This window comes from Leptodactylus fuscus, chromosome 11 (genome assembly GCF_031893055.1).
Source record: "Leptodactylus fuscus isolate aLepFus1 chromosome 11, aLepFus1.hap2, whole genome shotgun sequence".
In the NCBI taxonomy this organism is placed as follows: Eukaryota; Metazoa; Chordata; class Amphibia; order Anura; family Leptodactylidae; genus Leptodactylus; species Leptodactylus fuscus.
This window is the reverse complement of record NC_134275.1, coordinates 75,203,543-75,275,631: the sequence shown is the minus strand read 5'-3', so window position 1 is coordinate 75,275,631 and position 72,089 is coordinate 75,203,543. Positions and strand designations below refer to the sequence as shown.

Sequence of the window (72,089 nt, the reverse complement as noted above, 5' to 3'; positions counted from 1 at the left end):
AATCCTCTGTCGGTGGTACTGTGTGTAAATGTGCGTATCTAATCCTCCAGTGTGTGGTACTGTGTGCTGACCTGTGTATCTAATCCTCTGATGTGTGTATCTCAGTTTGGATATCAGTGTTGGATTGTACATGTGGAGTGACCGTGTGTATTGCAGTTGCAATATGAGTGAAAGACTTGCAGGTTTACATTGGCTAAGGGGGGGGGGGGGCATTGTGTTGGGAATGCTGTATCTCAGCAACGGTACGTCCGAGTGTGTTGGAGTCTCGTCTTAAACCTTCCCGGATACCTGAAGTATCTCTGTACCAAATTTGGTGAAGATCCATCCAGTCGTTTGGTCACGCATAGAGAACAGACAGACAGACAGACAAGAATTCATTTTTAGAATATAGAGAGATAACGGTTATTATTGAAGGTTCATCCAGAACAGTATTTGTGAGGTCAGACACTGTTGTTGGATGACAGTTCCTGGCACGCCATCTCCATTGTAGTTTATCCTTTTAGTGTTGGACAGGATTGAGGTCAGGGCTCTGTCCAGCCAGTAAACTTCTTCTGAAGCAGACTTGACATTGACACTTGGCATTGTGCTTTATACCCTTCCATCTGACTCTTTGCATTGTACTTTACACAAATCTTCACCTGACACTTGACACTGTATTTTACACCTCTTCATCTGACACTTGGCATTCTGCTTTATACCCCTCCATCTGACACTTGGCTTTCTGCTTTATACCCCTCCATCTGACACTTAGCATAGTACGTTATATGGCTCTGTCCGACACCATTCCATTCCATTTACACCATTCCATCTGATACTTGGCAACACCCCCGCTGATCATTGTGAGTACTGAGTGTAACTAGATAGACTTAAAGGGGTTGGCCACTTTCAGACGAATATTGACAAATGTACAATAAAAAAAATATACAATTTTCCAATATACTTTCTGTATCAATTCCTCACAGTTTTCTAGATTTTGGCTTGCTGTCATTCATTCTGTTACCTCTAGAGGATAAAACTCTGTCCATGGTCATGTGATTTACAGTCCATGGTCATGTGATGAGGTAATGCAAAATGCCATGCAGATGGCAGTAGAAAGGTGGAAAGACTGAATGGTACCCTCAAGCTAAAGATTCAGAAAGCAAGTGAAGATCTGGGGAAGCCCTGGACAGAGTGCTGCCATTGGCTTTGTTTCCTATCAGGTACACCCCCAATAGAAAAACAAAACTGTCTCTTTTTGAGGTTCTATTCGGGTCAGCACCAAGACTGGAGCTGTATTTCCCACAGACACTACAACTACAGTGTGATGACCTCACCAGCTATGTCCAGAGCCTCCAAAAGAGACTTACTTGTGCATAAACAAATTTGTGATTTTATTCCGAATCTAGAGAGTTGAGGAGGAACTCATTCTCTCCAACCAGGGGACTGGGTAGTGGTCAAGAGCCATACCAGAAAAACATTACAGCCATGATTTGAGGGTCCTTTCCAAGTTCTTCTCACTGCAGACACTTCAATGAAACATGAGGGAAAACCCAATTGGATTGGATTTCGTTCCATTGCAAAGCTCTGGAACGAAAGAATGATCCTATTTCTGATGATACTGGTAACCACACTCCAAAACCAGACCAAAGGGTTGATAACCCAAAATAATACTGTAATAACCCGGAGATGAAGGTCTTTATGTATTAGGGTTGTACATTCCGGGTGGAGGGGTTCAGCAGGAAACTTTTTGGTTGAAAGCTATCCCTGATCACGAAAGTACTAAGGAAAGTCCCCAGGAGTCATCAGTAACAAATCTAGATTTTACGGTATTGGAAGACATGAGTTATGAGGAAAAGGTATCTATAGAAACAGGGTATAAGAAAGGAATGAATGGCTCAATTGGATGAGATATACCATGCTAGACCCCATGTAGGAACTATCCCATTCAGACTTTCAGAAAAAGATCCAAATGGTCTACAATGTATTTTGGCCTTATATAATGCCTCATATGACTGTACTGATGATGATCTGTGTGATGCCCTTTCATAACTATATCCATCAGTAAAAATGTATCAGATGCCCCCTAGAGTTGCGCATATCCAGGAAACGATACCTGTTTCCAAAGGACAGGACACGGGAAAATCAGTAGAAAATCTGATTTCAGAATTTTCTGAGCATACAATTCCCATAGATGAAGATAAAGATGGATTTGAAGCCAAGTGGTTCCTTAATCAAACTACAGCTCGGATTGACCCATAGTAGTTGTATAGGGACATGAAACTTAGACCTAGGCTGCCTGTGAATTGGTTTGGAAGCTGTGCCCTGGTACAGGTACTCATGTCATTCCAAATAATCTCCTCAGAAGAGAAACATAATGGAGATTGAATACATTGAATGTCGAGAGTCCACATAGGACGACCAAAAAGATCATTGCCTGGTGGATCTTTTGACCCAAGTATCTACATAGACAACATTGGGGTTCCTAGAGGGGTTCCAGATGAATTCAAAGCCAAGAATCAGATAGCTTCAGGTCATGAATCAATTCTCTTTTGGTGGGTAATGTAGACTAGATAAATGATATCTACTATAATCAGCAAATATTTATAAATGATACCAGAGATGCAATAAGGGGAATAGCAACTTATTTGATGACGTGGCAGAACAGAATTGCTTTAGATATGTTATTAGCAGAAAAAGGAGGGCTTTGCAAAATGTTTGGCACTTACTGTTGTACCTTTATCCCTAATACAGCCCCTGATGGAAGTATCACAAAAGTGTTGAAAGGTCTTACATCATTAAAAGAGAAACTTGCAGAAAATTCCGGTAAGGACAACCCTTTCTCAGACTGGCTTGAATAATGGTTTGGAAAATGGAGTGTCAAGTCTTCTCATTTCTTTGGCAGCAGTACTTGTTACCTGAGGATGCTTCTGTAGTCCTTATATCCGAGGACTTCTCCAAAGACTGATTGACCTGACTATTAATAGAACTATGTCAGTGGAATTGAAACCTTGGAATAATGATTAAAGTGAGATGCTGTGATTGAGAATCGGATATGATTTCCCCACTCTACAAGGAATTCGGTGAAGAACATTAATTAAAAAGCCCGACAATAGCCTTTTGCTATTGAAGTACTTGGAAAATATTTTTTCTCAAAAGGAGGGATTGATAGGAAAATATATACTACACATCAACAGGTATACACTATATCAATAAGTCTGCTTTTATTTGCCTAGTTCTGCTTATGAGAATGGGTGACTATGAGCCGTAGTCAATAGAGATGAGCGAACAGTGTTCTATCGAACTCATGTTCGATCGGATATTAGGCTGTTCGGCATGTTCGAATCGAATCGAACACCGCGTGGTAAAGTGCGCCATTACTCGATTCCCCTCCCACCTTCCCTGGCACCTTTTTTGCTCCAATAACAGCGCAGGGTAGGTGGGACAGGAACTACGACACCGGTGACGTTGAAAAAAGTAGGCAAAACCCATTGGCTGCCGAAAACATGTGACCTCTAATTTAAAAGAACAGCGCCGCCCAGGTTCGCGTCATTCTGAGCTTGCAATTCACCGGGGACGGAGGTTTCCGTCCAGTTAGCTAGGGCTTAGATTCTGGGTAGGCAGGGACAGGCTAGGATAGGAAGGAGAAGACAACCAACAGCTCTTATAAGAGCTAAATTCCAGGGAGAAGCTTGTCAGTGTAACGTGGCACTGACGGGCTCAATCGCCGCAACCCAGCTTTCCCAGGATCCTGAATGGAATACACTGTCAGTGTATTCCCGTATACCCGATATATACCCCCGATACCCGTTCCAACGGTGTGCCCCCCCACCTTCACCCCAGAAATACCCTGCAAGTCCCCTAGCAATAGAATTGGGGCTATATACACCCACTATTTTTGCTACTGCCATATAGTGCCATTGTCTGACTGGGAATTCAAAGAATATATTGGGCTTACATATAACTTCAATTCCAGGGAGAAGCTTGTCAGTGTAACGTGGCACTGACGGGCTCAATCGCCGCAACCCAGCTTTCCCAGGATCCTGAATGGAACACACTGACAGTGTATTCCCGTATACCCCATATATACACCCCAAATCCCCGTTCCAACGGTGTGCCCCCCCACCTTCACCTCAGAAATACCCTGCAAGTCCCCTAGCAATAGAATTGGGGCTATATACACCCACAATTTTTGCTACTGGTATATAGTGCCATTGTCTGACTGGGAATTCAAAGAATATATTGGGGTGACGTGCACCCACAATTTTTGCTACTGCTATACAGTGCCATTGTCTGACTGGGAATTCAAAGAATATATGGGGGTTATGTGCACCCACAATTTTTAATACTGGTATACAGTGCCATTGTCTGACTGGGAATTCAAAGAATATATGGGGGTTATGTGCACCCACAATTTTTAATACTGGTATACAGTGCCATTGTCTGACTGGGAATTCAAAGAATATATGGGGGTTATGTGCACCCACAATTTTTACTACTGGTATACAGTGCCATTGTCTGACTGGGAATTCAAAGAATATATGGGGGTTATGTGCACCCACAATTTTTAATACTGGTATACAGTGCCATTGTCTGACTCGGAATTCAAAGAATATATTGGGGTTACGTGCACCCACAATTTTTGCTACTGCTATACAGTGCCATTGTCTGACTGGGAATTCAAAGAATATATTGGGGTTATGTGCACCCACAATTTTTACTACTGGTATACAGTGCCATTGTCTGACTGGGAATTCAAAGAATATATGGGGGTTATGTGCACCCACAATTTTTAATACTGGTATACAGTGCCATTGTCTGACTGGGAATTCAAAGAATATATTGGGGTTATGTGCACCCACAATTTTTACTACTGGTATACAGTGCCATTGTCTGACTGGGAATTCAAAGAATATATTGGGGTTATGTGCACCCACAATTTTTACTACTGGTATATAGTGCCATTGTCTGACTGGGAATTCAAAGAATATATGGGGGTTACATGCACCCACAATTTTTGCTACTGCTATACAGTTCCATTGTCTCACTGGGAATTCAAAGAATATATGGGGGTTACGTGCACCCACAATTTTTAATACTGGTATACAGTGCCATTGTCTGACTGGGAATTCAAAGAATATATGGGGGTTATGTGCACCCACAATTTTTAATACTGGTATACAGTGCCATTGTCTGACTGGGAATTCAAAGAATATATTGGGGTTATGTGCACCCACAATTTTTACTACTGGTATACAGTGCCATTGTCTGACTGGGAATTCAAAGAATATATGGGGGTTATGTGCACCCACAATTTTTACTACTGGTATACAGTGCCATTGTCTGACTGGGAATTCAAAGAATATATGGGGGTTATGTGCACCCACAATTTTTACTACTGGTATACAGTGCCATTGTCTGACTGGGAATTCAAAGAATATATGGGGGTTATGTGCACCCACAATTTTTAATACTGGTATACAGTGCCATTGTCTCACTGGGAATTCCACAAATAATTTGGGGATTCATTCACCCTACATCTCAGGCTCTTGCCATATTCACCCAGGTTGTCAGTGCTGCACCAGCTCGTTCCCAGACAGCTCGGCCCGAAAAACACGTTACCTATATAGAGGATTTGGACAATGAAGACAACATGTTCTAAATCTAATGTCTGCACCTTCTCCAGAATTAAAATAAAGGCAGCGTTTAACTTTCAAATAGCACTGCACAAAGGAAGAGCTTATCAGCTTGTCTCATGACATGCTACTGAAAAGTTTCATTTGTGTATCTTAATGTAAATATAGTTGTATAAGCTTTTTGGGTTTTAGGCACTGCCAAGTTATTTATTACCACCCACTCCCTTATAATGATGATGACGCCAAAGTCACTGTGGGTGTTCAGAGCTCACAGCTTTGGGTGACATTTGTCTTGCTCTCTGTCGGTACCAGCTGTCTTTTTGGATACCGTAAAGTTATGTTGACTTTATTAACAGCTATAGAAGCTTTAGCCAGGTTGTGACGGTGTGTAACCCTAACAACACTAAGTGGGATACACATTAATAGTCAGTCTATGTACGCTAAACGTATCACTGAAGTAATTTTTTTTCCCTCTCCCCTAATATAAGAAAGGAACAGACATTAGACCTAGACCGGGGTTCGAGGCTTGAAAAAATCCAGTATTATTTGTTCTTCATGATGTGAAATATGTGTTGAAAAGCAACCCAAGATGAAGTCAGCCATGTGTGCCAGTGTGTTACTTGGCATGCCTTTGCTGGCCCCAACTGTAAGGGTCACTCTCCATTTCCTCCATTTTCCACTCCCCTTCACACCATTTGTGGTGAAGCAATGGGATGCACTGAAGTGCACCCTCTAGCCTCGTGTGGGATAGGGACATCAGATGCCACTCCAACCCCCTCGTCTTCCTCCGCCAGCCAACGGTGCGAAGATGAGAGGAGTGTGCTCTGAATGTTTTCTGCCTAGCAGAGGCTAGTTCTCACTTACGAAAATGGCCCCACTTTGACCTGTATATCAGGCACAATGGTGTAGGTTTCAAAGAAACATGGCACCAACAAGTTGGAAAACGTGGGCCATGCGTGGACCGTGTTTGAGTCTGGCAAGCTCCAGATCTGCTACCAGGTTCCAGCCATTATCACAGGCGCAAAAATGCCAGGCCCCAGGTGTAGCAGGGAAAAAAAAATGCCATCTCAGCCAGGATGGCATCCCTGACCTCGGAGGCACTGTGCTGTCTGTCCCCCAAGCTGATCAGTTTCAGCACGGCCTGCTGACATCTCCCCATGCCAGTGTTACAGTGTTTTCCGCTAGTAGCTGGGGTGGAGGTTGCAGCTTCGTAGGGTTTCAGTCTACTCCTGCCATGAATTTTGGCCTGGGAGAGGAGATAGGCCACCCCAGTTTGCACCCGGGGAACAGACTCCACCACATTCACCCTGCCTGTCATTAAAGATAAGCACTGCAGCATCCCTGACCACAGGCGCTTGTCCATGTGTCGGTGGTCAAGTGGACCTTGCAGCAAAGCGCAGAGCTCTGGGCCCGACTGATGTTATGGGACACATGCAGGCGCAAGGCAGAGACAGCACACCAAGAGAAGTAGTAACGGCTAGGCCCAGCATAGGGAGGTGCCCCAGCTGCCATCTGCTGACGGAAGGCCTGGGTCTCCAGAAGCATAAACAAACACCAACATCTCCAGGGCCAGCAGTTTATCGATGAGGCTGTTACAGGCTTGGGCATGGGGGTGGGTTGTATTGTACTTCTGCCTGCAATGAAAAGCTTGGGAAATGTGGAGTGGCTGGGAAGAGGCGCATGATGGTGCAGGCCAAAAGGGCGCATGAGGGTGAACTCCCCAATGTGTCAGAGATAGGTGTGTAGGTGTCCTTCCATCATATACTTGCACCATATTTGGCTTTGGAAGTTAATTTTGTGCCAAAAAGTGGTTAAGACAGCGATCCCTCAGCTACTCCCGTTACACTGTCTATTGAAGTTACCATCTGTGGAAGTGGACCACCATTTCTAAGATCCCAAAGGAAGCAGGCAAGAGATGTGCAGTTCAGAAACAAAGATGAGAAAATAAGTTTAGGCTGTAGAGCACAGAGGGATCGGAGAGGACAGAGCTGGTGTCGGCCAGGTATTCCCACAACATGCGCCTATACTTGTCCCTCCTGGTGACACTAGGCCCCTGAGTGGCAGTAATTTGTCCAGGGGGGCCATTAACGTGTTCCAGACCTAGGAATAAGTCTTCCAACAGGGTAGAGTTTTGCATGCCTTTACTTCTACCCACTGTTTTTGCTGCTTAGCTTCCCTCCACATCTACTCTGCTTTCACCCCTAAACATCACCCCAGTTTATGCCTTTGCTTCTACCCAGGTTTTTTGTTGATTTAGCTTCCCTCTACATCTACACTGCTTTAGCCCCTAGACATCACCGCTGTCCATGTGGGGTCGGTGGCCTCGTCATCCACCAACTCCTCTTCCAATTGCGCACTGCCCCCTTACTGCAAACCGCACATGACCACAGCTTGCCTTGATGGCAACTGTGTCTCATGATCCCCACTTAGGTCCAGACAAGTCGGTGGCGGGTCCAAAACCCCAAAATTGGAAGGAAATGGCAGATGCTGCAGTATTTCTAACACCTGTTCCTGGTGCTCGGGCCTGGTCTGTGTTGTACCCTGCACCCTGCTTAACGCATCTGCCATATCCGAAGTTGTGCTGAGCGCATGCTAATGTTTCGTGTCCAGTGCAATGGATGGGATGGGATTTCACATAAGTCTGCCACCCATGGCCACTCATGGTTGAGCAACTGAGGGAGTTGACTTTGACGAACCCGAGGGTTTTGGAGTTGGAACTACATCAAAGGTCTGTGCTGCTCACACACTCTGCTCAACACATGATATGTTTAGTGCCAGCAGTGTGGAGACGTCGCACAACAGCCGTTGTTCCAGCAGGTACAGGCGTTGTAGGAGTGCATAGAGGCTAGCAGCGGCAACTATACACTTTAAAAACTATCCGCACAAGCGCCACACTTTCACCAGTAGCTCAGGAACATTGGGGTACCTTTTTCAAAAGATTAGCAGCAATGAGTTAAAAACGTGGCCCAGGCATGGAATATGTTGCAGGCTGCCAAGCTACAGAGCCAATCCCAGGTTACGGCCATTATCACACATGACAACATGCCTGGGCCCAGGTGCAGTGGCAAAAACCACATTGCCGTCTCATCGAGGATGGCATGACTCACTTTGTAGGCAGTGTGCTGTCTGGCCCCCAAGCTGATGAGCTTCAGCACGGCCCGCTGACGTCTCCCTACACCAGTGTTGCAGCGTTTCCAGCTCGTAGCTGGGGTCAATTTAACAGCGGAGGAGGGTGGTGTTTCAGCCCTCCTCCCAGGAATGTTGTGTGGGGAGACAAGTCAGGCCACCACATTTTGCGACCCGGTCCACGCCTCAACTACATTCAACCACTGTGCCCAAATTGAAAGGTAGCGTCCCTGTCCGCATGCACTTGTCCATTCGTAACTGGTCACATGGAACTTTAGGGCTAAGCGCTGAATTTAGGGACCGCCTCATGTTTGGGGGAAAGTGCTGGTGTGGACGGCACAGTGCGGTGGCGCAGTAGACACTCTGCCCAAAAAGGGCAGAGTGTCCCCCAGCCGGGATTCCAACATCTCCTGGGCCAGATTTCTTGAGATGAGGCCGTTGAAGCCTTGGGCATGTGGGTGGGTTGCGCTGTACTTTAGCATGAAATGAAAGGCTTGGGAGATGGGGAGTTGCTGGGAAGAGGCGCATGATGGCGCGGGCAAAAGGAGAAATGGCAGGAAAAGGTGAGGATAAGGGTGAACTCCCCAAAGTGTCAGAGGCAGATGTGGAGGTGTCCTGGCTCCTGGTCTGGACTGCAGCGCCAGCCCTGTCAACAGTGGAAGAGGCAGTGGCCGCCAGGCCAAACGACGATTATCCTGCGCTTGCTCTCACCCACTGAGCCCAGGGCTTGCCTTCCAAATGATGGCACCCGCAAGAGGTGGTGAGATTCCTCTCCGCAGATCTCCAAACCATCTTGGACTTGCAAATTGCACTAAATTTGTCATGTAACTGACATGTATATGATGAGTCTATCCATTGTCTGTTCATTTTGGTGAAAGTCAGCCTGTCAGCTGACAGACAGCTGTGCTTGTCAGTGATGATGTCACCGGCTGCTTGTACCCCCAGTTTTTGCTGCTTAGCTTGCCTCCACATCCACACTGCTTTTGCCCCTACACATCACCCCTATCCATGCCTGTGCCTCTAGCCATAAGTCTGCCACCCATGGAAACTCATGGTGCAGAAAGTGAGGGAGCTGACTCTGAGGAACCCTTGGGTTTTGTAGCTGGTACTCCATCAAAGGTCTCTGCTGCTCACACACCCTGCTGAACATACGGTATCTAGGGTTAGAGCGTGTGGTGACCTCGCACAACAGTAGGTGCTTCAGGCAGATGTAGGCCTTGCTGGAGTGTATTGAGGCTAGCTCCAGGTACTGTAGACTTGGGAAAGTGGGTGTCCAAGTGCCGCACTTTCACCCTTAGCTCAGCTAATTTGGGGTATGTTTTTAAAAATCATTGCACCACTACATTGAACATGTGGGCCAGGCATGGAACGTGTTGGAGGCTGGCAAGCTCCAGAGCCCTCCAACAAGCTAAAAAACCTGGCCCCAGGGGCAGCGGGGATAAACAAATTGCCATCTCATCCAGGATGGCATCCCTGACCTCAGAGGCAGTGTGCTGTCCGTCTCCCAAGCTGATGAGCTTCAGCCCAGCCTGCTGACGTCTCCCCACACCAGTGTTGCAGCGTTTTCAGCTCGTAGCTGGGGTCAATCTAACAGCGGAGGAGGAGGAGGGTGGTGTTTCAGCCCTCCTCCCAGGAATGTTTTGTGGGGAAACAAGTCAGGAAAATTCTTGAAACGGGAGAGTTTTGCATCTTTGCCCTTGCTGCCTATGGACATCCCTTTGCCTCTAGCCACCATTTTCCCTGCTTTGCTTGCCTCCACATCCACACTGCTTTTGCCCCTAGACATCACCCCAGTCCATGCCTTAGCTTGTACCCCCAGTTTTTCCTGCTTAGCTTGCCTCCACATCCACACTGCTTTTGCCCCTAGACATCACCCCAGTCCATGCCTTAGCTTGTACCCCCAGTTTTTCCTGCTTAGCTTGCCTCCACATCCACACTGCTTTTGCCCCTAGACATCACCCCAGTCCATGCCTTAGCTTGTACCCCCAGTTTTTCCTGCTTAGCTTGCCTCCACATCCACACTGCTTTTGCCCCTAGACATCATCCCTATCCATGCCTCTTCCCCTAGCCATAACTCTGCCACCCCTGGAAACTCATGGTGCAGAAACTTTCGTTGCTGACTTTGAGGAACCCTTGGGTTTTGTAGATGGAACTCCATCAAAGGTCTGTGCAGCTCACACACCCTGCTCAAGATATGGTATTGTAGGGTTTCAGCGTGTGTGAATGACGGACAACAGCCTGTGTTTGGACAGATGTAGGCCTTGCTAGAGTGTTTTTAGGCTAGCAGCGACTCCTGTGCACTTGCAAAAGTGGGCGCACAAGCGCCGCATTTTCAACAGTAGCTTCGGTACATTTGGGTATGTTTTTAAAAAACTTTGCACCACTAGGTTAGACGTGGGCCAAACATGGAACGTGTTGGAGGCTGGCAAGCTCCAGAGCCGCTACCAGGTTCCAGCCATTATCACAGGCGTAAAAATGCCAGGCCCCAGGTGTAGCAGGGAAAAAAAAATGCCATCTCAGCCAGGATGGCATCCCTGACCTCGGAGGCACTGTGCTGTCTGTCCCCCAAGCTGATGAGCTTCAGCACCGCCTGCTGACGTCTCCCCACACCAGTGTTTTAGCGTTTGCCGCTAGTAGCTGTGGTGGAGGTTGCAGCGTCGTAGGGTTTCAGTCTACTCCTGCCATGAATTTTGGCCTGGGAGAGGAGATAGGCCACCCCAGTTTGCACCCGGGGAACAGACTCCACCACATTCACCCTGCCTGTCATTAAAGATAAGCACTGCAGCATCCCTGACCACAGGCGCTTGTCCAAGTGTCGGTGGTCAAGTGGACCTTGCAGCAAAGCGCGGAACTAAGGGCCCACCTGATGTTGAGTGACACGTGCTGGTGCAAGGCGGGGACGCCACACCGGGAGAAGTTGAGACGGCTAGGGACGGCATAGTGAGGTGCCACAGTTGCCATCAGGTCCGGGAAGGCGGGAGTTTCAACAAGCCGGAACGCCAACCTCTCCTGGGCCAGCAGTTTAGCGATGTTGGCGTTCTAGGCTTGCGTGGGTGGGTGGTTAGCGGTGTATTTCTGCCGGCGCTCCAATGTCTGAGAGATGGTGGGTTGTTGTAAAGAAGCGCCTGATGGTGCCTTTGATGGTGCAGGAGAAGGAGATAAGACAGAAACAGGGGAGGATGAGGGAGAAGTCAACAAAGTGGCGGAGGCAGATGAAGTGATGTCCTGGCTCGTCCTCTGGAGTGCATCGCCAGCACTGTGAGCAGAGGCAGTGGCATGAACGGCGGGCGACGTTTGTCCTGCCGTTGCTGCCTGCCACTGATTCCATTGCTTGGATTCCAAATGACGGTGCATTGAAGTGGTGGACAGGTTGCTCTTCTCAGGGCCCCTACTCGATTTCGAGAGGCAAATTGTGTAGACGACACTATATCTGTCCTCGGCGCATTCCTTGAAAAAACTCTACACCTTCAAGAAACGTGCCCTCGATGGGGGAGTTTTTCTGGGCTGGGTACAAAAGGGAACATCTTCGGACATTCCGGGTCTGGCCTGGCTTCGGCAAAGCAGCTGACCTCTGCCTCTGGACATGTCTCTGCCTCTAGCTACCCTTTTTGGTGCTGCACCTGCCTCAACATCCACACTACTTTCCCAGCTTGACATCTGCCTTGTCCAGGTGGGGTCGGTGTCCTCGTCGTCCACCACCTCCTCTTCCAACTCCTGTCTCGCCTCCTCCTCCTGCACAATGCGCATGTCAACTGGCTGCCCTGACAGCAACTGCGTCTCATCGTCGTCGATGAGGGTGGGTTGCTGGTCATCCGCCACCAAATCGACCGGAGATGGAATGGAGGAGACTCTAGTGTTTGAGCATCTGGACACAGATACTCGTCTGTTAGGTCCGTGGAATCGCGAAATGGAGGGGCAGGTTGCGGTACAGTCAAAGGAAGGGAGAACAGCTCTGGGGAGCAGGGACAGTTGGGGTTATTGTTCTGGGAAGATTGGGAATTTTGGGTGGAAGGAGGATAAGACTGTTGGGTAAGAGGAGGTAGAGGCTGCCTGGCTGGTGGACAATGTGCTTTAAGCGTTATCCGACAGCCATTGCAAGACCTGTTCCTGGTTCTCGGGCCTACTAATCTTTGTACCATTCAGCCTAGTTAATGTGGAACTTTTGTGCAAAGCGCAGAACTTAGGGCCCGCCTGATGTTAAGGGACACACGCTGGTACAAGGCTCAACTCACCCTAAGTGCCAAAAACACTGCTGGTGCAAGGCTCTACTCATGCCAAGGGCCTCAATCTCTGCTGGTAGCTCAGCTTAAGGTCATGTAACTTTGTTTGGAAGGGCTCATGTTAAGGGCTAGAAAAGTGAATTTTGGAAGGTCTTACCACATATCACACACACACACACACACACACACACACACACACACTCAAAATGACAGTTAAGGGTGAGGGCTTTTGGAATTCCCATTGCCTATTCCATTTGTGGTTGTCATGGGGAACGTGATTTAAAGGGGTGGTTGTTACTGTTTGTTGAGCTTAAATTGGGGTTTGTGTCCATCCATTTGGGGAGTAAAGAAGGTTTCCAGGTATTTTCCCACTTTGATAGAGGTTTTTTTGAATGTGGAAAGTGTGTAGTTGTTAGGCAGTGATGTTGGGGTAATAGAGGGTCTTTGGTGTGTTAGATGCCCCCAGACATGCTTCCCCTGCTGTCCCAGTGTCATTCCAGAGGTGTTGGCATCATTTCCTGGGGTGTCATAGTGGACTTGGTGACCCTCCAGACACGGATTTGGGTTTCCCCCTTAACGAGTATCTGTTCCCCATAGACTATAATGGGGTTCGAAACCCGTTCGAACACACGAACATTGAGCGGCTGTTCGAATCGAATTTCGAACCTCGAACATTTTAGTGTTCGCTCATCTCTAGTAGTCAACACTTAATTACTTAATCATTATTTGTGTCTGACCTGCTAACATGACAATATGGTGTTCTGAATAATAAAGATAATGTTACCAGGAAGAGCAATAATCATTACTCACTATGACTTTGATTTTCTTGTAATGGATGGACTTTGACTGTCATATGATGGAAAATTCATCTAGTGGAAAATTACTTCCTGTTCGATACGTATGAACTAAAAATGCTTATTCCAATGTTTACTGTGTAATCAGACATGAACGCCCATTTCGATGGGTATAAAAAGGTGTGACGTGCACAATAAAGTATGCTTCTGCTCAGATTCAATTTGTCTCTGTGTTGAGTGCATCGATCTACGGCCCAGTACTATACCTAATCTGGCAACCATCCAATATACCTATTAGTCTAGTTGAAGACCAACCTAACTTACCCCTCCATCTGACTCTTGGCATTGTAACTTTACACCTCCCTATCTGACACCTGGCATTCTGCTTTACACCATTCCATCTTATACTTGACATTGTACTTTACAGCACTCCATATGACACTTGGCATTGTACTTTACATCTCTCCATCTGACTCTTGGCATTGTGCTTTACACCCCTTCATCTGACATTGGTCATTGTACTTTCCATCTTTCCATCTGACTCTTGGCATTGTGCTTTACACCCCTTCATCTGACATTTGTCATTGTACTTTACACCCCTCCATCTGACATTTGTCATTGTACTTTACACCCCTTCATCTGACATTTGTCATTGTACTTTACACCTTTCCATCTGACTCTTGGCATTGTGCTTTACACCCCTTCATCTGACATTTGTCATTGTACTTTACACCCCTCCATCTGACTATTGGCATTGAGCTTTACATCCCTCCATCTGACTCTTGGCATTGTGCTTTACACCCCTTCATCTGACATTTGTCATTGTACTTTACACCTCTCCATCTGACTCTTGGCATTGTGCTTTACACCCCTCCATCTGACATTTGGCATTGTGCTTTACACCCCTTCATCTGACATTTGTCATTGTACTTTACACCTCTCCATCTGACTCTTGGCATTGTGCTTTACACCCCTTCATCTGACTATTGGCATTGTGCTTTACACCCCTTCATCTGACATTTGTCATTGTACTTTACACCTTTCCATCTGACTATTGGCATTGTGCTTTACACCCCTTCATCTGACATTTGTCATTGTACTTTACACCTTTCCATCTGACTATTGGCATTGAGCTTTACACCTTTCCATCTGACTATTGGCATTGTGCTTTACACCCCTTCATCTGACATTTGTCATTGTACTTTACACCCCTTCATCTGACATTTGTCATTGTACTTTACACCTTTCCATCTGACTATTGCCATTGTGCTTTACACCCCTTCATCTGACATTTGTCATTGTACTTTACACCTTTCCATCTGACTATTGGCATTGAACTTTACACCTTTCCATCTGACTATTGGCATTGTGCTTTACACCCCTTCATCTGACATTTGTCATTGTACTTTACACCCCTCCATCTGACTATTGGCATTGAGCTTTACATTCCTCCATCTGACACTTGGCATTGTGCTTTACACCCCTTCATCTGACATTTGTCATTGTACTTTACACCTTTTCATCTGACTATTGGCATTGAGCTTTACATCCCTCCATCTGGCATTTGTCATTGTACTTTACACCCCTCCATCTGACTCTTGGCATTGTACTATACACCTCTCCATCTCACTTTTGGAATTGAGAATTTTACTTTCAGAATTGAGTGATTACATATTTTTTTCCCTGTGCTTGTTCTAAAAATCTAACCTACTGGCTACCACAATTATTTTTCTTGATTTCTTTTAGTGTTTCTTAAAGCCAGAAAGTTGCCATTTGAAGTGCCTTAAGTTTCTTTTCATGATGATGATCTGCTTTTTTTCTACACAATTAAGCAACTGAAGGAAAATCCTTAGGGACTGGTGATCCCGTAATTTTTGCCAGGGGTTGTAGTTGATTTGGGGTCCATATTGATTTAGAGGGTCTGGTCTGGGGTCTGCATTTTGCATGGTTTCTGTACAAGGATAATTAATGTTTTGCCCCCATAGGATTTACAGATGAAATATGGTGGTGGTGGTGGGGAAGCAGAACCTCTAGAGGAAACCAAGGTATCAGCTGTGTATATATCCTATTGTGTATCTATGATGTTGTGTTTGTGTTAAGACTTGTTTGTTAATGAGGACCTGACACTAATGAGAAGAAATCAGGAAAACAATCAGAAGATGCCCCAAGGAGCATTTATGGAAGTAGGTAAACCATTGTGATATCCGCCATGTTCAGTACAGGAACCAGACGTGTGCAACGGCTTCCACATCATGGTGACACTCACAGCCAAGTACTTGTATCCAGTCCAGACAATCCTTTGTGAGCTAAACGGTCTGCAATATAGACTAATACATTGTTACAGTCCATTAGTCCACACTATATAACTCACAGAGCATTTCATAGACTAGATAAAATTGTAACATACCTGTATACTCAGTGGTGCAGAGTTATAAGGCTCAAAATGTAGTCCAGACTATTCCTATATATCAAACAGTGTATTCAGGGTGTAGTCCATGCTAACCCATGACCACTACTGACTATAAGGTGTCAGTATACATAGGACATCACAGCTTGTGTATATGGGGTAGTCAAACACCCGTCAGAGTGTCCAAGGTCATATTGGGTCACAGAGGGTGCCCCTACACAATATTAGGCAGGTGGTTCTAATCTTATGTCTGGTGGGTGCAGATCACTAGAAAACTTTGGAGACCAAAAAGAGCAAACAGCATATTGGGAAATCTCTAGAATTAGGAAACGTTACTGTAAATTATTTTGCAGATGTTAGAATTCTGTAACCTCTTTCAGCCATAGATATTACACTACTCAACACTGAAATTACAACATCAAAAGGACACTCCAGAAGGTTCTTGCGTTACTAAGATCTGCAAATGATGACATTTTCCAACCCCTAGCTCCAATCTGTGACATGTGAGAGAGCTGCAAAAAAACATATGGAAAGAAAAGGTTTTCAGCCACATGAAACCTCAAAAAGTGGATGAAGTCTTCCTTGACCTGGGAGACTTTGTATATCACCCCAGCAGATTGCTACACAGATAAGTCAAGATTTCACTGCTGTCAACGTTGAGTGTCCCGGGGGTTGGGAGAACAATGAACTGGAATGATTGTAAGAGGTGCAGGGAGGCGACCGCCGCATGGGGAAAACGTTTGATGAATGAAGAATGGTGCATAGTGATCCATTCCATACTGTAAGTGAATATGAACATCACATTCCAGGCCTAGCACGGACACAAACCATCAGGAAACATTTACACCACGTTGGTTATGAGGCAACAGGTGCTCTACTGACCTCACGTCACTGCTCTCATAGGCTATCACGGTGCACTGCAAGACAGCAATGGAGGGTGGAATGGAGGTCTATCCTCTTCAGCAAAGAGTTCTGGAATGGAGGACTACCCTCTTCAGTGATGACTGAAATGAAGGACCAGTAGTCCGTTGTGGAGGAACCGCGCTCTCTGGTGTACAGAAGAAGATGGTAGGCCAAGATCCAAACTCAAAATATTTATTGGATAACATACAGCACAGCAAACAGCACAACGCGTTTCGTGACCTCTTTCAAAGAGTTCAAGGGCAGACACACCCGAATACGGCTCCTGACTGCAGCTTTCCCTTTGCACTTGAGAAAGGGCCATTGTAAGGCCCGAAATGCGTCATGCTGTTTGCTGTGCTGTATGTTATCCAATAAATATTCTGAGTTTGGATCTTGGCCTACCATCTTCTTCTGTACACCAGAGAGCGTGGTTCCTCCACAACGGATCTCTGGTCCTTCATTTCAGTCTACTGCTTCCCCGGTCCTCCGGTGACGGATTGAACTGCTGCCACTCTCACCTTAACACGCTCTTCAAGTGTTGTGGTTGTCACAACCTCATAAGGTGAGAGGCCATCTGGTCTTTATCAACTTTTTTAAATACTTGAATTTACTGACCACTCCCAATACTGCACTTAGTGCGCTCGGTGTCCCCTCTTTGTTTTTATCCTCCTCAGTGATGAGCAGGGCCGTTTTAACACATTGGTGGGCCTAGTGCAAAGGATCCCCCCATCATTTAAACATACCTAGTTCCCCCACCATCATACAACATAATAGAGAGAACTTTTATGAGGGGGAAACTTATTTTTAAGGACAGTTTTTTTTTTTTTTAGGGGGAACTATTGTATATAATGGGAAAACTTGTATTTTTAAGGTGGCTAATATTTTTAACATAACTCTCAACTTTCAAAAGATAGAAAGAGGGACAAATGTGTGGTGTGCTATGCCCCTGCCGCTCTATGCAGTCTTTTGTCACAGACTGTTCAGAAAGCTGCAGGTGTGTCATGTCAACACATTGTGCCTACAGCTTCCGGGACAGGAGCACACAACTCTCTGACCTGTCATAGCTTTCAATTGTTTCGGCATGCATGGCCCACCAATACAGTTGTGAGTGTAGTTGTCCTGGAAAGAAATTCTGGTACATGGATCAGGGGCCTCTACAACCATAGGGCCCAATGCAAGTACACCATTTGCCCTATGGTTAAAGTGGTCCTGGTGCTGAGTCCTGGAATGGAGGACAATCCTCTTCATTTGAGGAGTCCTGGAATGGAGGACTAGCCTCTTGAGTGAGGAGTCCTGGAATGGAGGACAATCCTCTTCATTTGAGGAGTCCTGGAATGGAGGACAATCCTCTTCATTTGAGGAGTCCTGGAATGGAGGACTAGCCTCTTGAGTGAGGAGTCCTGGAATGGAGGTCTCTCCTCTTGAGTGAGGAGTCAAGGAATGGAGGTCTCTCCTCTTGAGTGAGGAGTCCTGGAATGGAGGTCTACCCTCTTCAGTGAGACCTGGAATAGAGGTCTATCTTAGTCATTGATGAGACCTGGAATTGAGATCTATCCTCCTCAGTGATGAGTCCAGAAAGGGAGGACTATACTCTTCAGTTAGGAGTCCTGTAATGGAGGCCTGTCCTCTTTTGTAATGAGCCCTGGAATGGAGGTCTAATCTCTTCAATGAAGTCTCCTGGAATGAAGGTCTATCCTCTCCGGTGAATAGTCCTGGAATAGAGGTCAATCCTCTTCAGAGATGTGTCCTGGAATGGAGGTCTATCCACTTCATTAAAGGGTTCTACCATTGACAACTTTTTTTTGTCGTTGACACGTTGGAATATCCATTTTTCTTGTGGCCGCGGGCATGCGCAATCGGCTCTGCCAGAGGCCTACATGTTTCACCGCCTGCGCCGGAAGAAGACGCTCCAGATGAAGATGGAGGCGGCGCTGGAGAGTTCTCTCGCAGCATTGAGGACACCCCCAGTGCTGTGAGAGAACCCATTTGCATACCGACGAAAAACAGAATTTTAACCGAATGGTGGGGCGAAGAAGACATCTAAAGGTAGGAGAAGAATAGCCTGTCTAAAGGCTATTCCAACGTGTCAACGACAAAAAAAAAGTTTTTAACGGTAGAATCCCTTTAAGCTTTACTGGACAGATCCCACTCAGATAACGTAACTTTTTGAGTATTTTGCAGTATTTTACGGAACTTAATATTGAGAAATAGCAGAGGGCTCGACTGAAGTAGATATTGCAAAATGCAGGAAATTGTTGTTTTGTACAATATAGAAACTGTTTCAACTGGAGTGCTTACAGGTGTAGAGACGCAGCAATGAAAGGGTGTGTGCTACCTGCCGCCTGTCTCCTGCTCTGGCTGAGTGCTATACACTGTGCAGAGGACACCTGTCCTGGTAAGTCACACTCATACCCTTGTATATATCCCCAATATGCTGTGCAGGCCAGATGCAGAATGCCATCTGGTGTTGAGTACTGGTATTGCATGTGACTGCTACTGGTCAGTATCTCCCTTAAAGGGGTATTTCCATCTTAGACATGGATAAAAATGAAAGGAGAGCCATGTATGTGCAGCCACCTCTTCATTCACAGCAAATACAGGGCGGTGGTCCCAATTTTGAGCTCCCAGAGGTGAGATGGACATCTATAAGACATTCCTGTTATATCCACAGGACATAGGAATACCAATTTGAATGGTTTTATAAAGGGTGTGTGCTACTTTAGAGAAGACCTTTCATGTCCTCATATACTGTATATGTGGTTTTATAAACCACTTGAAAGCCAAGAGTGCGCTGCATTCAGTGAACTGTTGGCTTTCCCAGCATGTGCTTGTTGGAGGAAATATTGGCACCGATATCTCTCCACTGTCAGAAGGAGGCTGCTCATAGCTCAGCATCATTGTGGGGCTGTGAGGAACGCCCCCCACCTGATTAGACTCGTCCATAGACTTGTACTGGGGGAGGGGGGGCTTCTTCACAGCTCAGCGATGACGCTTCTGACAGTGGGGAGATATCATTACCTTAATTAACAGCACAGATATTTCTTTCAGAGGGGCACATAATGGGAAAGCTGACTTGATTAAGTTAAGTAACTTTCCTTTCCTTCCCAGATGTAAAGGTAATTGGGGTTGGAGGATCAGACAAGCTGACCATTTTAAGAGGATGTCCAGGAACACCCGGTGCCCCCGGACCTCCAGGGGTTGCTGGTCCTCAAGGTATTACGTTTTGTTTTATAGTGTACCTGAGTGTATAACTTTTCAGGATCAGCTGCCAGGTACTGTGTAACATGACATGCATCCTGCAGTTTTAACAGTTCTCCCCTCTGTTGGCTCCATCTCTAATTTACAGTTCTCCCTTAGCTGGTGGCGGGAGACTAGATGATATGTCTCCTGTGGACAGCACATGGAGAAAACAGGAGATCCTGCTCCATGACTCTATCCTTCAGATGCAGCAGCATATAGGACATTATAGTGAAGTGCTGAGCAGTGATTATGTATATAGCACATGTCACCAGACAGAAAGGATTTTTTGTATGTGCTTGTACTATGGATGTATCCAAGAAGAGAATAACATTTAATTTATTATATCCATAGGAGAAAGAGGGAATCCAGGAATCCCAGGGAAGGCGGGGCCACAGGGAGCGAAAGGTATAAATCTAATAATACTGTTTGATACCACGGTGTATACAGGTAACACTGTATATGTAGTGATATAGTATAGTCTGGGTATCTCCTGTATATGATATATATGTACAGCTGGTATAAGTTATACATCTTCTTGTATATAGTGATAAGGACCATGCTGGTATAACCTGGGCATCTCCTGTATATGATTATATATATACAGCTGGTATATCCTGGGCATCTCCTGTATATGATTATATTTATACAACTGGTATATCCTGGGCATCTCCTGTATATGATTATATATATATATACAGCTGGTATACGTTATACAGCTTCTTGTATATAGTGATAAGCCCCATGCTGGTATAACCTGGGCATCTCCTGTATATGATTATATATATATATACAGCTGGCATAACCTGGGCATCTCCTTTATATAAGTATATATGTGCATCTGATGTAAAATCTCTCTATTTTCTCTTTAGGGGACCCTGGAGTTTGTGGTCAGCGTTGTAAGTTTTGAGATTTATATTAATTTTCAGTTTGATTTTGAGAATCAAATTGATCTTCAGGATTTTTGATAATTCTAATATTAATAAACAATTTGTGTAATTTTCTCATATATATTTTTGACATTTACTTTAATCTTTTGATGATTTATTTTCAGCCGCCCAGAACTGTAAGGAACTGCTGGAGCAGGGTCAGTCTCTTAGTGGCTGGTACACCATCTATCCACCAGGTGGCGCTCCTCTGACTGTGCTGTGTGACATGGATACTGATGGAGGCGGCTGGATTGTAAGTCTCCTTTAGCTCTTTCTTACTTTTTTAGGTTTTCGGCGATTTTACAGTCGTTCAATTTTCCCAATACACTGAAGAGCGAATTGACCTGGTTATGCATCTATATATCTCTGTATAACATGGCTGATTTACAATTCAGGGCTCTAGAAAAGCTGAGTGAGATTTCCCGGGGGCAGCCACATTGGCAGTAATATTATTTCTCTGTATCTGGGCGAGCTGAGTGATACTTAGACGTTGATATTTTGTTTGAGGACATGCTGGTATAAATGGAGGCTTTTCTTCTGGTAGGTTTTCCAGAGGCGCATGGACGGTTCTGTGGATTTTTACAGGGAATGGAACGCTTATAAGATGGGATTCGGAAGTCGCAGCGGTGAATTCTGGCTGGGGAATGACAACATTCACCGCCTGACTGCATCAGGTAATTGCAGAGCTAACGTCTTTTCTGTCTGGATTGCAGTACACTGCACATAGGCGCCACTTATCCCACTGATGCTACTGCTTCAAAGTGATAACCGGCACCCATTTGTAAAGATTTCATTTGATATACTTCTTATAATTCATACATAATAGGTTTGGGGGGGTTAAATATTGAAATATTTCCCTCTTGGACTCTGTAAGAGTATGCAAGTCTGTAATAAAGTTATGGAACCCGACCACGGTACGCTAGGGGTGAGATATTTATATCCCAATCAATGGCCATGACCACGTTGCTCACCCTCTGTGTCTAGGCCAGGGCTGATCTCCCAGCAAAAGTCTGTGACCTTACAGGGCTCATTGATCCCAGACACTGATGCTCAGCACTCTACACATTGGTACATAGCAGTGATTGCCCAGAGAACCCCTTTAATTCCTCATCACCCGCCTCGCCCTCTTGTCTTTCAGGGAAGGTTCAGCTTCGAGTTGACTTAAAGGATTTGGCGAACATTCACACTTACGCCTTGTACAGCGATTTCGGAGTGTCCAGTGAGGCGCAGAACTACACGCTGGGTCCTGTCCAATTCTTGGTGGGATCTGCAGGTTAGTATGAATGCATCACAGATGATAAAGGGAATGATATGGCGTCTGCCACCCAGCTTTCCTACAATCCTGAATGGTTAGGGTTTGAGTAGTGAACTCAACGGGAGTTCTAAATCTTTATGCAGTGAGCACCCCCTAGTGGTGATTCAGGCAGCCCATATGCCACTGTGCTAGACATGCTGGGACTTTTGCAGATCCTGTCTTCCATTCACAGGTCATATACAATGACATGACAGGACGGCTACCCCTTACCTGAATCACCACTAGGGGGCACTCATTGCTTATAGTTGCATACAGTTCTAATAAATTCAATAATGAAACAATAAGGACTTTGGGAAAGCTGAGTGATAGCCTCTGAAGAGCTGTAATGGCTCCAAAACCACATAGATTTCTTGCCTTGTGCAGTAGTTTGCTATTGGGAGTTGCAGTCTCGCTGCAGGTTGCAGATCACTCCATGTAGTAACCCCATCATCCTGCCTCTTTCAGGGGACTCTCTATCCATGCACAAGAATAACAAGTTTTCCACCAAAGACATGGACAATGACAGAGTTCCGCATAACTGCGCTAAGACGTACAGCGGGGCCTGGTGGTACAACGACTGTCACAAGTCCAACCTGAACGGGCTGTACCTGAGGGGAAACCACAGCAGCTACGCCAATGGGGTGAACTGGTTTTCGGGGAAAGGCTATAAATACTCTTACCAAGTGTCCGAAATGAAAATCCGCCCTCAGCTCTGAGACCGACTGTCACTGGAGAAATATAATCGCATTTGTGGCCTCAGATTGGTTGATACAGACTCCATGGCCTCTGTAATATCTGAGACTCCTAATGTCTTGCTCATACCTTTAGGACCTACAAGGACTTGCCGACCACATGATGCTACAGGCAGTCCTGGTGTCACGGGATCTACAAGTTATTCTGGTCAAGGTTCTACATAGGTTCAATAAAGCTGTGCTGGATCCTCCAAGCCTACATTTTGGGGTGTCTGCCTGTCTATTACAAGTAAGTCGGCTCAGATGTCATATACTGCTATAAGATCGGAGTCATCTGTGGTATTTGTCGCCAGTTGTCAGTCTTCAATTAAAGCTCATTTGTTCCATTTTTTTAATGAGTTTTGTTTTTATGGTGTTCTCTATGCACTAAGAATAACATGTACAGTGTTGGCCAAAAGTATTGGCACCCCTGCAGTTCTGTCAGATAATACTCAGTTTCTTCCAGAAAATGATTGCAAGCACAAACTCTTTGGTAATATCTTCAGTTATTTTGCTTGCAATGAAAAAACACAAAAGAGAATGAAAAAAAAGTCAAATCATTGATCATTTTACACAAAACTCCAAAACTGGTCCGGACAGAAGTATTGGCGCCCTCAGCCTAATACTTGGTAGCACAACCTTTAGACACAATAACTGCGCACAACCGCTTCCGGTAACCAGCAATGAGTTTCTTACAAGGCTCTGCTGGAATTTTAGACCATTCTTCTTTGGCAAACTGCTCCAGGTCCCCCCTGAGATGTGAAGGGGGCCTTCTCCAAACTGCCACCAAGAGATCTCTCCCCCTCCCCCACAGGTGTTCTATAGGATTCAGGGCTGGACTCATTGCTGCCACTTTACAAGTCTCCAGGGCTTTCTCTCACCACCATGTTCTAGTGCTGACCTGAAGTGTGTTTTGGGTCCTTGTCCTGCTGGAAGACCCCTGAGGGAGACCCAGCTTTCTCACACTGGGCCCTACATTATGCTGCACAATGTGTTGGTAGTCTTCAGACTTCATAATGCCATGCACACGGTCAAGCAGTCCAGTGCCAGAGGCAGCAAAGCAACCCCAAAACATCAGGGACCTCCGCCATGTCTGACTGTAGGGACCGTGTTCTTTTCTTTGAAGGCCTCTTTTTTTTTTCTCATCTGACCAGAGAACATTCTTCCAGAACGGTTTTGGCTTTCTCAGGTAAGTTTTGGCAAACTCCAGCCTGGCTTTTTTCTATCTCTGGGTAAGAAGTGGGGTCTTCCTGGGTCTCCTACCATACAGTCCCTTCTCATTCAGACGCTGACGCTGGATAGTACGGGGTGACACTGTTGTACCCTCGGACTGCAGGGCAGCTTGGACTTGTTTGGATGTTAGTCGAGGTTCTTTATCCGCCATCCGCACAATCTTGCGGTGAAATCTCTCGTCAATGTTTCTTTTGCGTCCACATCTAGGGAGGTTAGCCACAGGGCCATGGGCTTTACACTTCTTGATGACACTGCGCACGGTAGACACAGGAACATTCAGGTCTTTGGAGATGGACTTGTATCCTTGAGATTGCTCATGCTTCCTCACAATTTTGCTTCTCAAGTCCTCAGACAGTTCTTTGGTCTTCTTTCTTTTCTCCATGCTCAATGTGGTCACACAAGGACACAGGACAGAGGTGGAGTCAACTTTAATCCATTTCAACTGGCTGCAAGTGTGATTTAGTTATTGCCACCACCTGTTAGGTGCCTCAGGTAAGTAACAGGTGCTGTTAATTACACAAATTAGAGACGCATCACATGATTTTTCAAACAGTGCCAATACTTTTGTCCACCCCCTTTTTTATGTTTGGTCTGGAATTATATCCAATTTGGCTTTTTGACAATTCTTTTTGTGGTTTTCCATTGAAGACAAATTAAATGAAGATAATAATACCAAAGAGTTTGTGATTGCAATCATTTTCTGGAAGAAACCGAGTATTATCTGACAGAACTGCAGGGGTGCCAATACTTTTGGCTAACACTGTACTATAAGAACGATCACACTATAGAGCTGTGTACTGTAGGAGCAGTAATATATACTGTAAAAGCAATCATACTATGGAGCTGTATACTGTAAGTGCGGTCATAATATACACTATATACTGTAACAGAGGTCACACTACACTCACCGGCCACTTTATTAGGTACACCTGTCCAACTGCTCGTTAACACTTAATTTCTAATCAGCCAATCACATGGCGGCAACTCAGTGCATTTAGGCATGTAGACATGGTCAAGACAATCTCCTGCACTTCAAACCGAGCATCAGTATGGGGAAGAAAGGTGATTTGAGTGCCTTTGAACGTGGCATGGTTGTTGGTGCCAGAAGGGCTGGTCTGAGTATTTCAGAAACTGCTGATCTACTGGGATTTTCACGCACAACCATCTCTAGGGTTTACAGAGAATGGTCCGAAAAAGAAAAAACATCCAGTGAGCGGCAGTTCTGTGGGCGGAAATGCGTTGTTGATGCCAGAGGTCAGAGGAGAATGGCCAGACTGGTTCGAGCTGATAGAAAGGCAACAGTGACTCAAATAGCCACCCGTTACAACCAAGGTAGCCAGAAGAGCATCTCTGAACGCACAGTACGTCGAACTTTGAGGCAGATGGGCTACAGCAGCAGAAGACCACACCGGGTGCCACTCCTTTCAGCTAAGAACAGGAAACTGAGGCTACAATTTGCACAAGCTCATCGAAATTGGACAATTGAAGATTGGAAAAACGTTGCCTGGTCTGATGAGTCTCGATTTCTGCTGCGACATTCGGATGGTAGGGTCAGAATTTGGCGTCAATAACATGAAAGCATGGATCCATCCTGCCTTGTATCGGTAACGGTTCAGGCTGGTGGTGGTGGTGTCATGGTGTGGGGAATATTTTCTTGGCACTCTTTGGGCCCCTTGGTACCAATTGAGCATCGTTGCAACGCCAAAGCCTACCTGAGTATTGTTGCTGACCATGTCCATCCCTTTATGACCACAATGTACCCAACATCTGATGGCTACTTTCAGCAGGATAATGCAATGCCATGTCATAAAGCTGGAATCATCTCAGACTGGTTTCTTGAACATGACAATGAGTTCACTGTACTCCAATGGCCTCCACAGTCACCAGATCTCAATCCAATAGAGCATCTTTGGGATGTGGTGGAACGGGAGATTCGCATCATGGATGTGCAGCCGACAAATCTGCGGCAACTGTGTGATGCCATCATGTCAATATGGACCAAAATCTCTGAGGAATGCTTCCAGCACCTTGTTGAATCTATGCCACGAAGAATTGAGGCAGTTCTGAAGGCAAAAGGGGGTCCAACCCGTTACTAGCATGGTGTACCTAATAAAGTGGCCGGTGAGTGTATATATATACTGTATAATGTAAGAGTGGTCTAACTATAAAGCTGTATACTATAAGACTGGTCACGTTATGGAGCAGTATACTGTAAGAGAGGTCACAATATAGAGCTTTATTATTTTCTGCTTTTTGGTTAGTCATTCACAATATTTTGTTGAACTATTTGTTTTTTTCCATCCCTTGTGGATGTTGGGGATCCCTGTTGCTCACAACATCTCCGATTTGCATGACTTCCTGCATTGTCATCACTCCCAATGACCATTGGAGTCGACAACAGACATTTGCTCGGTGTACCATTTGATTGCTAATCAATGTATTTTGTAACATTCTCTGTCAAACTTCCAATATCATCCGTCTACCTGGTGCTGTGTCAGCATTTGTGTCGATCTTCAGTAAAAGATATAAAGTGTTGGACTCAAAGGCCTAGGGTCCACCATAGGAACTTGTTCTAGGGGCCCTCCCAACGGTTCCCATGTACTGAGTACTCGCGCTGCGCATTACTTTTTTTCCCTGTATCACAATCCCCAATAGCGCCATGGCTAGTTCATGTACAGTACTGTATGCAGATGAAGTACTAAACATATACGCAAGATTTAATGAAGCAGCTGTAATGCAGGCATACCACGCAGGGCTACCATCAGGAACTTGAGGGCCCACCTCCATGCCAATGTACCTTACAGTCTCCTGTTAGGTGGCCCTCACACAGTATACTGTATATAATGACCCCCAATGCTTCTCACATAATATAAAGCTCTTAAGCCGTTTCCGTCATGTGAACTAGCCCTAAAAAGTACACCTGGCTCCGCAAAATAAGACGCCCTATGCCTCCCCGTACACAGAAATATGGGTCTCAGAATATCCTTTTAGAATTTTTTTTTTTTTTTGCAAAGTTTTAGATTCTTGTTAAGGTTAAAATGTAAATAAAAGTATATAAATTTGGCATCCCGGGAATTGTATCGAAACATAGAATACAGGTGACGTCATTCTGGCTGCAGAGTAAACGCCATGAAAACCGCAACAAGTCGCACAAATGCACTTTTTTTTTTCCAATTCTCCCCATTTTGAATTTTTTCGATACCATTATGAAGAACAATTAGTCCCGCAAACATTAATATGGCTCTGTGAACAGAAAGATATAAACGTTATGGATAGGGTTGAGCGATCGGCATCGGAAATGTTCGTATTCCGATCGACGATCGAGTAAATTTCACGATTGCGATCGGAATGCCGATCCCGATCTTTTCCGTTGGGTTCGAGGTCGGAGGTTATTTCCCACAATGCTTGGCTACTGGCCAATAATTGTGGGAAAAGCTATAGTATCTAGAGATGAGCGAGTACTATTCAAAACTCCCGTTTCGAATAGTACGCGCCCATAGGAATGAAAGGAAGCGTCCGGCACACAGACTTTGCCAGTATCCGGCCGCTTAACCCCCTGGATGCCGGCTGCGTCCATTCATTTCTATGGGAGTTTCGAATAGTACTCGCTCATCTACTCTTCTGTTTCCTCCCTGCTGTGCCGTATACTCAGCTCTGCTACATCTCAGACGTAGCAGAGCTGAGTATACGGTAAAACAGGGACAAAGCAGAAGAGTGTCAGGCTGCGGTAAATCACTCTGTGCTGCACTGCTGTGAGGACGACGAGGCACTCGCCATATAATAAGCCATGGCTGAAGTTCGCGAGTACATCTGAGATGTAGCAGAGCTGAGTATACAGTAAAGCAGGGACGAAGCAGAAGAATAGGTAGACAAGTCAATGTACAGTTATGGAGATGTAGCAGAGTCCAGTATATGACACAGCAGGGAGGAAACAGAAGAGTAGATAGTATCTATCGACTCGCGAACTTCACCAATGGCTTATTATATGGCGAGTGCCTCGTCGTCCTCACATAGTGATTGAAAAACAATGTTTTTTGGCCATTTAAGTGTTCCCTTGCTCTTTCTATGCATTCTAAGAACTTGTATGTATTTTTTGGTAACTTTGTATAGCTTTTGAAAACGATCTTAGAAAAAAAAAACCCATTGACTTGCATTAGGATCGGAATTGGGATCAAGTTCGAATGAAAAATGACCGGAAATCGGATTTCAAAATCAATCCTGAAATCTCAAGATCGGCTCAACCCTACTTATGGGGTTTGGGAGGCAAGGAGTCAAAAACAAAAATTGAAAAATGTCACCAGCATGAAGGGGATAGTTAATGTATATTTAACTACTGCCGGACCAACCGTTGGGTCTTTACATCTAGAACAGTGATGGCGAACCTTTTAGAGACTGTCTGCTCCCTGCCACACACAGTATTATATGCTCCTCAATACACATCCTCCCCGTCTTATATGCTCCTCAGTACGTATCCTCTCAGTATTATATGCTCTTTAGTATGCCCCCCAGTATTATAAGCTCTTTAGTATGGCCCCCCAGTATTATATGCTCTTTAGTACACCCCCCAGTATTATATTCTCTTTAGTACACCCCCCAGTATTATAAGCTCTTTAGTATGCCCCCAGTATTATAAGCTCTTTAGTACGCCCCCCCCAGTATATGCTCTTTAGTACACCCCCAGTATTATAAGCTCTTTAGTACGCCCCCCCAGTATATGCTCTTTAGTACACCCCCCAGTATTATAAGCTCTTTAGTACGCCCCCCCAGTATATGCTCTTTAGTATGCCCCCAGTATTATAAGCTCTTTAGTACGCCCCCCAGTATTATATGCTCCTTAGTACGCCCCCCACAGTATTATATGCTCTTTAGTACGCCCCCCCCAGTATTATATGCTCTTTAGTACACCCCCCAGTATTACAAGCTCTCCAGTACGCCCCCCCCAGTATTATAAGCTCTTTAGCATGCCCCCCCCCCCAGCATTATATGCTCTTTAGTGTAATATACACACTCAGCCACGGGCAGCCACACACTCTCATACTCACCCATGAAGAGCCACTGGCGTCCACCTCCTTTTCACTGCGGGCGCTGATGACGTCCTTACGCCAACGTCGGGGTCAAACTCTGCGATCCGCGGCCTACAATGACAGCTTTCAGCTGTATGTGCAGCGCTCAAACAGCACTGGGGGCATCCCCAATGCTGCGAGAGAACTCTCCAGCACCGCTTCTATCTTCATCTGGAATGGCTTCTCTTCGCGTCTTCTTCCGGTGCTGGGTTCAAATTGCGCATGCCCGCCACAAGAAAATGGCCGCGTAAGCACCCATTTTCTTGTGGCTGGCGGGCCTTGCCTGAGGCCTAGAAGTTTGAACCCAACGCCAGAAGAAGACGCGAAGAGAGGCTGTTCCAGACCAAGATGGAGGCGTCGCTGAAGAGTTCTCTTGCAGCATTGGGAACCTCACCAGTGCTGTTTGAGCGCTGGTGACCACCCCCAGTGCTGCGAAAGAACTCATTTGCATACTGACAAAAACCAGGATTTATACTGAACGGCAGCGCGGAGAAGACATCTAAAGGTAGGAGAAGAAGAGGCTTTCTTAAGGCTAGTCCGACGTAGTAGGCAGGAAAAATACAATTTTAATGATAGAATCTAGAGATGAGCGAGTACTGTTCGGATCAGCCGATCCGAACAGCACGCTCCATAGAAATGAATGGATGCATCTGGTACTTCCGCTTGGACGTAGCCGGCGCGCTTAACCCCTCGCGTGCCAACTACATCCATTCATTTCTATGCGAGCGTGCTGTTCGGATCGGCTGATCCGTACAGTACTCGCTCATCTCTAATAGAATCCCTTTAAATCTACCAGCCCCAGTTACAGGGGGAAAAAAAGTGATCAGCTGTCCCCATAGGTCTATTATGACCTTATGCGGGCCCAAGAAAAAAAATGAATAGAAAAGAAAAAAGTAAATAAAACAATTAAAAAAATAAATAAAATAATCTGGACGCCCTTATTACAGGTTCTAGCCCCACCCCCGACACCATACAAAATAAAAATTATCATAACGGAGAAGAAAAAATATTTTATAATGTTTTTTAGTGCTATTAAATAAATTGCGCTATTAAATTTTTTTAAAAAAGGGAAAACCAGCCAGGATTTTCCTCCTCTTTTCTTAATATTTTACCAGATTTAAAACAATTAAAACATAAAAATAAAGCCCTGCGTATCACCGAAAAATGACACAGAAATTAGATGAATAATACGAATGATAAAAATGATAAAAAAACACCACACATTGCTCCTGAACCACAAATTGGTCCAGTAGTGAACTGGTTAAAAAAAACAAACCCAAAAAACCCCAAACCATCGCATCGCGCGACTAATGTCGCTGGTCGCTGTGTGTATTACAGGACGGAGTCGCCGACACAGTATAGTGTGAGAGAACAGGAAGTAAAGCCTACCCTAGAAGCCACGCCTCCCGCCACAAGCGTGCTTGGGAACTCGTGGACGCGCACGCTACGGCCTGACGTCACACCTTACGTAGTAGAGCCGGATACCTAGCAGCGGTGCGGCGTCACGGGGTAACTACCGTCATCATCTGCCTGTGTGTACGCTCGGCCGGAGGAGCAGGATGGAGGTGATGTCAGGGCGGCGGGCGCCGGCAGTGCTCGCGCTTCTCCTGTGTACCGGCTGCTGCTCGGCCTTCTATCTCCCGGGTCTGGCTCCTGTAAGTTTCTGTGAGGAGGGAAAAGAGAAGCCGAACTGCAAGGTGAGTTCGGGAGTGGAGGGCGGGGCCTGCTCGGTCAGGTGATGTCTGTGGCTGCTAGAGAGGGTGACAGCTTGTCAGAGACGACACCAGTACCAGGCTAGGTTGTGGGACTACAACTCCCAGGATGCACACCGGCCATAGAAGTGGATGGAGTAAGCTGAGCAATGTAGCTGCACAGCAGAGGTGCTGGCTCATGCTCTGCTCTGTGACCACGTAGGTGGCTCTCCGATTACACTATGGCCTCCCTGTTACTTGTGTCACCCTCATAGCCGCAGCCTCTGGGCCGAGGACTCTTCTGTTACTAGTCCTTGTACTCTGGCCAGGCGGCCACTTTGCCCGTGACACACTGTGCAACCAATCATCTCCAGATCGTGCTGACTTCCTTGAAGATAATGGATCTGAATGTGGTCACGTTGAAAGTTGTTCTGTCCATGACCCAAAAAATCCATTAGGTTTTGATTTGTTGCAACTTATTGTGACCTCGTTTGGATCGCAGCATGAGCATGTTACTGGCGAGGAAGGCAGCGCTACCCTGCAGGCTGTAGTCACACTAGGTTTGTCACGGCCAAAGTCATTGGGTATCTCTAGCCTAAATTTATTTATTTTTTAAATAAAAAAACCCCCCAAATTATTGAACTGTATTGGAGTGATAGTAATAATAATACATTTATATAGCGCCAACATATTCCACAGCGCTGTACAATTTGTAGGGTTCAAATACAGACAGAAAGTTACATTACAAAGAAAGTCGTTTCACACAATGGGACTGAGGGCCCTGCTCACAAGAGCTTACAATCTAAGACAGTATGACGTCAGTAGTCGTTGGGCACCCTATGGCGTATTGTGTACCATGTGACCGCAGTTGTTACTTAATTTTTCCCGGTAGATGTCAGTGAAAGTGTCCCTGCCGGCTGTGGATATTACACAGATTATTTATTACTTATGCGCAAGGCGGTGGGCCTGATAGGCGAAACCACCAAGTTGGTCCAGATTTCACCGCTCTTATAGGAGCCTGTATTTAGGCAATGTTCACACTGCTTTCATTAAAGTCTGTTCTGTTCCACCATAAGATCAGACTGAAACACACTGACAGAATGACTGTAATCTCTGTAGTGTGTGTGGAGGGGGAGGCTTGGTGAATGCAATATTCTATATTATTATCTATATCAGGGGTAGGGAACGTATGGCTCTCCAGCTGTTGCAAAACTACAACTCCCAGCATGCATACTGGCTCTGCTGTTCTTGGAACTCCCATGGAAGTGAATGGAGCATGCTGGGAGTTGTAGTTTCACAGCAGCTGGAGAGCCGAAGGTTCCTTACCCCTGATCTATATTAACCTATTTTACATTGTTCATAGAAAACAAGGTCTGAAGCCAGGAAAATCCACACACATTGGTATGCACAGAGGTAGCTGTTGCCAAAGGGGGGCGCCAATATCTGTAACTCCAGTTTTATATAACATAAACCAGTGGCATATGTAAGATGAGACTCTCACCTTTCAGGTACTATTGAAGACCTAGCTATGAGGAGGAAGTAGTGAAATACACAGGCAGGGATTTGATCTTTATAAGCTGCAGTTCATGTTCTAGATGGTATAAAACTGGATATACAGCTATTTTCAGGGCCCTCCCCCATTGGCAACAGTTATGTCTGTATGTACTGTCAATACACTGTGCGGACAGGTAGACCCTCCCTTTATGGCATAGTTAGATCATTGTTAGCTTGAACTTTGAGCCTATTTTTCTACTAAGGAAGCGTTCACACTACCGTCGGTGTCCGACAGCTAGTGTCCGTTCAAAATCTTGTGCGGACATCAGCATCGGACACTAGCTGTGTCTGTGACATTTTACATTGATTTAAATGGACATCGGGTGCATTCTTTTACAGTCCGTGTCTGTCCTTAACTCTCCGTTCCCAAAGATGTCCGACTTTGCAAGCGAACAGAAAAAACCTACATGTTGGGTTTTGCTGTCCGCTTAAAAAGTTGGACATCTTTGGGAACGGACACTTAAGTGTCCGCTGCTAGTGTCTGCACAAGATTTTGAACGGACATTAGCAGCGGACACTAGCTGTCGGACACTGACGGTAGTGTGAACGCCCCCTAACAGGAAGTAAAATGGGATAATAAAGTGTAGGGACAAAAATGTTCATCAGTGCGCCTCCTTCCCCCACGATGATAACAAAAAAGTGAAATGGTGCTTAGTCTCTCTCCAAAGTGCATGTGTATGGAGGGGTTACTGTAAGGAATCTCAGTATTAATAAGCAGTCCAGTGTATCTGTAGCCTGTTCTGATATTTAGTCGATATAAACACTACATCTTCTGGGCTTTAGAGTTCACTGGGCAGAAACTCAATTCCTTGGACCTGCCATCACCAGCCCTTCAGAATGTGACTCTAAGCAGAAGACGCTCACAGCTCCATAGGGCAGCGCAGGCCACGTTGTTTCTCGGCTGCTGGCACACTTTCACCCTGATACTATCTCATGACGTGTCTCAAGGACCTTATCTGTAATCTTGCTGGTACCAGGGAGATCAAAGTGTATGGAGTAAGTGATGACTTGACTTCCAGGATGGGTGTGTATACGTACTCCTTAGAGCAGTTGGACTTCACTTCTATACGGGATGAGGTTATATAGGTTTATTACAGAAATAATAGTGGCTCATAAATTTCCTGCCCTCTGAGACAGGTTATTATAGTTATGTCATCTCTTAGGGTGAGTTCACACGGAGTAAAGTGCCGCGTGATGTGGCGCTATTTTTTTAAAATCACGGCCGCAAAATAGCGCCGCGTATACGATCCCAGTTCCCATTGAAATCAATGGGAGCGTGAACGGCCCGCAAAAGCTCACGCGGCGTCTACGTGCCACATCACGCGGCACTTTACTCCGTGTGAACTCACCCTTACTGTTTGCATTGGCATTACATTTTTAGTGTCAATTCATATGGCCGTGTGCAGATCGGATAACACGATCCTTGTGACTGCTGCTATGAACCAGCCATGGCTCAGTGATCTATAATACTGTGACTTCCAGCCTGTCCTGTACTCGGCCTCATAGTAGAGCTGTGGTCTGGTTGGAACCCGCCATATCCTACATCTGTCATTCAGTGAGTTTGCTTCAGCTCTGTCTGATTTGGTCCTTGCCTTGTGCTGCTTATTCTACTTCACACACACACCAGTTCCCTTTGGGTGCAGCGGTCAGGTTTGTGTTTATGGAATGCTAACTCGGTTTTTATTTCCGTCTCTGTATTAGTATTCCTAAACTTGGGTGACAGTGACATGAGATGGTTTATAACTGTTCATATATAACTGCATAGTGGTGGTTCCTGGGAATACTATGCTCTGCCGGCCTAGCTATAGGCACTGAAGTACAAAGGAAAGTAAATTCCGATAAATGATACAACGTACAGATATAGCAGAGGTAACCTGTTCTACTACCTATTCATAGGTCATCAGTATGTAATCTGTGGCATCTGATACCCACACGTTGCACAGATCTGCTCTAACAGCCTCCGGGTGCTGGAAGCTGCTAGTAGATCCCAACAGATCACATCCCGATGGTCATCAGTAAGAAAACTTGATTTGAGGCTGGAAAATCCTTTTCATAATTCTGGCGCACCTTAGAAAGTCCAGGGCGCCTGAACTGAAATCTAGGCTAGACAATGACCGCCATAGACTTCAGGTATTACTCATGCCAGCTTAGTGTTCTAATTATAGTAAATGGGATGACCTGAGACTTTCCTGCCCTGCCTAGATTCCTACCTGTTGTGCATCTAAGACAGGGGTAGGGAACCTTTGGCTCTCCAGCTGCTGTGAAACTACAACTCCCAGCATGCTCCATTCACTTCCATGGGAGTTCCCAGAACAGCAGAGCCAGTATGCATGCTGGGAGTTGTAGTTTTGCAACAGCTGGAGAGCCGTACGTTCCCTACCCCTGATCTAAGATGTGCCACTACTACTCCAGTTTTTTGGCATGGCATTGATGGTAAATTTTCCCCAGTATACGGAGTCCCTGTTTCCAGTACATCACATGCGAGGATGTTGGCACCAGAACAACCTTCAAGGTGTTGGTCAGAGACGTTTCATTGATCAAAGTTGGCAATCGTGACCACTAATGCACCATGTTGCATTACATAATAATAACCAAGTGGACCTGTATATACATATGAAATACAAATTTGTATGGGAGTTTGGTCTTCCTAGAGGGTGGTCTTCACTCTGCACATCCTCTAACAGTCAGAGCAGAGAAATGCAAGTAGTCTGTCTCTGTGCTGGACTGGCCTATGCATGTTACATGGATGACCAGCAGATAGGTAATATTCATCATATACAGTGGCCATAGCATAGTAAATATCTGTTTAGCCTGAAATTGCTACAAAGAATGGCGGCGGTGGACCAGGTACCCTTCTTCCTGTTTTGTGTAATTTCAGTAATCTATATGTGATATCAAGTTTAGCTGCAAGGGTAATGTCTGACCAGGAGTTCATTTCTGAAGTGTCCTTACAATGGGTCGTCTTCAGCATGTGTGCGTTTTAGAACAGGATGTGATCAACTTGTTTTTTGAGATATATATATATATATATATATATATATATATATATATATATATATTTATTATTTTTTATTTTTTTCCCCTTTTAGTCTCAGATTGAGCTCTTTGTCAACCGACTGGACTCTGTGGAATCTGTTCTACCATATGAGTATGATGCGTAAGTAGACTTCATTATCTTCTGTGTCTTTTGCATTTTGTCACATTAAGCTGCTTTCACACGGAGTTAACACTCCACTCATTCAGACACGTAAACACGTTCGGAGTGAGCGCAGTAAAACAGAATCCCATTGAGTTCAATGTGTAGCGTGCGTAAGACCGAACCCATTGAACTCAATGGGATTCTGTTTTACTGCGCTCACTCCGAACGTGTTTACGTGTCGGAATGAGCGGAGTGTTAACTCCGTGTGAAAGCAACCTTACAATAACTTTATCAGTATGGGGTTAGCACTGAAGCCTTGCAGCGCTGGAGTCCTAGGTTCGAATCCAGCCAAGGACAAGGTGTTTGCGCTCCCTGTCTTTGTGTTGGTTTCCTCTCGGTACTACATAATATTGTATTGTATAAAATTATACTGTTCATGTAGGTACACGTCACTTTTATACACATGTATGTGACTCATTCGCATAAGTTTTTATATTAATAAACTAAGCAGTTTGTTGCTGGGAATCCTATTTATATGCATGATGGGCACGGTAAGAGAGTGCGGCGGGTCCTCTGTAAAGTGCGGCCAAATATGATGCCGCTATATAAGTAAGTCAAATAAAAAAGGGATTAATAAAGTGATTTCCTCCTACTTATCCCCTATCTACAAGGTAGGGAATGAATGATGAATGTCCCCCTGCTCGGATCCCACCATTTAGAAAAACAGGAGCCCACAAGCATGAATGGAACAGTAGTGTGCACTCATGTCTTATAGAGCAGAGGTAGTGGAGTCTAGTGTTCCTTTTACACAGCAGACTTGGGGGTCCCGTGTTGGTAATTAGTGGGCTCTCAGTGCTCGGTCCCCCAGTGGTCTGATACGTATCGGCAGTCCTGTGGATAGCTGAGAGAGGGGTCTAAGAGTTTTCGAATACACTACATTTTCAGACCTACCACAGACTCACTGATTCTTTTTACTGCAGCTTTAACTTTTGCAAAGAAGAACATGAAAGGCATCCTTCAGAAAATCTTGGCCAAGTGCTTTTTGGAGAAAGAATTGCATCGTCCCCATACAAGGTTTGTATTATGTTGCAAAGTAAAATACTACATTTTATAACATTGGTCACACCTAGTGATGGATCCTTAAAGGGGTTGGCCAGGTAAAACTTTGAAAGTTTAAATCTGCTGGGGGCAGTGAGGGGAAAAAAAAATACTCATCTGTCCCTGTAGCTCCGGTGTCATCCCATGCCTTCTGGTTCGTCTGCTCTCCCGGGTCTCTACTGGTTTTATTCTAAAGCCGGTGATTGACCGCAGTGGTCATGTGACTATCTAGACCAGGGGTAGGGAACGTACGGCTCTCCAGCTGTTGCAAAACTACAACTCCCAGCATGCATACTGGCTCTGCTGTTCTTGGAACTCCCATGGAAGTGAATGGAGCATGCTGGGAGTTGTAGTTGCACAGCAGCTGGAGAGCCGAAGGTTCCCTATCCCTGATCTAGACCAATCAGCAGCTTCAGCACATACCGGAAGACACCCTCAGCTTAGACAAACTTTAAAAGGGTTGTCCATTTTTGCCTGGACAACCCCTTTAACAAATATGGTAAGAGGAAAGATCCTCTGTTGTGTGTAAAAAAACAAAAAACAAAACAAAACAAAAAAAACAGACAAGTTTGTCATCTATGTTGTCTCTGTGAGAAGAATGTAATTGAAATTGTTGCTGATTTGTAAATCTAACTTGGAAATATTGTCATTCCAGTTTTCATTTAACAAGAACGAAACCTGCAAAAAAGTTTGCCAAAAGGAATACGATCCTAAATCTAAGGACAGTGGCCTTGATTTCATTAAAAAAGGAATCCAGCTTAACTATCAGCATCACTGGTAAGTTCAGATATTAGTATATTCCTTCTGCTTGTAGGCTAAAGCTTACCAGCGTATCCTCTGCACTGCAAAAGCTTACTTACTAATATGTACACGGTCATGTAGGAAAGAATGGGTCACTTAAGTAATTCTGTGCTAAGTAGTTGTACTCTTAGATTTCAAGATAAGCCCTCCAAATACAAGTAACATTTCAGTCTTCATCAGACACCGGATGCGCGGGCCAGAAATGCAGCAGCTTGATGCGAAGTATAAGAAAGATTACTTGCTATATGGTTGATTCCAATCACATAGCGCATAATCTCTTTTACTTGGCATCCAATGTATAAAAAGTAGTAAATTAAGTGATAAATTGTGTTTTATCCACCTACACAGTTGTTGCTGTTTGTCATTGTTTTATATCGTAACACTAAACTCATTGTCTTGTTCTCTGTTACTTTAATAGGATTATTGATAACATGCCAGTGACCTGGTGTTATGATGTTGAGGATGGCCAGAAATATTGCAGCCCAGGTTTTCCAATAGGATGTACAGTCACCTCAGATGGGAGAGTGAAAGATGCCTGTGTGATCAATGTAAGATATACCAACCGTTATTTATGTACATGGGAGAGGGTCTTTTTTTTTTTTTTTTTTTTTTATGTTGATACATCCAAATGACACATAACACACCAAGTAAATCATATATGTAAATCCTCACTATCTGATGGTAGGCTTGGTGATAATACAGAGATAAATGATAATCTGTCACATGTTCAGTTTGTAGGAAACGGTTTCTACTATGCCAAAAAAAGCCTTACTTAAAAAGTATAAAAATATTCAAGCTGAGTATTTGAAGTTAGTATTGAATAGTAAGATCCACTTTAATCATTAAGAAGAGGAAAATAAAAAAAATAAATATATAATATCCTATTAATATTATAAATGTGAAAGTTTGTGAGTTTGTGGGTTTGTTTGTTTGGATGTTTGTTCCTCAATCACGGAAAAACCGCTCCACCGATTTGGCTGAAATTTTCCACAAACATAGTTAATACACCTGATTAAACAATAGGCTACTTTTCGTCACAATAGCGCACATACGTTTGTGCCAGGACCCCCACAAAACCCAAACTCACACCACTATCTCTGCAATCTCACACACTTTGGACCATAGCAAGCCACAAAATTCATATTGCCCTCTGCAGCCTCGCCCCTAACCCCACACAATCTCATATACATATACTTTACCACTTTGCCCCTCACCTTAACGATACTCCAGGAGGCGCTGTTTAACGCTCCGGAGCAGCCATGTTTGCCGACCCCCTCCGCTCTGACAATCCGCGACACCGCCCACCCATGTCAATACCCCTAGGCGCTCTAATAAATGCAAAAAAAAAGTTTAAAAAATATAAAAAAAATAAATAAAAAGGATTAAAAATTCAAATCACCCCCCTTTCCCTAGAACACATATAAAAGTAGTAGAGATGAGCGAACACTAAAATGTTCGAGGTTCGAAATTCGATTCGAACAGCCGCTCACTGTTCGAGTGTTCGAATGGGTTTCGAACCCCATTATAGTCTATGGGGAACATATACTCGTTAAGGGGGAAACCCAAATTCGTGTCTGGAGGGTCACCAAGTCCACTATGACACCCCAGGAAATGATACCAACACCCTGGAATGACACTGGGACAGCAGGGGAAGCATGTCTGGGGGCATAAAAGTCACTTTATTTCATGGAAATCCCTGTCAGTTTGCGATTTTCGCAAGCTAACTTTTCCCCATAGAAATGCATTGGCCAGTGCTGATTGGCCAGAGTACGGAACTCGACCAATCAGCGCTGGCTCTGCTGGAGGAGGCGGAGTCTAAGATCGCTCCACACCAGTCTCCATTCAGGTCCGACCTTAGACTCCGCCTCCTCCGGCAGAGCCAGCGCTGATTGGCCGAAGGCTGGCCAATGCATTCCTATGCGAATGCAGAGACTTAGCAGTGCTGAGTCAGTTTTGCTCAACTACACATCTGATGCACACTCGGCACTGCTACATCAGATGTAGCAATCTGATGTAGCAGAGCCGAGGGTGCACTAGAACCCCTGTGCAAACTCAGTTCACGCTAATAGAATGCATTGGCCAGCGCTGATTGGCCAATGCATTCTATTAGCCCGATGAAGTAGAGCTGAATGTGTGTGCTAAGCACACTCATTCAGCACTGCTTCATCACGCCAATACAATGCATTAGCCAGTGCTGATTGGCCAGAGTACGGAATTCGGCCAATCAGCGCTGGCTCTGCTGGAGGAGGCGGAGTCTAAGGTCGGACCTGAATGGAGACTGGTGTGGAGCGATCTTAGACTCCGCCTCCTCCAGCAGAGCCAGCGCTGATTGGCCGAATTCCGTACTCTGGCCAATCAGCGCTGGCCAATGCATCCCTATGGGAAAAAGTTTATCTCACAAAAATCACAATTACACACCCGATAGAGCCCCAAAAAGTTATTTTTAATAACATTCCCCCCTAAATAAAGGTTATCCCTAGCTATCCCTGCCTGTACAGCTATCCCTGTCTCATAGTCACAAAGTTCACATTCTCATATGACCCGGATTTGAAATCCACTATTCGTCTAAAATGGAGGTCACCTGATTTCGGCAGCCAATGACTTTTTCCAATTTTTTTCAATGCCCCCGGTGTCGTAGTTCCTGTCCCACCTCCCCTGCGCTGTTATTGGTGCAAAAAAGGCGCCAGGGAAGGTGGGAGGGGAATCGAATTTTGGCGCACTTTACCACGCGGTATTCGATTCGAACATAGCGAACACCCTGATATCCGATCGAACATGTGTTCGATAGAACACTGTTCGCTCATCTCTAAAAAGTAGTTAAAAACTGTGAAACACATACATGTTAGGTATCCCCACGTCCGAAATTGCCCGCTCTACAAAGCTACACAAATATTTTTCCTGTTCGGTAAACGCCGTAGCGGGAAAAATGGTCAAAAGTGCCAAACCGCCATTTTTTCACTGTTTTGATTCTGATAAAAATTTGAATAAAAAGTGATCAAAGCAATAACATTTCCTGAAAATGGTAAGAAAGTCGCAGAAATGCATTTTTTCTTCAAATCCACCCCATTCTGAATTTTTTCCCTGCTTCCCAGTACATTATATAGAATAAATAATGGTGGCATCACGAAGAAAAATTTGTCCCAGGAAAAAATAAGACCTCATATGGCTCTGGGAGCGGAGAAATAAAAACGTTATGGGGTTTAGAAGGAGGGGAGTCAAAAACGAAAATCAAAAAATACCATCGGCGGGAAAGGGTTAACTTCAAATACTTCTGTCCCAAAGTCACTATGTACAGTTTCTCACAACACCGTATATATAGCAGCTCAAATACAAATTAAATTCAACACACAAGTCTCATGTATTCTCTGAATTACAGCAAAAACAAGATACACAGTTACATTTTATATCCCATCCCTTATACACAGTACATAAACCTTACCCGCACCTGTATATACCCACTGCTACAATCACCGCAGACGAAGTCGCGGGTACCAGCTAGTAATATATATAAATACAAAAATCCCCCCCCCCACAACAGGCAGCCGTTTCAGTCTGGTTGGACCTCGTCAGCGCAGCGTAGAGAGAACTGACTTGGTAGAAGTGAGAGGCTGAGAGACCAGATTATGTATAGGTCTCCACACACCTAATAGGTGGTCTCTCCTTAAGGAGTGACATTATCCCCATAATCTGGTCTCTCACTTCTACCAAGTCAGTTCTCTTTACGCTGCGCTGACGAGGTCCAACCAGACCGAAACAGCCGTCTGTAGCTGAGAAACTGACTTTGTAAAAATCCTACATTATGCAGTAAAGGCTTCTGGGAAAGTCGGGCATGATGTTCAGGGTGCTTCCTATAGAGGGCAGCATAACAGAGGCACTGTCTCCCTGTTTACATCTTGGGAGACAGTTTGCAGGGGCAGTAAATAAGCTGAGTAGAGGTCAGTGGTCAGTAGTGATTGTTGAGTAAGAGGGGTTTTATCTACAGATGTGTCATCTTCTCTTGTAATCCTGTCTGTGTTGTAAATGAGATGATTGCTGTAAAGAAACCTCCTACAGGATTGCCTGGTGTCTATTATTAGGCTTGGTATTTAGTAAATGCAAACAGGAATATTAACATAAAAATAGGTTATTTTCTAGTGACTTGTTCCCTTTAAGTTCTGTGACCTGAATGCATAAGTTCTGGCATTGGCCCTGCATAGAATTACTCGGCTCCTCATTGTATTACTCATCTTAGAATTCATATTTTAAGCATTCAGATTTCTTGATCCATGCATTACATGTACAGAGAGTCTCCTCTTCTGCATGTAGCATAAATGTGCCCAGACCGGTTATCGCAACTCCAACTCCTCCCTCCTTCACTGCAGGAAGAAGATCCACCCTGCCAAGAAGAGGCTGGATTGCTTCATCCTGCTTAAGGTGTCAAGGTTTCACATCATGAAATCCTGCCCTTTGCCCACCCGTGCTGTAATAATACCCTTATTCCATTTGTGTTATCATTTTCTGCAGATTAAAGAGGTTGAACGTCTTGTAAAAAGTTTATTCGTGTTTAGGCAATGCTGTACAATGACAAATAATGCTATAACTGTGCTGGGAGCAGTGTCTGTGGTCAGTCGGAGGATCAGAACAATAGACCAGGTAGACCACTAACATAGCCGACAGATCATATTGATTATAATCGGGTCTGCTGTCTTCAGTTTAAAGACACAGAGCTGTTAGTGCAGGACTTTCATCTGATTTCAGGCGGACATTGTGACTATGGAGACTCTGGCACAAATGGCGCTGTAGCCTGTCCTTGCCGCCACTGCTTCCAGAAATGTGCAATGGCCCCCATAGCTGGGATTTCTTTATATTGCTACAGGAGAAAGGTGATGTATACACAAACGTGTGATAACCACCACTATAGTTAATGGCCTCAGCAGGTAACGGTACAGGGCCACCAATGATGGTGATCCATGTATATGCACCTCTAGTAACTCAAAATATAGCTTAAACCGACTTTGGAACAACATTAGTTAAAAAGACTGCCCCCCCCCCACAATTCGATTAATATGAGAACCTTCACTATATGAGCATCCATGGGTCCAATTCCTGAGCCCCCCGGCAAACACCCAATTTTTCTTGAGAAAGTTCCTTCTTCTTGTGCAGTGACCATAACAGCTGCATGTCATGCTACATGTACAAGTAAACGTCCGTCCATACTACATATGCTGCCTTTTGTTCTTGCCCGTGACATCATGTGTCCTGATAGAGCAAACCAAAAGGAGTTGTTAGCACTAGACATCCCCTCAAGATCTTAGGGTGCATTCACACTGAGTAAACGCTAGCTTATTTTGTAGAGTAAAATTACACTTGTAAATTTTGCTATCCCATTGACTTCAATGATATTTTTTTACAAGTGTAAAAATACGCCTGTAAAAAATACGCCTGTAAAATGTCATTGAAGTCAATGGGATAGCAAAATTTACAAGTGTAATTTTACTCTACAAAATAAGCTAGCGTTTACTCAGTGTGAATGCACCCTTAGACTGAACTCGCCATGCACTGACATTATGATCTTAGAGCATTTTACCTTAGATTGCATTTATATAAGATTAGAGAATGTTTCTTGCTCTAGGTTATTTATTACTGACCTTCTACATGTCAGCTTTACAAGCTTATATTGAGTCTTCTATATCAAACTATAAAAAAAGGAGAGTTGTCCCTAACATTACACAGAGAAAAATCTGAAAGTATTCTATTCTGTATTGTGCACTGTATACTAGCAAGGACACTGGCAGTATGGTATGGTATGGTACTCTTAATACAAGATAAGAAAGCATTAGTATTTCTCCTCTTTTTTTACTATTTCAGAATGAATTTAACAAGAAAGATACATTTTACCTGTTCAATCACGTCGATATAATTATCACATACCATAGCGGCAGAGAAGAAAACTGGGATGGTGCTCGACTGGTTACAGCAAGACTTGAACCAAAAAGGTAGTTGTTTTGGTTTCGCCACTTTGTTTTAGTTGTTCAATCTCAATCTATTATTTATTATTATTATTATTATTATTATTATTATTATTATTATTATTATTATTACTTGTGCATCTTTTTGCAGTGTGTTTTTTTTTTTTTTTTTAATTTTTTTTTTTAATAAATTGTATAATTTTATAGTTTGAAACACTCCGGTGATAAATGTGAAGGCCCTCCAATGGAGATTCCAAAGGAACTCACAAGCAAACTGAATGTGATTTACTCGTACTCCGTGCTGTTTCAGGTAGGTCTTTCACATTCTTATGGGGTTGTTTCTATTCAGCTCTTGAAAATGAAAGCCATAGAGCACAGACAAGGCGGCTGTTTTATACATCGGTCCCGTACTATGGTCTGTTGGCTTCAGGTTCACTGTAGTTATAAAGAGGTAAAGGTTCCTTAATGATGGGGCACATCTCAGAAAGCAAGCGTCAAGAACCGAAATCTCAACGAAAGGTGTAATGGAACACTCTGTCACGGTCTGGATGCTGAAGAAGCATCCCAACCTAATTGTCCAGTGGTATTGAGCGTTACACCAAATGTATATTAATAGAACAGCAGGCAACAAAATAACATTTCTCAGAGTCCTACGTCAGACATGTATGCTGTTCGGAGTCTCAGCGCTATAGTAATGTAGTAAAGCTGCCTTGGGAAGCCATGTTCCCTTATTGGTGAGATTCTGAATATCATACGTGTCTGATGACGGTCCCTGACTGAAATGTCATCTTTTTGGCTCCTTTTCATTTAATAAAATACATTTCAAGCATTGGGTAAACAAGGTGTGTGGAGTTCATTAACATTATTAGAAACTGAAAGCGGTTCCAGCACAGAGCTGGGTTACATTCATAGTGTTACTTGTGCCAGAGAACTGTCGAGACCTTTGCTTGTCTTGGCTTTGGTCTCCACTATTATTCCTATGCAGATTAGGGGGAAGTGCTTTGGCTGGGACTCTAAACAATGAATTACATGGAGATGGAGCTCCAAAGTCGGATAACAGAAGTATATCTGTAAACTTCAGACTCGCCTTTACAAAGTCCCGGGATTAGGTTTATAGCACATTTAGTGCTGTCACTCCCTTTAAAGCAGACACTGTGGAGAATACCTCCATTTTTATACATCATTGAATGATCATGTAATAAGTTAGCGAATGAGTTTTCTGAAATGGGCAACTTATTTAGGGGTGCAATTGACTGTATGTGCGTGCGTGTATATATATATATATATATATATATGTGTGTGTGTGTGTGTGTGTGTATGTATATATATATATATATATATATATATATATATATATATATATATATATATATATATATATATTTATTTATTTATTTTTTCCTTTAGGAAAACAATACGATTAAATGGGCATCTCGCTGGGATTACATCTTGGAATCCATGCCGCACACAAACATCCAGTGGTTCAGGTAAGAAGACTATTTCTCCGTTCTGTGCTCTGTAGAAGTCTCCCAGGTTTGTAAATATCTTGTGTCTGTAGAGATTTAACTGAACTGAATCTTTGTGGGTATTTTCTAAAACGTTATCACTTCTTCCGAGTGTTTCTTATATATGTTACATGACTCTTTCTGAACAGTAACCAGTTTTTTTTCCTGTCGTTGACTGTATAACACTGAACCACTGTGGATTTTTTTGCAAAGTGTTCAAAAACTAAGCTAGAAATCTACTAATCTATAATTTCCAAGCAAGTAGAATTGCATAAACCTCCATGTAGGCATGCAGATTGAGAAAACGTATATTTCATATATAGTAAATGAAAGGGATTTTCTCCTCTCCACAAAGTAATATAATCAGGATCTTCCACCACCTTATGATCAACTTTCACTGATCCTGTGTAAAAAGAGGCTATAGTTCTGATTCAGTGCTGTGGCCCCTCTGTTCCAGTGAATGGGGCCACCAGTTCCCTGCATAGCTGGGCCACCGCTGTGAAGAACAGTTTTGTGGCCCCTTCATTTCCAGGACCCCTACCAATAATAAATTCATGGTGTAGCCTAGCGATTCGCCATCACTTTATGGGATGTGATTACCCTGTAGTGTCATACACCATTATCATGCAATGTTACGACACTTTGTACTATATTAGTACTATGTTTTCTTGTACTCTGTCTCAATGGAGTGAAGGCCACGCCATACGTTTCTGTATGACTGCCAACAATGGCACTGTACTGTACTAGCTGTCTCTGCCAGAACTATAGAAATGAATGGAATAGCATAAAGACTCCCATTCTTGTGATTGGTGGATCCATCTCCAATCTACAACATATCCCCTGTCCCGTATTTTATTTATCCTCTGTGTTTTCTTTTGTCCTCCAGTATCATGAACTCGCTGGTAATTGTCCTCTTCCTCTCTGGTATGGTGGCCATGATCATGTTGCGGACACTTCACAAGGATATTGCCAGATATAACCAGATAGATTCTTCCGTGAGTATCCCGTGTTCTGCTTGTTTTGTGTCACTGTTTATATCCATAGTTGCTTGGTATCTCTTGTCACATACAATGTTTTAATGAGAAAATATGGGGCGTCAGCTTACATGACGTCCAAAGTTTATTTAACCTGTTATAGTAGGGGTTGGCAATTCCCTGGCACTGCAACTTGCCCCTCTATACCCTGATCGACCTTCCCCATCAGCTCGCAGACACCGATGCCATCCATAACTTAGTGGCAGAGGTTGAAATATTTGACCATACAAGTCACTGTCTGCACTAGTTTTCTGAATGCAGTGTGTTACTATAGAGGAGGCAGCTGTCACCCATAGGGATCCATGTTAAAAAGACAAACATGGGCTTCTGTGTAACTGAATGCTGCAGTATGTAATAATGCAATATCCTGTGCTATTCTAGAACGTTAAAAATGTGGAGGAATTAGTGGAGACTGCCAAAGAGAGTCCAATATACACACATTTCATGTATTCACTGGCAGCTTTCCCAACACGTTACATGCAAAGGGACTATGCTGTATGAGAATAGCAAGGACTGTGCAAGTTGTAGCTGTGACTTATGCGAGAAGCTGTTTAGGTGAACGACGTTGTCCCATGCCGCCATACATAGTGGCCCTTTCCATTTACACCCTATGCCTAGGGTTGCCTTAGGGTCTTGGTTAGTTATTGCTGGTACTTCTCATTTTGTCACAAATCCTATTAATATGTAGTTCTAGACCTGTATCACTTATCTGTATAGTTCATTGTGTCTTAACAAAATGTGCCATGATCTCATTTTGACAGGAAGATGCCCAGGAGGAATTTGGCTGGAAGTTGGTACATGGTGATATATTTAGACCACCTAAGAAGGGAATGCTGCTGTCTGTATTTCTGGGCCAAGGAACCCAGATATTCATTATGACCTTTATTACATTGTGTAAGTATGGTTCCTCCATTGGATGGTGTGTACCAGTGGTAGTTACATGACCTCTTACTATGGAAATGTCCAGCCAGCTTCTGGATGCAAGGCATTTGTTTGCATTCCTTACACACTTATGTCCTTGCTAGTGTGAACACAACCCAAGACCAATTATTTCATCGGCCGGATTGTGTTTTAACAGTTAGCAAACCCACATTTTAACATTCCCTTTAATCTTAAAGGGAACCTGTTGAATGGAAAATGCTGTTTACTTTGCCATAGCATGTTTTAGAGAGGTCAGTAGAGCTTATAGTAGAACCTGTCAATTATATATACCGTGCTTTCTCTATACAGTATGTAGAAGTCAAGGAGGCGGTCCTATCAGTGTTTGACAACTATCTCTATATGCACAGCCATGGAGAGAAGTTGGCAGTGACTAATAGGAACGCCGCCTTGGCTTCTCTGCATAGAAAGACAGAGATTTCAAGGGATAAATCCTAAATTCCACTGAATATTCTTCCTCTAAATTGTATATCCATTTGCTAATCTCCTTTTACTCCACAATTTGTCACCTGCAGATTGGGTGACATTTTTCATGTCCGGTTTCCTGAAGGCCGAGGTCACAAGTTGTGGAATAAAAACATAAATTGATGGTTTGTGTTGGTGTTAACAAACCAATTCTGAAAAATAAGGAGCCCTGCCGTCTCTACGTCCCATCCTTCAGTGATATTTGCCTGTTTGGCAGCAATGTCTTAATGCTAGTTTAGGGTATTAATATGTATGGACTGTCTTTTTATGATCATTTCACAGTAATAATCATACGTATCCTTTTTTTTTTTTTTCACCCAAGTCCTGGCTTGTCTTGGATTTCTGTCGCCTGCTAACAGAGGAGCATTGATGACCTGTGCTGTTGTGTTGTGGGTCTTGTTGGGAACTCCTGCTGGTTATGTGTCTGCCCGGATGTATAAGAGTAAGTAACATAATATGACTAAAGAACGTTGGAAGGTCTGTAAAGGGTTACTTGGGGCACTAAACCACCCATAGATCCTCATAGACCAGTGGTTTATTGCTCCAAATCGACCTGATGGTTCCCTATAAAGTATGCCATGGACATCATAAAGTACAACGTATTTCTGGCTATAAATATAATTTTGCATATTTCTAGATCTCCCATATTTGAGTGTGCCAACAGGAAAATGGACAAATGAAGGCAAAAAAAATTCTGTCCTGTAATAAGTCAGGAAGCTTGACATACTCAGTCTTATCCAAGTCTAGATGCCATCATGGGATACGCTTCAATGCTATTCCTCACGTCTCCTGCAGCGGTGAAGGGTACTCCTCATTTATGACGACAAATTCTTCCTCATAAAGGAGGCGTAGTCTCTGCGGGGCTCGGTGCCCTGTACTGAAATCTATGCTAGGTCACAGCTGGCATAGATCCCAGGCATTGTTTAATTCTGGTGGAGTTGGCAGCCCTGTCAACATTGTGTTTCTCATAGTGCACCTTTTTTTTTTTTTTTTTTTTTTTATGCCATTCTTGCCATTTTCCTGAAAGTTGCAAAAAGCCTGACACGTTTTCATACCTGACATAATAAATCTCCTCCAATTAGTTAAAACAAAATCCCCCTGGTGCCCCTTTAACCCCATCCCGACATCCGCCATAATAGTACGGCAATGCCGGGAAGGACTTCCCGCAGAACCTGTGTGCGCACCATGCCCTGCAAATACGGCTGACATTGCCCTGTAACACCCGTGGTTGGAACCAGGTCCGACTGCCGACATCTCAGGGGTTTCGGTCCCGATCGGCACCCCCCACGACTGTTTCGGGGGGTTCTGGTATTGGTAATGGGCAGCCCGAGGTCTGATCAGTGACCCCGGGTCTGCCCCATCACTTCCCCCTCCACATACCTGGCTGATCCTGCCAAAATGGAAGCTGTCAGCCTGGTGCGTCTACACAGGCTGACAGCTTCCTGTACGCTGCAATACACGTGTATTGCAGCATACATGTAGTTAAGCAGTGAAGCAGCAGATCACTGCTTCAATCCCCCATGGGGGACAGAAATAAAAAGTTATGGGGGCCACACGGTGGCTCAGTGGTTAGCACTGCAGCCTTGCAGCGCTGGAGTCCTGGTGTTCAAATCCCGCCAAGGGCAAAAAAAACCCCATCTGCAAGGAGTTTGTATGTTCTCCCCGTGTTTGCATGGATTTCCATCCCATATTCCAAAAAAGACATACTGATAGGGAAAAATGTACATTGTGAGCTCTGTGTGGGCTCACAATCTACATTTAAAAAAAAAAAAAAAAGTTATAAAAAAGTTTAAATAAGTTTAAAATAAATTAGAAATAAATAAAGCCCCAAAAATCCCATTTCCCATTTACAATGTTTTATTATGTAAAATAAAGAAAAATGGAAAAAAACATTACATATTTGGTATCACTTCGGGGTTACTAATGCTCACTACATCACTTGATAAATTCTTTGAGGGGTGCAGTTTTCACAATGGGGTCACTTCCTAGAGGTTTCCACTGTTTTGACACCTCAAGGGCTTTGTAAATGCGACATGTTTCCTGAAACTGATCACAGCCAGATCTGCCCTCTAAAAGCTCCTTGGCGCGCCTTCCCTTCTACACCTCGCTGTACGTCCATATATTAGTTTACACCCACAAGTGGGGTATTGTGGTAGTCGGGAGAACTTGCCTAACAAATTGTGGGGGGCATTTTCTCCTTTAACCCCTTGTGAATGTGCAAATTCTAGGGCTAAACGAAAATATTAGTAAAATAAAATCAAATGTGTAAATTTCACCTCCATTTTGTATTAATTCCTGTTAAGCACTTATAGGGTTGAAATACTTGGTATATGTTGCTTTGGCTTATTTAAGGGGTGCGGTTTTGAAAATGGGGTGATTTATGGGGGGTTTCAATACAAGGGTCTTTCAAAACCCCTTCATACCTGGATTAATCCCTTAAAAAATGGGTTTTGGAAATTTCTTGAAAATTTTGAATATTGTTGTTTCACTTTTAAACCTTATAATGTCCGTAAAAAAAAAAATGGGTGACTAAAGTTTGATGCCGACATAAAGCAGAGATCTGGGACATGAGATTTATGATATAATTTTGGCGGTCTGACTATCTGTATGTAATGCACATCATGTCAAACTTTATAAAATGCATATTTTTCAAAATTTCCACCAAATTTCCTATTTTTTTCATAATTAAACATAAAACATATCAACCAAAATTTACCACTAACATGAAGTACAATGTGTTACGAAAAAACAGTCTCAAAATCACCTTGGTAAGTTAAAGCGTTCCAAAGTTATTGCCACGTAAAGTGACACATGTCAGTTTTGAAAAATTGAGCTTGGTCAGGAAGTCAAAAAGTGCCATCGGCGGGAAGGGGTTAAAGGATCCCCACTAAAGTCGTCATTTTCAGTTATTGGGTAGGAACGTGATGACTGTATCCTCAGCACGGCATCTGAGAGAATGGTTAGAACTACTTTCCATTAGAAATTACTTCTAGAGAACATATTCCTTTTAGGCACCCGCATATGTACACTATATATGTGATAAGAATTCTGAAAATCCAGCTGCTTCATTATGGTAAATGATATTTTTCAGCATTTGGTGGCGAGAGATGGAAATCCAATGTGCTGCTGACGGCCCTTTTGTGTCCTGGGTAAGTTGTTTCCATGATTTAGTATAACATTGGGATATTGTGTATCTGCTATAGTGATTATCATTTGAAGGATAGTATTTGTACATGCAGTGGATGGTTTGACGGTTTTCTTTTTTTTATTTACAGGATTATTTTTGCTGATTTCTTTGTCATGAATGTCATATTATGGGCAAAGGGTTCTTCAGCTGCAATTCCATTTGGGACGCTGGTGGCCGTCCTAGCTATGTGGTTCGGCATCTCTGTCCCTCTAACATTCCTTGGAGCGTATTTTGGATTTAAAGAGCGAGTAAGTTTTACAGTTTACCATTACCAGTTGCAATTATTTATTTATTTTGTAACCCTCGGTCTGCACGGTGACTCGTAGCAAACCAGCTCACTACCCACAACTATGGATTATGGAGTTCCAGAAAGCTATTACATGGAGAAATGTTTGCAGCTATAATCATAACTCATGGTTTTAAAGGGATTCAATCATTAAAACTGCATTTTTCTCGCTAACCTGTAGGAATAGCCTTTAAGAAAGGCTATGCTTCTCCTACCTTTAGATGTCTTCTCCGCGCTGCCGTTCTGTAGATATCCCGGTTTCATCTGTATGCAAATGAGTTTTCTTGCAGCACCGCAGACCCCCCCAGTGCTGTTTGCTGTGAAAAAACTCTTCCTCTCCTTCCCCTGGAACGCCCTCTCCACGACGTATTCTTCAGATGGCTTCTTCTGGCTTTAAATGGGACGCATGCGCAGTCAGTTCTGCCATGCCTGCGACCATTTTCTTGTGGCCGCTTACACAGTACACTCATGTAAGCGGCCCAAGAAAATGGCTACAGGCACGCGCAGTCTGCTCTACTCAGTGGCAGAGCAGACTGCGCATGTGTCCCATTTAAAGCCAGAAGAAGCCATCCAAAGAAGAGGGTGTTCCAGAGGAATAAGAGGTTGACTCTGGAGTTTTACCGCAGAACTGGTGACGCTCCCAGTGCTGTTTGAGCGCAGGGGTCTGCACCCAGTTCTGCAAGAACTCTTTTGCATAGCGAAGAAAACCGGGATATCTACAGAACGGCGCTGCGGAAAAGGCTTCTAAAGGTAGGAGAAGAATAGCCTATCTTAAGGCTATTCCTACGTGTTAGCGAGAGAAAAAAAATTTGTTTTAATGATAGATGTATGGTTGTACCGTATTACATGACATAATAGCAGTCCATATTCTTCTGAAGGGTTCATATAGTGGCGTTTTTATTTATTTGATTTTGATACCACTTCCTTCCTCTTGCTTTCCATCTGTGATTTGGACTCTAGATCCCATTGTTCCTTTGTTGATGGCATGCAAGTATTCCTTCTAATAACCTATAAAATTTCCACTTCATACATACGATCGCAGTTTTCTAAGTAAATACTGGTAGAATTATCAATATAACAATGTGGTAGTGAATATGGTAGATGGTAACTACTTTTAGTCCATAGGCCTGATTTTTATTCTCCCCTTTTCTTAGGCAGTAGAACATCCTGTTCGGACCAATCAGATTCCTCGGCAGATCCCCACGCAGTCCTTTTTTACCAAACCATTCCCAGGTATTATCATGGGAGGCATTTTACCATTCGGATGTATTTTTATCCAGCTGTTTTTCATTCTCAACAGCATTTGGTAAGTGTTTCGTCTTTTAAAACTTGTTATTGGAATCAGATTTGTTGGTTTCTTCAATGTTAGATGTCTGAGAACCGATGGTAACACTTTACCTTAGATAACTGCAGGAGTTTATATAACTGTAACTGGCAAACGGGTTTTACCAGCATGAGACATGATGGCATATTAATAGGATGTGCCATCACTATATGATTATTGGGGTCTGACTTCTTGGATCTTAGATCCTGAGAGTGAAGGAGACTCATATCTGAGTTAGTGCTGAGTAGAGATGAGCGAGTACTGTTCGAAACGGCATTCGAATGAATGGAGCCGGCCGGCACGCAGACGGGGTTGGTGTCCTGCCGCTTAACCCCCTGCATGCCGGCTGCGTCCATTCATTCCTATGGGTGCGTGCTATTCGAAACTGCCGTTTCGAACAGTACTCGCTCATCTCTAGTGCCGAGTCCTCATCATTCTTTATCCCAGTATATAGATGCACTCTTGCTGTCCACTCTGTAGGGAGCCGCAGCACAGCTTTGAAGTCAATGGGGCTTTGCAGCAGTCCCTTGCACGGTAGTAGAGGTAGGCTTACCGATTTGTTCCAAGCCGGATTCCACATGAATATTCCAAATTGTTTGATTTCACTTCTTTTCTAATGACAGCAGAGATTTGTCTAAACTTGGCCACTGCAAATGTGCATTTTAATAAATGTTTCCTCAGAGGCCTCTCCTTTTTGGACCTCCTCAAGTTGTTCAGCTCTCTCCTGTTGACGTCATGTGCCTGAGGTCACCACTGAGGCCTGTGATTGGGCTCCAGTGGTCACATGGGTACGTCACATGGGAAACCCTGGATGATGTTATTGTGGCGGCTGAGAGCACTCCAAGGAGGCCATTTTTTTTGCTCCTGGTCCTCCACCTATTATGCACTGGGGTCTGACCAGAGCCAAGACTATAATTGACTTCTGGGTTGTACCAAACTTGTTTGAAACAATTCAGGTCAAACCCCGCACCATCATAAAGTAATAGCATATCCTAGTCTTGTGCCATCACATTACATAATAGGAATACCCCTTAAATTGGCCCCCTCCATACCTTGGCTTAAGTAACAGTTTCATCACTGGCCTTTATGGGCGTTACGGACCTGCAGACAGCGTTCAGTAACCGCACAATACAGCCACCTATGTATAATAAACATCCACTCATGCATATCTAATCGGTAATATACTATGTGTAATACAGCATAGCTGTGAAAAATACTAGGATCATTCATCGGTCGGCCCCACAATCCCTCATTCACATAGTTGGGCACAGCGGGATGCCTGCACATATCAGTGGAGTGATCCGCTCATGCAGCTTGCTTGTATTCCAGCCAGCTATTGTTTCTGTAGCTATTTAGTGCCAACTGGATTAATGAAGATTTCTTATTTCAAGCATCCTATAGTATAAAATGTTATGTCTGTGTCGTTTCCTGTATTTCATACTGCAATATTCAGTGTAGCTGCATTATCTAGACCTGCCCTGCTCTCTGTCTGCTTCACATCATGTTAGGAATATGAGCATCATGGATTGTTCTGTGTCAGACGTGCTTATGTCTATTTCACGGGGTCTATTTTGTTTTGTAGGTCTCATCAAATGTACTATATGTTCGGTTTCCTGTTTCTGGTATTCATAATTCTCCTGATCACTTGTTCAGAGGCTACTATCTTGCTTTGTTACTTCCATCTATGTGCAGAGGTACTTATACACTTAGTGCTCATTCACATATTTGTTTTTGTTTAGTTTGTTTTTTTTTTGTTGCAAGCTTTATGGTTAATGAATCTCGCTGCACCAAGTCAAACCAGGCGGCATGAAGTGACCTGAATATAAAGTTCATAGGCACTTTTCCATGATTCCTGTGCACTCCTGAAACTTTTTGTCTGAACCTCATCATTGCTGAGCACTTTGTGCAGTTTTGATTTGCTATTGAGGCTCTGAACTGTCAGGAGGGCGGAGTCGTAAATAGTATATCTGATACCAAAACTAACTGCACTGATTACTCAGGAATGGTGGGGGCTTTAGAAAAAAAACCTCCAACCGTGCTGAAATGAGTGACGTGGCACCTAATCAGGGATAGAAAGAATTGGAGTTGGTGGTGGCAAAAACCTATTTAAGGCTAAGGCCCGACATTGCGACGTTGCAAAAACGCAGCTTTTTTTTTTTTTTTTGTTGCGATTTTTAGAGCCATAGCCAAGAAAGGCTACAGAAAGAAAGGGAAACCTATAATAATTTCTTATTCTGCTACCTTTTTCTCAATCCACTTCTGACTTTGGCTCGAGCCGCAACAAAATCTGCAACAAAAAAAATCTGCGTTAACACAACGTTGGGCCTCAGCCTAAAGGGGTTTCCTCAAAGGACAATTCTAACCTATTCATATGGTAGGTGATGAATATCTGATATCTGAGACCATCCTTGACCATGCCTCCTGTCATTCCAATCCGTCTATGGGGCTGGTGGAAAGAAACAGACTGAATACTTGCTCATCGGTATCAAAAATGCATTTGGGGCTGAAAAAACTCTGAGACGGGGAACCTGTCACATGAAGGCAGCATGTTATAGAGCAGGAGGAGCGGAGCAGACTGCTACATGTTGGAAAAAATTCAGTATTTGTCCTTTTATCTATTAGTGTTTGCTCTTTTTATGTTGAGAAGTCAAGGAGGTGGCCCTATATCATGGACAGCTATCTCTACATGGTCAGTCACTGAGGGGTACGGAGATGCTCCTTTCAACATAAGAACAGGAACTTTAATAAATGACAAAATATACTAAAACTTTCCCCCTAAAACTATCCATCAATCTGCTCGCCCCCTCCTGCTCTAGAACGTACTGCCAGCAGATCGGACTGCGTTTTACATGGAACAGGGTTTCGCTTTTGTTTTAGATGACTGGGATGTGTGTCTGTGTGGTTGTTCTTTGTTGAGCACAAAAGTGTGGTATGTCCTACAAAAATAATGTTCATGTAATGTAAATGGGTCTACTTTTATATAATATTGACTCTCTAAATGGATAGACGTCCATTTTTTGCATTTTTAATACTGATCTATTAAGCGGATGATCAGAGTGTGATAAAGTAGTAGCCTGGTCGTTTTAAGGGTCTATTCACACGGAGGAAAATGGTGAGGAAATTCAGTGCTGAAAAAAGCGCCTCCTATTGACTTCAATGGGTTCTCCTTTTTCTCTGTGTGAATGGACCCTAAGTCTACAAACCACCACTGGGACCTATCATGAGAATAGGGCTTCCATTCCGTCATCGAAATGGAGGTTGAGTTTGGCCATGTGCGCTACCTCCCCTACTACTAGGGGCAGCCTATCACTTTACTGTAGTAGTTGTGTAGATTTTATATGGGGCACCTGCACATACAAGACCAAGCCCTACAAACTTAGAAATGGCAAATGTTTGTAAGGTGCTTTTCTCACCGAGCGGAGAGTGTTTTGTAGTTTGGGAGTTAGTGGCTGCCATACAGGCGCTCCTTCCCAACACCCATATAATGTCCCATAGCTGTCCTCCCACCACACGCTGTAACGTCAGATATCCGGCCCCGGCATTGTTCACCATCCAAGACCCAGAGTATACTGATCAGTGACAGGAGAGGTGATCAAACATAAAGAAAGTGTTACTTATATCTCCCGGGCTCCTGCACAACTCCTTACTAAACCTTCGGCCTGCCTCTAAGAAGGGGTAAGTAACACAAGTGTTCATTTTCCCACCCCATGGCCTCCGATCATTGCTGCTGGCCCTACTTACCGATCCTGCACTCCCCTCACGCTCCTGTACGTCTTTGCTTTCATTTTAGCCTTGTGATATGAGAAGGCCGCGTGGCCGGGAGCGGGGATTAGTAAGTAAATAGGGCCCGTTACCTGCTGGAGTATTCTAGCACGTAATGGTCTAGAAAAAAACCCAATTGGGTCCCCTCAGGAGCTTTGGACCCCCGGTACTTGTCCGGGTACGCCGGGTGCTGCCCCTGACCTTGAGTATATTTTTGACATGTGGAGTCCCCAGAGGAAGTCCATGTAAACACGGGGAACACATGCAAACGTCGGTCACATGGTTTTGTTTTTATTCTCCGGTTACAGCTCTTTTTTATTTCCTTCCACTTGGAGGTCACGTATGCCACCTGCCGTCTCGTGGCTCCCTGGCGGCTGAGTGATCTAGTTTCGTCTCTAGATTTATGTTCCCAGTATAGTGAGCACTAGGTATGTCTGGTGATGTTTTTCTGGCTTAGGAATATACTGTTATCATTACTGCCATGTTTACTACTTCCTTTTTTGGTACATGTATGAGATTTCGGTTCCTGACCCTATGGCTTTGTAATATTAAACAGTACATCGGTAGCTTTTGTGTTGACCAGAACAGACTTATTTTTCTCGAACCTGTGAAAGCACACAACACTTGTCCGTGGTAACTCCTGTTTTTTTTCCATTTGCTTGCAGGATTACCATTGGTGGTGGCGGTCCTTCCTAACAAGCGGATTCACCGCTGTTTACCTCTTCATCTACGCCGTTCATTATTTCTTCTCTAAGCTTCAAATCACAGGAACTGCCAGCACCATTTTGTACTTTGGGTACACGATGATCATGGTTTTAATTTTTTTCCTGTTTACAGGTAAGTAGCAATTATACAGAAAATTCCTAGAACTGTTTGTCTTATTTCAGAGCTCCAGGTCATCAATTCAGTCAGAAATGATTAACCTTTTCACCACTTTTTGCAGAGTTTCATGATGCAGATGGTACACACAGGGGTTTCTGCAATAGTGGTTTGTGACATTTTAAGAAGTTTTCCAAGAGGTTATGTCCTATTGATGACTTATTTATCTAGGATAAGTCATCAATGTCAGATTGTTTGGCGGTCCAACATCTGACAGCATGTCTTTTCACAGCACCCCATATGTTTTATAGTGGCTTTGCTTTGTATTACAGTTCAGTCTCATGAGATTGAGCTGCTGAAAGGCCATATATTATTATTATTATTATTATTATTAATAATATATATATATATATATATATATATATATATATATATATATATATATATATATATATATCAATGGCATGTCTTTAGGATAGACCATAAGTGTTTAGATATTTGGGGCCTGGCAGCCACTCTGCTTACTTTCCAGGGAGTTTTTGTACTGTAGTGCTGTCACATAGACACTATAGTGTTCCTAAAACTGCCGCTACACATTGATTGCAGGGCTGTTTTAATGTATTGGTGAGCCCTGTGCAAACTTTTTGAAAGTGGGGGGCCCCCCATACCCCCTCATAACTTGTTTTTCCATGCCACCACTCAATCACCAATGTTAAATTAAAATAAATAAATAAATACCTCACCGAACCGCACTATTGTTGACCCGCAGGCTCCCAATTGTAATGTTCGCAGCTCGGCGCTCATTGCGCTTCCCTGCCGCAGATATCAGCAGCTGAAGGCTGAATAATGGAGCATGGAGCTAATGGCTCTGTGCTCCACTATAGTATTCAATCACTGCCTGCCACCCGGAAGAGCGGGACATCAACCAAAATGTGGGACTGTCCCGCTCGATCAGGGGTGGCTGAGGGGGCGCCCTGCATCCATAGGCTCTGGTGTGGCTGCACTGTTGCTCCTATGGTTAAAGTGGCCCTTGGATGGGAAATAAGCAGTGTAGTTCCTAGCATGTAAGCATTATGGGGATATATATTGACCACTTGACCTGTGAACCTCCTAAAGCAGGTTATCTAGAAGGTGGCACTGTGCAGGAAAAGAATATAATGCAAGGACTTGTTCATTAGTTGGACACTTGTTGGGAGATGAATGGGGACATTTGTGACATTGTAAAAGAGAACCTGTTTTTGTCAACAAAGTGACCAATCACAGCGCAGCATTTAATACCTTTTTTGTGGGCAAATGAAAGCCGCCCCATGACTGGTTACTATAGGCAGCCAATGGGAAAAGTGGATTCTCTCATACACTCCATAAGCTGTATATAATATAGGTGAAGTCTTTGGGTGCAGGAGGTGTTTTATACGATGTTCTTTTCATGCCGGTCTGTCATAGCCGACAATGGGAAGATCTTCCCACCCCTCCATCATCCGCTCTGTTTATACAGCAGAGTGTTTATCTAAAAGCCGGCGGCACGCTGGTTAAATTGCTGCAGTTGCTGTGACTACTGGTTCTTATTTAGAAGCACAGTAAATATTTGCATACGAAGCCAATTTTGTCTTTGTAGACGCCTGTAAAAAAAAAAAAAAAATAATAAAAAATTTCTGCCTGTCTTGTGGAGTAGAAGAACGCCACTTCATGGGAAAAATGGAAATGAATGAATTCCAATCTGCTGGGAGAATGCAGCGGAGCAGTTGTCTGCAAGTGTGTGTGTGTGTGTGTGTGTGTGTGTGTGTGTTTTCACTTGCCTAATGTATATTTAGACAGATCCAACCTTAAGCTCTGCTAATTTACTGCGCGTTCTGCCAGAGTTTCTTAGTGAGTGGGAAACATTTACACAATTTCCTTTTTATCGCTGTGGATTTGAGTCGACGGCTGCATTTGCAGGTTTTTACTGAAATGTTGCACTTGAAGAAATTTTCCTTTTTTTAGTTTTTATGATTCTTTTGTTGGGTATATGTTTCAACACTTGTGGTGACAGTGGAAGAATGGCGTTCTCAACATTACAATGAAACTGGTTAAGCGGCGTTCACACTGTCCCAGGGTGTCCGTGGTAAACCCCAGGGAAACCGGACAGTGGTCGGCTTTGAAACCCATTCACTTGAATGGGTTTTCAAAGGTGACCGCCCGTGCGCATTTTCAGCCTCTCCGCCTGGTGTCCATTTTTTTTTTTTTTTTGACAGCGGACACAAGTCCTCCATGTAGGATTTTGTGTCCGTGGAAAAAAACGGACACCAGGTGGAGAGGCTGAAAATGCGCACGGGTGGTCACCTTTAAACACCCATTTAAATGAATGAGTTTTAAAGCCGACCGCTCGCAAGCCGTCTGCTGTCCGGTTTCCCGGGGTTTATCACGGACACCCTGGGGCAGACAGCAGCGGCAGTGTGAATGCTGCTTTAGTAACATAGCAAAAAAAATTTAAAAAAAATCAAAAATTTAGTAAAAGTACAAACCAGTAGCTGAATCCGTCTGCTATAATGTAGCCATATCAGGCCACTGGCACAAAGTCTATCTGAAATTTTAGAAGACATGCAAGCCCCATTTTTTTTGACTAGCGATATCTGTTTTAGACCCACTTCACATCTGCACATGGGAGTTCGCTTGGGGACTACCCGGACGGAAACCTGATCCGCATAAAAAAACGGGGTTATTTAAAGGGGCTCTATCAGCAAAATCATGCTGATAGAGCCCCACATATGTGTGAATAGCCTTTAAATGGCTATTCAGGCACCATAAATGTTATATTAAACTACCCCTCCGTTTTAAAATAAAACCCTAAAAAAGAATGTGCTCTACTTACCCATCGTGCACACTGGGCGGGCATTCAGGGTGCGCCGTCTTCTTCTTCCACGCCTCCTCTTCCTCAGATGTCCTCCGGTCCCGTCCTCCTCCAGCGCTTGCAAACTGACACGGATATAAAAAAATGGCCTCGTAGTAGAAGCCGCAGGCGCCCAGGCCATTTTTTTTATATCCGTGTCAGTTCGCGAGCACCGGAGGAGGACGGGACCGGAGGAAGAAGAGGCGTGGATGAAGAAGACACACCCTGAATGCCCGCCCAGCGTGCATGATCCGTAAGTAATCACAATTTATTTTTTTTTTATTTTTTAAACTGGGGGGGGGGGGTAGTTTAATATAACTTTAGCGGTGCCTGAATGGCCTTTTTAAAGGCTACTCACACATATGTGGGGCTCTAGCAGCATGATTTTGCTGATAGAGCCCCTTTAAGGAAACCCACAGATCCCATAGACTATAATGGAGTCCGTGTGGTTCAATTAACTCAAAAGTATATGAGAATAGTGCAGGACTTTGCATTATACAGGGATTAAAGGATGTGTGTACTTGTGCAATTTATTTGTATTGCTTCAACATTAAAAACAAAGTTTTTTTCAAATAGATTTGGTTCAAAATATGTCTTTGTCCACAGACCCATTGCAAGCGGATGTTAATGTTACTCTATGTTTGCAGACCCCTAAACATACTTAGGGGGCATTCACCTTTGCGCCCTGTGTCCGGTGTGCGCATTCCGACGGGTTTCTGTCTTCCGCCCCGGTGAAACTGGACAGGGGACAGAAACTCTGTGGTCAGCTTTAAAACCCATTCACTTGAATGAGTTTGTAAAGGTGTCCACCTGCAGCCTGTCCGTGGGGAAACCATTTATTGTAGCCGGACACAGTGTCGGACGTGCAGGACTTTGTTTCCTTTATTTTTGGGTACATACAGATAGTAGCGCAGGGGTAAACGGAAGAGCATAAAACCTCACCCTGTGATCTGACCATGGAGACCTTGTCTTTACATTGTACATTCACTTTAGTGACTTTGTATAACATAAATGTATTTCTTCCCTCTGTAGGTACCATCGGTTTCTTTGCATGCTACTGGTTTGTCAGGAAGATCTACAGTGTGGTAAAGGTGGATTAATCCAGGCTTGCACTGAATATGGAGCAGATCCATCAGAAGATGCTTCAGTTTTAAAGACTTGGAATAGCAGCGTATTGCGGATGGCACAATTAGAGATTTGCTTAGTCGAGCACTTTGGGAGACTGTTTACTACATTCCGTCATGCGCTCTCCATCATCATCTTCATCAATAGGGTTTTTTTTTTCGTCTTTTTAATCACCATTTTTTGTAAATACACAAGAGTGAGCCACAGATTGGCGGTGACGGATTCATTCAGCAATGACTGGGTGTGTTTATTTTGTCCATAACTGGTAATAAAAGTTGTGGCCGACCATGATGTTGTTTGATATCCCACAATGCTTTTAAGGCGATATATAATTTCTGCTATTGTGCCTTCCAGACATTATTATACGTCCAAGGTTTATTTGTATAGAGTTTCATTATGTTCTCCATATGTACTGAGAGTTCTGGGAAAAGTTTTTGTTTTTTTATTTAATCTGTTCATTTTAATATTCTTTTTTTTTTTAACCCATTCTAGCAAGTCTGCACTAGCTGCTCAGCGTTTCACTGTTTGTTTGTCCTTCTATTGCAGGGGTAGGGAACCTTCGGCTCTCCAGCTGCTGTGAAACTACAACTCCCATCATGCTCCATTCACTTCCATGGGAGTTCCAAGAAGAACAGGGTAAGTATGCATGCTGGGAATTGTAGTTTTGCAACAGCTGGAGAGGCGTACGTTCCCTACCCCTGCTCTATTGTATCAGTCAGGAAACGTTTTACCTTGTATATATATACACTAAGAGAAGTGATGCTTTCAAGGAACCCTGGTGAAGAGCAAGGTACTGGCCCCCCACGTTTTCTAGGGATAACAAACCAAAACATGTGGCATGTATTTTCCAGACTCTTGCCTATGTCTTGTCTTGTGCAATAAAATTACTAAGACCCCAAACCTTACTAGACTGTCTTATGAAGGTATAACACCGCTTTTGCCTTTGATTTAGGCGCAGCTTCAGGGTGGGTAAAACAACTGTTCCAGCTCTGTTATACTCTCAAATGTGATGTCAGTTTAGGCACATCAAATAAATTTAAAGAGGACCTTTTCATGTCCTCAGGCACATGCGGTTTTATATACCGCTAGAAAGTCGACATTGTGCTGAATTCATCGCATTGTCGTGTTTCCTGTTATGTGCCCCAGGCCAAGAGATATTGGTGCCGTTACCACTATCAGAAGGACATTCTTGACAGTCTAGCTGGGCTCTGAGGAACGCCCCTCCTGACAGTACTCGTCCATACCCTGTACTGTCAGAGGGGATGTTCCTTATTGCACAGCGATGCCACTAACCTGTGAGGAATACCCCTCCTGACAGTACTCATCCATAGACTAGTACTGCGGGGACGTTTCTTGCAGCTCAGTGTCATCACTGGGTGGTAAGGAATGCCCCCTCTGACAGTACAAGGCTATGGACAAGTATTTTCAGGATGGGCGCTCCTCACGGCCCAGCTAGTCTGTCAGGAACGCTCTTCTGACGGGGCTGACAGCAATAACAGCACTGATATCTCCTGACCTGGGGCACATAACGGGAAAGCCGACCATGCGCTGAATTGAGCACACTTCCGGGTTATCTAGTAGTATATAAAAGCGCATGTGCCCGAGGACATGAAAGGTCTTCTTTAAAACCAATTTAGACTAAGGCGACATGTAGTGAAATGCAGCTACAAACAGGGAGAAAAGAAAATCCAAAACTCTTGCATTTTCATTGGTCGTCTGCTTCTTCATTTTTTGCTTTCCCTCATATTAAAGGGGATGTCCGGGCGCAGTGAAAAAAATTCACACTCCTTTCCACAGTACTTTGGTCCAGTGCTGACATTTGGCGGAAATCTCAGCCACATGTGCCCGCTGAGACAAATCGGCGGCCTTAGCGAAGGGCATGCAATGTCACTATCTGTGACATCATGTTTCTCTTCCTGAGGATGCTGACTGGCTTCAGCCGAACTGAGGAAGAGACCCGTGAGAAGACGTACCAGACTGTGCTGGAGGGACACTTTTTTTTTTTTTTTTTTAATGCTCTAATCTCAAAAGAAGTTATACTCTTTGCATAGTGAACGTTTCCCTCACCCCTCCACAATGACACCTGTAGGAGGATTTCCACAACCCCCAGGGACAGGAAACAACTGGAAGTCTTTCTTGGAAGTCTTGGAAGATCTCTCCTCCATTACTACTTCCGTTATTTCCTGTCCCTTCAGGAATGGAAGTCATCCTGCCGTTGCATGGAGTCTTTATCCAGCCTGCTTTCTCTCTAATGACCTAGGAGGGCTGCAGTGTTGGCCTACTACCCCTGTGGCAGAAGTCCAAGGATTGTGGCTGTCCCAGGCTTTTCTTCTTTTTGGGGGAGATTCTAAGGTTTGTATGTAGGCTTTGGAGGGGTTCCCTAGGTTCTTAGCCATGCCTCTGTGTGAAGGCTGGAGCTAGTGGAAGGAAGGGGTGGGAACGTTGCAGAGGAGACTTAAATTTGTGCTTTGTTTTTTATTGCTATTCTGCTGCTGCCTAGTCGGTGGAAGCATAGCAGATGACGCCTCTGTGGATCTAGTAAAACTGGCTGCCAGGTCTTCGGCTTTAGCCAATGCTGGTTGAGGTCCAGGTCAGGTGACATGGTCTTGAAAAGCAAATTATGCCAGATCCCATGTAAAGATATTCCACCATTTAGGTCTGGCTTGGATAACATCTTAGAGGGAGTTTCATTCAGAGTCAAAATTTTATCATCAGAGGTGCTCCTTTTGGAAACGAAAAGATAGGTAGTCAGGACCAGAGAAAGAGGCTTTGACGGGTGTCCTCAACAGCAGAAGGGGAAAGGTTTCCTCTTCACCCCTCCATCCTCAGAGCGCAAGTCAAATTAATGACTCCAGCTCTGCAGTAGGAGGGAGGCTAAGGGGGCTCCTCCCAGCCTGGCAGAAGATCTGAGCCACATGGATCATCAATGTGGTTCAACAGGGTTACAGGTTGGCATGTCTAAAACACCCCCAAAGAAATTTTGCATCATAAAACCACTTCCCTTTCTATGCAGACTGCTTTGGAGTTGGAAATAGATTACTCCCTGATGTTCCTGATCCAGAAACCCAATGGTTCATGCTCTGCCAACATCAATTTAAAATCTCTGATTGGTTACATTTCCTACAAGAGGAAATAGATGGATGGTCTCTCTTGACCTTACTACCATGTCCCAACTCACCCGGACTCTGAGGTTCTGGAGGATAGCCCTCCTAAAAGAAGGAAGACTATGGCATCTGCAATTCCAGGTGCTCTTTCAGTCTCTCTTCAGCCCTGCAAGTCTTCAGAGAGATCATGGCAGAGGTATGCTTCTTCTTCCACCTAGAAGCCATCCAGATTAGACCATATCTGGATGACTTCCTGGTGTCAGCCCCAACAAAGATCCTGCTTTTGGTCTGTCTGATGAAACTCAGATGGGACCTCTTGGGCTGGCTAATCAACATGGAAGACTCTACCTTGCTTCCCAGCCGTCAGAAGACCTTTCAAGGAGTCCTTCCAGTGGAAAAGCAGTACGCTGTAATTTTGAAGCTCTCTTCTTTTTGCTACACAGTATCGAGATCCATCAAAGAAATGATGAGACTTTTGGGCTCTTTAACATCCACCATCCCCTCTCTGAGCTCAGGCTCATGCCAAAAGTCTGCAATCCTTTGTGGTAGCAGTCTGGGACAGGCTGCAGATGGCATCAGACAAGAAGGTAAAGGTTTCACATGCTATGTATGGTGGCTGGACAGGAGAAACCTTCAGAGAGGTGTTATTTGGCGTCCTCTACCCTTCACAATACTCACCTACCTGGATCTCCACAGACCTGAGATATTTAGAGCCTTGGATTTATCTGTTGCTGCAATACCAGGGTAAGAATAAGGGGCAGGTGCTTGCAAGACCACTATTGGCCGATGGATAAAGTGTGCCATAGCCTTCTGTTACAGTGTTAAAGGGATTCCGGTTCTGCTGGGTCTGAAGGCTCACTCCACTCGAGCGATGGCTCCTGGGCTGAGGGAGCATCTGCTTCTATTGAACAGATTTGTTGAGTGGCCACCTGGGCTAACCCCTTGACCTTTTATAGACTCTATAAACTGAATATTGTCTCAAATATTAACTTATCTGTTGGCCAGCACGTATTGTCTGCAGCGCCCTCCCTAAAATGTATTCCTCCTACAGATGTCGTGGAGGTGTGGGGAAAAGATAATTATTCTTACCGGTAATTGGATTTCCATTTAACCTCCACAACGGCAAGGGAATTTTCCCACCCTTGCTACTCTTATACCTTGGTCTCCAAGTGTGTGTATTTTACATTTTTTCATGATATATTCAAGTATATATTTCTAGTGCTGTGATACTGCTGAAGAGGTGATGGAGGAAGGATACTCCCTGTTCCTGGAGGTGTGGAAAGTCTCTTATAGTTGCAATTGTGGAGGTTAAAGGGGAATCCAATTACAAGAAAGAGTAATTATCATCTTTTACTAAGGTATTTGCACTGTTTCTAAAATCTGCCTCAGGATATCCACCATCAGTAGTAAAGAATGTGATGAGCAGGTCTTTGCAAACTTTTTTGACTTGGGCATCACAAGTACCCTTACCAGAGCTAACCAAATACCACAGTACAGAACAACACAGAATAGTGGCCAGCAGTGCCATCTACCAGCGCCAACAGAACATTCCTCCCAGAAGAGCAAAAAATACCGTACTACAGCAATCCACCATAGTAGTGCCAGTTATACCACCACACACACAAAAAAAAAAATTTGTAGTAGTCCTCACCCTTGTCCCAAATGGCAGGTACAGTCTCCCATTTTCTAGTCTACTGACACCAACAGAAAAAAGAAATTATTACAAAAATGAGTTTTACTTTGCAGAAGTAATAAAAGTTATAAAAACTATACAAGTTTGGTATTAATGTAATCGTATCGACCCAGTGAATAAATGAATGGCACAAAGTTGCTATTTCTTTCTATAATATGCTCCACAGTGGCCCACACACAGTATAGTATGAATTGCACATTCACTGTCCATATTATACGGCGCTACGTGACTCTTTGGCACCTCCTCTTTGCCTCCCAGCCCCATTAAACTTACCTTCCTCTCAGATCTGGACCCAGGCCGTCATCAGCAGCCAACACCTCCTCTTTGTGACATGTGTCAGGCGCTCACTATATTGTGCTTGTGCGGATGGCCAGCGTTGTTGTCCTGGGATCCGGATATCCACAGGAGACTTAGGTAAGTATAATGGAGTTGGGGGGTGGGCTTCTTTGAAGTGACGTCCTGGGGTGCAGATATCAATTAGACAGACAACCCCAGAATGTCAGTGGAAAGTAAAAAAAAAATGTAATATACGTAGGTCACATGACCTACATATATTACAGAAAAATTAAGAAAAATGTATAAAGTTCAGAAAGTTGGAGGGCGGGTCATGGGGGAAGGGGGGTGCTTATTGTTAAAATTTTAATTTATTCCGGACAAACCCCTTAACAACCAATGGTGTATATTACATCCCCCTTGTCTAGGATAGACTCCTGTGCATGGTTGTGGGTGTCATCCTTACTTTAGAATTACTGATGGATCTGACCATTGCAGTTACTGGTGCCTGGGAATAAGTGGTGGGCTGCATTCATCACTCACCCCCCTGATCCGCACTGATCCTGTGTCTGTACATGGCATGCAGTGGTCATTTATAGTTACATAAAGAGATCTGAGCTGGAGATTGTATGCACTCAGTGTTTGCTTACATGTGATGGCTGTGATTTACCATTTATACTGCACATAATAGCTCAGGTTTACTATTGTGGTTGTGACTGGACTCGGCCATAAATATGGCGCATGTTAGCGCATCTAATGTGCGCTAAAAAATTTTCCCAACTTGCAAGACATGTGGGTGTGACTTAAAAGAGACAAAATGTGGCCAAATTGTGGTGTCAAATCCTGGCTCAACGTAAACCAAATAACCTGTGGTATAAACTTAAGCTGGACATACACATTAGAGTCTAGACTGTCAGTAGTTGTCTGAAATGAACCGTAGTTGGTTGTACGACCAACTGTCCCAAACACATGAACAACCGCCAACCTTTCAGTAAGGATTTGACTATCCCGGACACATGGAATATTAACTGATGGAAGTTGTTCAATACTAATGGAGTGCTGAAAAAAGTGAATGATGCCCTCAATACAAAATCTCCCACAGGTCTGTCAGTCTAGCACATACACAACAGATCACGGCAGACAGATGGCAGAAAAAGAATCCAACACTACAGGTTTTGGTTCTGACTAGAGATCAGCAAGTAGTATTCGATCAAGTAGGTATTCGATAGAATACTATGGTATTCAAAATGTTCGTACTCGATCGAATACTACTAGCTATTCACAGTAAATATTCGATTCAGAGCCAGCATTGATTGGCCGAATGCCATACAGTGTATAGCATTCGGCAAATCAACGCTGGTTCTGCAGCAGGCTCATCCTTGCTAGTCAGGAGATCTGGCAGCTTGCTGTTACGAGGGAGCTGACTTTTTCTCATAGGAATGCATTGACCAACGTTGATTGGCCAGTGTACAGCATTCGGCCAATCAACGCTGGTTCTGCAGCAGGCTCGTCTGTGAGGAGGCGGAGTCTAAGATCGGGCCACAGCAGTCTCCATTGTGGTCCGATCTTAGACTCTGCCTCCTCACAGACGAGCCTCCAGCAGAACCAGCGTTGATTGGCTGAATGCTGTACACTGGCCAATCAACACTGGTCAATGCATTCCTATCAGAAAAAGTGAGCTTCCTCGTAACAGCAAGCTGCCAGATCTCCTGACTAGCAAGGATGAGCCTGCTGCAGAACCAGCGTTGATTTGCCGCAGGCTCGTCTTTGCTAGTTGGGAGAGCTGGCAGCTTGCGGTTACGAGGGAGTTTACTTTTTATCAGCGCAACTGCAAGTGCTGTGCAGTTAAAGCGCACGGACCCCATAGACTATAATGGGGTCCGTGCGCTCCTCCTAACCACTCTCCTCCTGCTACTCGTGGACTTGGTTACTCTCCTTTAGTTGAATAGTGGTTTCCCCTGAAACGAGCATTTTTTCCCCATAGACTATAATGGGATTCGATATTTGATCGAGTAGTCGAATATTGAGGCTCTACTCGAAATGAATCTCGAATGTTTCACTACTCGCTCATTTCTAGTTCTGACCAACTTTAGTTGATGGTTGGCTGTATGGGACAGATGTAGATCTGGGAAAGACCCAGTATAATATTGTGAGCAGGGGCCACAATGGTGCATAATACTGTGTACAGGGGCCACTATGGGGCATAATACTGTGTACAGGGGCCACTATGGGACATAATACTGTGTGCAGGGGCCATTATGGAGAATAATACTGTGTGCAGGGGCCACTATGGGGCATAATACTGTGTACAGGGGCCACTATGGGGTACAATACTGTGTGCAGGGGCCACTATGGGGTATAATACTGTGTGCAGGGGTCACTATGGGGTATAATACTGTGTACAGGGGCCACTATGGGACATAATACTGTGCGCAGGGGCCACTATGGGGGATAATACTATGTACAGGGGCCACTATGGGACATAATACTGTGTGCAGGGGCCACTATGGGGCATAATACTGTGTGCAGGGGCCACTATGGGCTATAATACTGTGTGCAGGGGCCACTATGGGACATAATACTGTGTGCAGGGGCCACTATGGGGTATAATACTGTGTGCAGGGGCCATTATGGAGAATAATACTGTGTGCAGGGGCCATTATGGAGAATAATACTGTGTGCAGGGGCCACTATGGGGCATAATACTGTGTGCAGGGGCCACTATGGGGGATAATACTGTGTGCAGGGGCCACTATGGGGGATAATACTGTGTGCAGGGGCCACTATGGGGGATAATACTGTGTGCAGGGGCCACTATGGGGCATAATACTGTGTGCAGGGGCCACTATGGGACATAATACTGTGTGCAGGGGCCACTATGGGACATAATACTGTGTGCAGGGGCCACTATGGGACATAATACTGTGTGCAGGGGCCACTATGGGGGATAATACCGTGTGCAGGGGCCACTATGGGGGATAATACTGTGTGCAGGGGCCACTATGGGGCATAATACTGTGTGCAGGGGCCACTATGGGGGATAATACTGTGTGCAGGTGCCACTATGGGGGATAATACTGTGTGCAGGGGCCACTATGGGGCATAATACTGTTTGGAGGTCACTTTGGGATATTATATTGTGTGTAAATGTGGCATTATACTGTTTGGGGGCCAGGAATGAGAGCGCTATGCCATGGATGGGGGTCCCTCAATTCAAAAGTTTGCTGGTGGGCCCAGTCTTTGCTGGTTATGCCACTGGTGTATATGTACGTGTGTGTGTACACGTGTTCTGTCTCATGTTCTTGTGTATGTGTAGTAATACAGATTCCTTATGGTTTCCAAACATGAACCAGAATTTCAGCTATATTTGCTTTGCTATGCTGTCAGTATTTACTGCAGTTTTGCATTACATTTGTCAGGATGTTCAGCACTATATTTCCTAGGATTCTTGCTATATATGTGAATGATGAAGGCGAGATTAAAACACTAATTTTTAAAATGAATTGAAAACCCTTAGGCTAGGTTCACATCTGGACTCCCTTCTCTGGTGCTATGCTATATGGATTTCTTTTCTAAACCAGCAGGGGGCTGTAGTGAGATATGATGTGCGTGGCAATAAACCCTTTGAACTATGTTGTAAGCTTTGAGAGTGTTAGGATGCCTTAAAATGAAGACACATAGTATACAGCATAGATCTACATGATACAAAACTCACATGGCATCAAACTAAACAATGCTGTTTTAGATATCAAAAGTGGTAGAAAATGGAAGGACTGCGGAAATACAGGGGTCTCTGAAGTTGTAATATTACTTAATTCTGGGATGACTATTGTAAGTTGGAAACAATTTTACTAAGACTGTATCTCAATGGAAAACTGGTTGCAAGTAACCTAAAATATCACCTGAAAAGAAAAAAAAAGTTATTGGGGTCGCCTGATACCCGGTGGCTGGCATAGCTGGTGAATGGATGTGCAGTGCTGGCCAAAAGTAGATCCCCCCCCTTCCCTCATAGATTGTAAGCCCTCGCGGGCAGGGCCCTCTACCCCACTGTGCCAGCCGATCACTGTTAGTATGATATCTACCTGTATATTTTGTGTATTGTATGTAACCCCCAAATGTAAAGCACCATGGAATTAATGGTGCTATATAACTAAACAATAATAATAATAATAATAATAATAATAATAATAATAATAATAATAAAAAATATTGGCACCCCTGCAATTCTGTCAGATAATACTCATTGTCTTCCAGAAAATGATTACAAGCACAATCTCTTTGGTATTAATATCTTCATTTACACAAAAGAGAATGAAAAAAAAAAGTCACATCATTGATCATTTTACACAAAACTCCAAAAATGGGCTGGACAGAAGTATTGGCGCCCTCAGCCTAATACTTGGTAGCACAACCTTTAGACACAATAACTGCGCACAACCGCTTCCGCTAACCAGCAATGAGTTTCTTACAAGGCTCTGCTGGAATCTTAGACCATTCTTCTTTGGCAAACTGCTCCAGGTCCCCCCTGAGATGTGAAGGGGGCCTTCTCCAAACTGCCACCCAGAGATCTCTCCCCCTCCCCCACAGGTGTTCTATGGGATTCAGGGCTGGACTCATTGCTGCCACTTTACAAGTCTCCAGGGCTTTCTCTCACCACCATTTTCTAGTGCTGACCTGAAGTGTGTTTTGGGTCCTTGTCCTGCTGGAAGACCCCTGACCTCTGAGGGAGACCCAGCTTTCTCACACTGGGCCCTACATGATGCTGCACAATGTGTTGGTCGTCTTCAGACTTCATAATGCCATGCACACGGTCAAGCAGTCCAGTGCCAGAGGCAGCAAAGCAACCCCAAAACATCAGGGAACCTCCGCCATGTCTGACTGTAGGGGGCGTCTTCTTCTCTTTGAAGGCCTCTTTTTTTTTCCTGTAAACTCTATGTTGAGGCCTTTTCCTACTTTTGTCTCCTCTGACCAGAGAACATTCTTCCAGAACGGTTTTGGCTTTCTCAGGTAAGTTTTGGCAAACTCCAGCCTGGCTTATGTCTCTGGGTAAGAAGTGGGGTCTTCCTGGGTCTCCTACCATACAGTCCCTTCTCATTCAGACGCCCCCGGATAGTACGGGGTGACACTGTTGTACCCTCGGACTGCAGGGCAGCTTGGACTTGTTTGGATGTTAGTCGAGGTTCTTTATCCACCATCCGCACAATCTTGCGGTGAAATCTCTCGTCAATGTTTCTTTTCCGTCCACATCTAGGGAGGTTAGCCACAGGGCCATGGGCTTTACACTTCTTGATGACACTGCGCACGGTAGACACAGGAACATTCAGGTCTTTGGAGATGGACTTGTAGCCTTCAGATTGCTCATGCTTCCTCACAATTTTGCTTCTCAAGTCCTCAGACAGTTCTTTGGTCTTCTTTCTTTTCTCCATGCTCAATGTGGTCACACAAGGACACAGGACAGAGGTGGAGTCAACTTTAATCCATTTCAACTGGCTGCAAGTGTGATTGTTATTGCCACCACCTGTTAGGTGCCTTAGGTAAGTAACAGGTGCTGTTAATTACACAAATTAGAGAAGCATCACATGATTTTTCAAAGAGTGCCAATACTTTTGTCCACCCCCTTTTTATGCTTGCTGTGGAATTATATCCAATTTGGCTTTTTGACAATTCTTTTTGTGGTTTTCCATTGAAGACAAATTAAATGAAGATAATAATACCAAAGAATTTGTGATTGTAATCATTTTCTGGAAGAACAGGAGTATTATCTGACAGAATTGCAGGGGTGCCAATATTTTTGGCCAACACTGTAATTACATCCACAGTCCATCTAAGATCATGGATGAAAATGTCCCACAAGCACCACAACCTTGTGATGTCAGGGAGAAAGCAACAGATACCCAACAGACCTCATTATACACATTGGGGTCCCT

General features: G+C 44.2%; 2 protein-coding genes across 3 annotated transcripts; both read left to right on the top strand.

Moving 5' to 3' along the window:
- The first annotated feature begins 19,375 nt into the window (after positions 1-19,375).
- On the top strand, positions 19,376-23,525 carry LOC142184633 (ficolin-1-B-like). The gene is made up of 8 exons (XM_075259638.1): positions 19,376-19,457; positions 20,171-20,275; positions 20,654-20,707; positions 21,172-21,198; positions 21,354-21,481; positions 21,773-21,902; positions 22,367-22,501; positions 22,988-23,525. Exons 1-8 carry the CDS (start codon positions 19,379-19,381, stop codon positions 23,236-23,238), a joined length of 909 nt encoding a protein of 302 aa, XP_075115739.1. The 5' UTR covers positions 19,376-19,378; the 3' UTR covers positions 23,239-23,525.
- A 7,482-nt stretch (positions 23,526-31,007) lies between these two features.
- LOC142184632 (transmembrane 9 superfamily member 2-like) lies at positions 31,008-61,380 on the top strand. Of its 2 annotated transcripts, none has more exons than XM_075259636.1 (17): positions 31,008-31,246; positions 35,884-35,951; positions 36,914-37,007; positions 37,687-37,808; positions 38,251-38,380; positions 43,680-43,807; positions 43,988-44,090; positions 45,188-45,267; positions 46,172-46,280; positions 47,081-47,213; positions 48,046-48,165; positions 50,815-50,872; positions 50,999-51,158; positions 52,351-52,502; positions 54,103-54,214; positions 56,948-57,119; positions 61,000-61,380. In XM_075259636.1, exons 1-17 carry the CDS (start codon positions 31,109-31,111, stop codon positions 61,065-61,067), a joined length of 1,947 nt encoding a protein of 648 aa, XP_075115737.1. In that variant the 5' UTR covers positions 31,008-31,108; the 3' UTR covers positions 61,068-61,380. The 2 variants fall into 2 exon arrangements, with proteins under 2 accessions (XP_075115737.1, XP_075115738.1); XM_075259637.1 differs by having other exon boundaries at positions 50,999-51,162; positions 52,355-52,502.
- Positions 61,381-72,089: the final 10,709 nt, after the last annotated feature.

Bases quoted from the DNA above. Each gene is read 5' to 3' on its own strand.
- LOC142184633 (XM_075259638.1), top strand. From the start codon at position 19,379: ATGAAAGGGTGTGTGCTACCTGCCGCCTGTCTCCTGCTCTGGCTGAGT. The intron at 19,458-20,170 runs GTAAGTCACACT...TTTCCTTCCCAG, and splicing joins TGCAGAGGACACCTGTCCTG to ATGTAAAGGTAATTGGGGTT. The intron at 20,708-21,171 runs GTATAAATCTAA...TTTTCTCTTTAG, and splicing joins GGGGCCACAGGGAGCGAAAG to GGGACCCTGGAGTTTGTGGT.
- LOC142184632 (XM_075259636.1), top strand. From the start codon at position 31,109: ATGGAGGTGATGTCAGGGCGGCGGGCGCCGGCAGTGCTCGCGCTTCTC. The intron at 44,091-45,187 runs GTAGGTCTTTCA...TTTTTCCTTTAG, and splicing joins CGTACTCCGTGCTGTTTCAG to GAAAACAATACGATTAAATG. The intron at 51,159-52,350 runs GTAAGTTTTACA...CCCTTTTCTTAG, and splicing joins ATTTTGGATTTAAAGAGCGA to GCAGTAGAACATCCTGTTCG.